General features: G+C 37.2%; 4 protein-coding genes, 1 long non-coding RNA gene and 2 pseudogenes across 7 annotated transcripts in view; 3 read left to right on the top strand and 4 right to left on the bottom strand.

The window, feature by feature from the left end:
- LOC113106364 (integrin alpha-6-like) overlaps positions 1-18,544 on the bottom strand; it is a 24,534-nt gene extending 5,990 nt beyond the window's left edge. For both annotated transcript variants that reach the window (XM_026268222.1, XM_026268232.1), the window contains exons 1-21: positions 18,306-18,544; positions 11,009-11,136; positions 10,841-10,920; positions 9,949-10,210; positions 9,482-9,613; positions 8,569-8,773; positions 8,160-8,353; positions 7,100-7,188; positions 6,885-7,012; positions 6,615-6,704; positions 6,459-6,520; positions 6,163-6,326; positions 5,873-6,019; positions 3,879-3,994; positions 3,488-3,641; positions 3,304-3,387; positions 3,112-3,191; positions 2,926-3,003; positions 2,723-2,825; positions 2,377-2,550; positions 2,176-2,274 (exon numbers count right to left, since the gene is read on the bottom strand). In XM_026268222.1, the coding sequence (XP_026124007.1) occupies positions 2,176-2,274; positions 2,377-2,550; positions 2,723-2,825; positions 2,926-3,003; positions 3,112-3,191; positions 3,304-3,387; positions 3,488-3,641; positions 3,879-3,994; positions 5,873-6,019; positions 6,163-6,326; positions 6,459-6,520; positions 6,615-6,704; positions 6,885-7,012; positions 7,100-7,188; positions 8,160-8,353; positions 8,569-8,773; positions 9,482-9,613; positions 9,949-10,210; positions 10,841-10,920; positions 11,009-11,136; positions 18,306-18,478 (2,742 nt within the window). In that variant the 5' untranslated portion in view covers positions 18,479-18,544. The remainder of the gene's footprint in view (positions 1-2,175; positions 2,275-2,376; positions 2,551-2,722; positions 2,826-2,925; positions 3,004-3,111; positions 3,192-3,303; positions 3,388-3,487; positions 3,642-3,878; positions 3,995-5,872; positions 6,020-6,162; positions 6,327-6,458; positions 6,521-6,614; positions 6,705-6,884; positions 7,013-7,099; positions 7,189-8,159; positions 8,354-8,568; positions 8,774-9,481; positions 9,614-9,948; positions 10,211-10,840; positions 10,921-11,008; positions 11,137-18,305) is intronic.
- Positions 18,545-32,320: 13,776 nt separating this feature from the next.
- On the top strand, positions 32,321-34,092 carry LOC113106330 (homeobox protein Dlx2b-like). The gene is made up of 3 exons (XM_026268151.1): positions 32,321-33,008; positions 33,106-33,290; positions 33,404-34,092. The coding sequence occupies exons 1-3, from the start codon at positions 32,690-32,692 to the stop codon at positions 33,728-33,730; spliced, it is 831 nt and encodes a 276-aa protein (XP_026123936.1). The 5' UTR covers positions 32,321-32,689; the 3' UTR covers positions 33,731-34,092.
- Positions 34,093-37,744: 3,652 nt separating this feature from the next.
- Positions 37,745-38,908, bottom strand: LOC113068592 (uncharacterized). Its single transcript, XR_003279623.1, has 3 exons — positions 38,849-38,908; positions 38,657-38,729; positions 37,745-37,844 (listed from the first exon to the last, which is right to left on the bottom strand). It is a non-coding gene; the product is annotated as an uncharacterized LOC113068592 (long non-coding RNA).
- Positions 38,909-44,943: 6,035 nt separating this feature from the next.
- On the bottom strand, positions 44,944-45,056 carry LOC113110224 (uncharacterized; annotated as a pseudogene).
- An 8,139-nt stretch (positions 45,057-53,195) lies between these two features.
- Positions 53,196-56,840, top strand: LOC113107995 (exosome complex exonuclease RRP44-like; annotated as a pseudogene).
- A 1,126-nt stretch (positions 56,841-57,966) lies between these two features.
- Positions 57,967-63,242, bottom strand: LOC113106324 (protein aurora borealis). Of its 2 annotated transcripts, XM_026268122.1 has the most exons (12): positions 63,192-63,242; positions 62,825-63,000; positions 62,637-62,743; positions 62,473-62,518; positions 62,285-62,366; positions 62,134-62,187; positions 61,988-62,044; positions 60,795-61,024; positions 60,523-60,676; positions 59,698-60,284; positions 58,643-58,783; positions 57,967-58,435 (listed from the first exon to the last, which is right to left on the bottom strand). In XM_026268122.1, exons 2-12 carry the CDS (start codon positions 62,975-62,977, stop codon positions 58,415-58,417), a joined length of 1,632 nt encoding a protein of 543 aa, XP_026123907.1. In that variant the 5' UTR covers positions 62,978-63,000; positions 63,192-63,242; the 3' UTR covers positions 57,967-58,414. The 2 variants fall into 2 exon arrangements, with proteins under 2 accessions (XP_026123907.1, XP_026123896.1); XM_026268111.1 differs by having other exon boundaries at positions 62,825-63,242.
- Positions 63,243-63,381: 139 nt separating this feature from the next.
- Positions 63,382-64,866, top strand: LOC113106325 (mitotic-spindle organizing protein 1-like). The gene is made up of 3 exons (XM_026268139.1): positions 63,382-63,635; positions 63,823-63,968; positions 64,456-64,866. Exons 1-3 carry the CDS (start codon positions 63,584-63,586, stop codon positions 64,483-64,485), a joined length of 228 nt encoding a protein of 75 aa, XP_026123924.1. The 5' UTR covers positions 63,382-63,583; the 3' UTR covers positions 64,486-64,866.
- The last annotated feature ends 7,223 nt before the right edge of the window (positions 64,867-72,089 follow it).

Below are 72,089 nucleotides of genomic sequence, written 5' to 3'. Positions count from 1 at the left end.
TATATGATGAGGGCAACAATGGTGAATGAGCGCTCCGTGGCTCTACAGCGACTTGCGGCCTCTTTCAAAATAAGGGCTTCTCGCCCCCTAAAAAAATGGCAGCAGCATCGTCGGAGCTCGGGGTGCTAAGTATGCGCCCCATCCAATTTTGGCTGAAACCACGTGTTCCACCTCATGTGTGGTGTCACAGAAGCCTGAATATCAAGGTGACTCAGGAATGCATTTGGCCCTGACCCCTTGGAGGAACATGCAATGGATGGAACGGGGTGCCTCGATTGGTATGGTCTGCAGAAGGAAAGCGATCTCCACAGGCGCGTCCAATAAAGGATGGGGCACGCTGTGCGAAGGGAAACCTGCTTTCGGCCGATGGTCGAAAAGAGGAGAGCAGGTTTCACATCAACTGCCTCGACATGATTGCAGTTCAATGAGCCAGCCAAAGCTTCCTGTCAGACCTAAAGAGCCACCATGTGCTGGTTAGATCGACAGCATGACAGTGGTCTCTTCCATAAATCACCAAGGTGGGCTGTCATCGACGTGTCTCTTCAGACTAACGTCAAGACTGCTGGAATGGACCCAGAGCACGGGACTCCCTGAGTGTGTGCTAAACACAATTTCACAGGCTAGAGCTCTGTCTACATGACGCCTCTATGCCTCCAAATGGTCTGTGTTCTCCACATGGTGCTCAGACCATGGCGAAAACCCGACCTCCTGTGATGTATCAGTGATACTGTCATTTTTACATGAGCTCTTGGAGAAGGGATGTTCCCCCCCACGCTCAAGGTCTATGTAGCGACTATAGCGGCATCACATGCCCTTATAGCAGGCCAGTCGGTGGGCAGAAACGACTTAGTCGTCCGGTTTATGAGAGGTGCCAGAAGGCTTCACCCGCCTTTCACTGTCCGTTCATGGGACCTGCCCACGGTACTGAGAGCCCTAAAGAGGGCCCCCTTTGAACCGCTACAGTCAATAGGCCTTAAGGCCCTGTCGCTAAAGACCGCTCTGCTGTTGGCACTAACGTCTGTTAAGCATGTGGGCGATTTGCAAGCACTCACGATAAGCCTTAATTGCCTAGAATTCGGGTAAAAGTCTACATAGAGCATCCTGTGCCGATAAGGCAATCAGAGCAACTCTTCATATGCTTTGGAAACCGCGCCAGAGGTCAAAGCTAAGGCTTTCGAAGTAGATTGTGGACGCAGCCTACTCTTCTTGGGCCTGCATAGCCTAATTGGAGTAAGAGCACATTTGACGAGAGCAGTGTCTTCGTCCTGGGAATGGTCTAGTGGTGTGACTATCGCAGAAATTTGTGCGGCGGCTGGTTGGGACCAGCCGTCCACATTTGCTAGATTTTATAATCTAGACGTCCCGGCACTTCATGCTAGGGTACTTTCTGTGTAAGGGTCACCTTTTTGTTCCTCATTTGCATGCTCTTGGCCATTCTTTGCCCAAGACTCAAACTATGCTCGTATGCACTTGGTCCCTTTGGTACTGAGGTGATATGAACACGGGATGATCAGGCTAGGCCAGACGTAACCTCATTGAGCTTATTCTGCTCCTAGTTGCTATTGTCATATCTTGTAATCACAGATCAAGAATGATTGTGTTGGCCGTCCCCCCTTCTTAGCATGGCGTGATTGAACTAGGTTCCCATAAGTGTCTTCGACGCAGTACGAGTGAAGTATTGAAAGGGAATGTACTAACGTAACCTCGGTTCCCTGAAATACGGGAACAAGTACTGCGTTCCTTGCCATGTTAAAAGGCTGCACGACTAAGTTGTCGCTTCAGTCGAAGTAACCTGAATTACAAAGCGGCCAATAAATAGCCAGATCCCCCGCCCATTATGGCAAGCTTTGCTGCCATAGGATTGTGCAACAACGCTGCCGGGCCATTGGTTTGTTTTAATAACACTGCACAAACCAATGGCAGTGCAGTTTCAATGCGTGATTAAATAAGGCTTCAGTTCAGGACAAAAAAGGAATTTTTGCCATAAGCGTCTTTGACGAAGTACTCGTTCCCGTATTTCAGGGAACCGAGGTTGCGTTAGTTACCGAGTACGTTTTTCCTTTTTAAAATATTTACTCACTGTGTGGTATTTAACGTAGAGTGTTGTTAAAAATTAGACTGTTAGTCTGAATACTTTCTGAATGCACTGTTTGCTTCATGTTTGGGAGACTTTACCAAAACTGAGTATTTCCTCTTGTCGGTAAAAAGAGAGACTGTTCCCACTTTTGCAGGAGTTTCCCCAATTTCACGTTTAGTTCGTGACACCAAATTATCCTAGTTAACCGTAAAACAGAACAAATAATCAATTCATTTCTATATGGATTCAACTTGGAATAATATAATAAAGTTTGACTTAAGTTAAGAAACTAGTGCCACCTTCAAATTGAGTTTGTTGACTTCATCTTGATTGGAGCAAATAAAGCTGCCTAAACCGGTTGAGGTCATCTTCATGAGGTACAGCAGCCACTTGCCTTGAGAGTTATGCTTAGGCCACTGGATACTCATCGAAGGTGTACCGAATGATTTAAGAGGTTTGCCCAAGTTTGTAACCTGTAAGTAAATATATTTAACAGGATCCATCTTTAAAAAAGCTTATAAATATTGTCAGATGTAAGATAGTTAGAATGCAAATAAATAAATATTTGATAAACAAACCAAAGGAAGTATTGCAAATGTAAAATGTATGCATTATTTACAAAATGTTAGGAAATCTAAAAGTCACCCTGAATTCATAGTCAATTGGACTGCCGACATCAGTCGCCAACTTCATTGCGCTCTCTCCTTTAACTTCTCCAGTAAAGTAGACCTGAGATGGCTTAGCAATGCTGTAGATGATACATGATGACAGTGCATGAAGATACAGTATAGGACATTAATATTATCATTATCAGAATATGGGAATGATAGTGCAGTTTGCAAACCCACCCTGAGAGGGAGAGCAGCAGCTGGATCTTAACAATGGCTTTGGCTTTGATTGCTTGTAACTGCATCTGATCACTTGTCCTGCAATTAACAAAAAGAAAAAAGCAAACATGAATTCAGACATGCTTAAAACAAAAGAAAATACTACATTGATCCTGTGGTTTTGGCAAGAGTTATGTTGCTACTCACGTTTTAAGTTTAAGGTCAATTTCAATTTCAGTGGTATCCAAAGAAATTCCACCCGTGCTCAGAATGATGTAAAGGGTTGTCTGAAAAGGTTTTTTTTTTTTTTAACAAGTAAGTCCACACACTTATTATAACACGATAAAATAACAATAACAAAAATACTATTATATTGTCTAATATACTTTAAATATTCACCTTTGCATCTTTTTTGAAAGGATTTCCAAGTTCACAATCGGCTTGTGACCCGTTCTGATTGGCTAGACAGGTGACTGGTTTCTCCTGTAAAGATTTAAGATCAGTTAAAAACAAGTTCTTAATAAAAATATGAAGTATAATAAAAATAACAAACAGTAAATAATCATACGTCAGCTAAACTTACACCAGATTCAGTGCGAACGGCAGAATAAGAGAGGGATTTGGGGAACGAGGAAGTCAGCTGTGCTTCATAAGCATCTTCACCCTTGTTGAGCACCTTGATCTCCAAGACGATGTCCTTCTGATCACTCAGAGACAGGATGGGAACTCCTTTTTCCCTGGAAGAAAAGCAAAACAGAGACTCAAGTGAATTCTTCTTCTTCTTCATGTAACTTTGTTTTACCATTTGCTTTGAAAATAGTGAAAGCTCTTTATTCATTCGCCTGAACATAAATTAAACAAACAATGTCACTTCAAATAAGACATGAGGAAGCAGCTGCATGCTTACTGACATATTAACAACGTGATAATAAAATAAAATGGAAGTCATTGCATTGAAAAAAAAAAAAACTCACTCAGGTAATGGATTAAAGACGTCTCTGTTTGGTTCCCTGGTGTGGAATCTATACTGGAGTTGCAGGTCACTCTGACAGACATTATCCGCACCACATCCTTCCTTGATAAACTGAACCTGAAAACCAGTGTGATTCAGAATAATACTGAACGTGTTTGGTACTGGTTTACTTCAGTTCTTCAAGTATAAAGAGCCTGAGTTAGTTGGATGAAGTTGAGCAGCTTGTTAGTAAACGGTAAAAAAAAAAAAAAAAGTATACATTTACGATTAACAAAAACAAACAGAAAATAGAATGAAAATGTTCAGTATAAATGTGAAAATATATGAACAATTTATATATAATTACTATGATAATATATATATATATATATATATATATATATATATATATATATATATATATATATATATATATATATAACATTCAAAAGTTTGGGGTCAATATGAAGGTTTGGGGTCAAACTGAAGGTTTCAGCATACAGTAAGGTCCACATATATTTGGACACTAGCACAATTTTTGTTATTTTAGCTCTTTACCAAAATATTCAAGTTAGAGTTATATAATGAATATGTGCTTAATGCACACACCCTCTGCTTTAATTTAATGGTATTCACAGGAAAGGAAAAGAGGAAACACACACACACACACACACACACACAGGATTCCATGGAAGACAACAGTGGTGGATGATTGTAGGATCCTATCCATGGTAAAGAAAAGCCCATTTATAAGATCCAGCCAGCTGAAGAACACTCTCCAGGAGGTAGGCATGTCATTGTCCAAATTTACAGTCAAGAGAAGTCTCCACTAGAGCAAATACAGAGGGTTCATCACAAGGTGTGAACCATTGAGAAGCCTCAAGAATAGAAGGGCAGATTACACGTTGCCAAAAACCATATAAAAAAAAGCCAGACCACTTCTGGAAAAACATTATTTGGATAGATGAAACTACAACTAACCTGTACCAGAATCACAGGAAGAAAAAAATGTGAACAAGGCTTGGAACAGCTCATGATCCAAAGAATACAGCTTCATCTGTGAAACATGGTGAAAGGAGTGTGATGGCATATGTGTGCATGGCTTCCAGTGGCACTGGGTGGTTGCTATTTAATGATGATGTGACTGAAGATAGAAGCAGCATATAGGGATACACAGCTTTCCCAGATTGAGCCGAATGCAGAAGTTGTTTGGAGTGTGCTTCACAGTACAGATGGACAAAGTGCAAACTATAAAAGCAGCCCAGGTGCTGAAGACTAAACTCAAGGCAGAAAGACCCACGAACTGAAGACAGCTGCAGTAAAGGCCTGGGAAAGCATAAGAAAAGAGGAAACCCAGTCTTTGGTGATGTCTATGGGTTCCAGACAAAGGATTCTCAACAAAACTTCCAAAATGAATACTTTATTTATAATTATATTCATTTGTCAAATTACATTTGAGTCTCTGAAAATAGGGGACCTCTGTTTAAAAACTGTTGCAATTACTAAACGTTTCACATGATATTTTTGTTCAACCCCTTGATTTAAAGCTTAAAGTCTGCACTTCCATTTCGTCTTAATGGTTTCATTTTATTTGTATTTTTATTCTGATGGCATACAAACCCCCAATTATTAAAATTGTGTCAGTGTCCAAATGTAAGTGCATATAGACCTAATTAAGGCTGATTTTTGGATATTAAAGATTACTTTTGCATTGCAACAAAAACTTTCCTGAAAAATCCTGAAAAAAAGTATGATTATTTCCACAAACATATGAAGCAGCACGACGGTTTTCCACATTGATAACAATAATAATAATCATAAATCTTTCTATTCTAGCACAAAAATATATTTAAAATATATTCACATAGAAATGTGAAGCATGAAATCTTTCATTCAAAAGCATTAAAACCATTAAAGACCCCAAACATTTGAAAGACAGTGTATATTTTATATTATAAATATGATAAATGGTAAATCACTGAAAATGCAAAGATTGTTTTAGAAGATGGTGGTTACCTTGGTAACAGTGGTGGCCTCTTGATTAGAGTCCAGGATGGGAAGCAGTTTCGGGAGAGCATCCTGTCTCTTCCTGTGTGTGGATGAGTTCAGGATCTCCACAGAGACCTCAATCGGGATACCTCTCAGTTTGTCTCTTAGGGGTTCCTTTGTACAAAATAGACTGCATTATTAAAAAAAGATTAACATTATACATTGTTTTCAGTATAATGCCATTCCATAACTAATGTTATGACCACTAGACGGCAGTACTTACTTTTGAGTCCCTCAATTTTAAGTTGTTACTGTACCTGCAGTCTGAGGACTCTGGAAACACAGCTTTCTGTGCCCTGACCCTTGAGCTCTACTTGTCCTGTGCTTTCAAACTCATTTGCTGAGCGCGGGGTGAAGATGACTCTAGAAGGAAGATTAAGTTTTTTCCTTTCAGATTCAACCTTGATAGAGTATTGCAACTCTAAAGAAGAAAAATAAAAGACAAAGCAATTAACAAAATGTTGGCATTTGTTTACAGAGCGAAGATCCTGCATGATAGAGATAAACAATTACTGAGTAGTAATGTAACTGTGAAGGTGAATTAGAAACTTACTCAGAGTAGGATTGTAGGTTTTGGGTTTGACTGAAAATTTGAAGCAGGCTTTCACCTCAAGGCTAGAACACACAATAAAACCTGGCTTTTAGATGGGGGTTACTAGCTATAGGCTAATATGTTAAGGATTGCTTGTTTTGTTTATAGTTTTCTCACCATATATCCTTTCCACAGTTTTTCTGAGTGAGGTCCAGCTCCTTTGGAGTGGTGGTAACAGTCTTTTCAATGCTGATAACTGACCGTGCCCTATAGTGTAATTCATTCATCCAAATCGCTAAATTAATACTAGATTTTGTAGCCATGTTACACCATTTAATATGAAATCAAATTGAGATGAAATCATAAACAACTATATTAACTAACCATATCATTGTTTATAAAGAATCCTTAATAATCATTACAGGTTGTCTATCAATATGATCATACCTGTACACAAACACTGAATCAGAGAGAGATCCGATCGCCAGATCAGGGTAATCATTTCTGTCCAAATCCATGTTCCCAGCAAGAGAGTATCCAAAGAGTTTCACATCGTGATCCTTTCCCCCAAGAACCTGACATTTTTGAATAATTTATTGAAAAGGAATGAATGAATACTGAAGCAAAACCGAAAGAAGAGAAAAGGGAATATATGGCTGAACCTGGGCTTTTTTCAGGCCTTGAGGTGAACCGTTGAAGATATATACATTTCCAGCTCCGTTACTGTCATATGGGGCACCAACTGCAACATCTGAAAATCAGCAGGATTACATTAAGAAAATTCAGTTAGTTGGATGAAGTTGAGCAGCTTGTTAGTAAACGGTAAAAAAACAACTTATACATTTAAGATTAACAAAAACAAACAGAAAATAGAATGAAAATGTTCAGTATAAATGTGAAAATATTTGCCTGATGTGATTAACATGAACAATTTATATATAATTACTATGATTATATTTTTAATTAATATATATAATACATTCAAAAGTTTGGGGTCAATATGATTTTTGAAACAATTTCAGCATACAGTAAGGTCCACATATATTTGGACACTAGCACAATTTTTGTTATTTTAGCTTTTTACCAAAACATATTCAAGTTAGATTTATATAATGCATATTTGCTTAATACACACACCCTCTGTTTAATTTAATGGTATTCACAGGAAAGGAAAAGCGGAAACACACACACACACACAGGATTCCATGGAAGACAACAGTGGTGGATGATTGTAGGATCCTATCCATGGTAAAGAAAAGCCCATTTATAAGAACCAGCCAACTGAAGAACACTCTCCAGGAGGTAGGCATGTCATTGTCCAAATTTACAGTCAAGAGAAGACTTCACTAGAGCAAATACAGAGGGTTCACCACAAGGTGTGAACCATTGAGAAGCCTCAAGAATAGAAGGCCAGATTACACTTTGCCAAAAACCGTATAAAAAAAAGCCAGACCACTTCTGGAAAAACATTCTTTGGATGGATGAAACTACGACCAACCTCTACCAGAATCACAGGAAGAAAAAAGTGTGAACAAGGCTTGGAACAGCTCATGATCCAAAGAATACAGCTTCATCTGTGACAGAAAATGTTACAATGTTTCCTTACTATCTGATGTATATTACGACATGTTTTCTCTTCTATGTGTCTTTCCTTGAACCTGTTGGTTCTGGATGTTTTTCATTAGCTGTATTCATAGAAGAGACTACATAGTAAACACATACCATGATAACCATCCATGTTCACGTCGCCCATGTTTTCCACAGCCAAACCAAACATGGAATAAGCAGCTCCCTCAATTCTCTTAGGGGTGATCTTGTCCCAAGCCCCTTCCTCGTTTAGATAAACATAGATGGCCCCACCGATATCACCGTCCTTAATAAAGTACTGAGGTGCTCCGACTACGATGTCCTGCCACCTGTTTTAAAAATCCATTCAGAATAATTACACAGTGTTGCTAAAACTAAAAAAGCTTTGTTTTTAACTTGAAACAAAGCTGTAAAATAAAATAACATATAGAATAGAATTGAATAAAGCATAACACATTAGAAAACTTAAACTATGGTTTATTTGAAGTTGTCAGATTAACTGTGAACACACAATATAATATAATTCTGTTGTACTGGATCTTACCCATCTCCATTGATGTCAAGCACTGCAAGATCATAGCCAAAGGAAGAGGCAAGCCCGGCACCCTCGAGGATGTACTCGGCTGTCAACATGGATGAGTTCTTCTTTAATAGCACAACTGCTCCGCTGTGATTGGCTCTTGGAGCCCCAGCAACAATAGTCAACTGACCTCTCTTGGTCAGCATTTTTCCAGAGTCCAGAGAGAAACCTGTGACAGAAACAACCAATTAGAAGTGCTGGTAAAGATTTGATTACCAAAAGAATATTGAACTTCTTTTAGTGGTGAAAACCCTAAAACCCATGAACAGGATCAGTGCAAACATGCATGATTCTGACTGACTTGGACACTCGTAGTATGTCATACTGTAGTTTTGCTCAGGCAATGCTGATGTAAACAAGATACCGACACAAAGACAGCTTCAAAACAATAACGTAGCAACAACATTCACATTTGTTCACAAAAAAGGACACAATGTATAGGATGTATAAAGACCAACATGATAACAGGTTGAATGTGAATTAATAATCACGTTGGCGTCCAGGAAATCCCACAAACCTAAATAGCTATTGGACGTCACATCAAAAACGTTCTCCTTGGCCACCTGAAGGGGAGGTGACTGATACACAAACTGATCAGAAAGGCTACTGGGTATCTTGGTCATGAATAGCACACCTACATTTACACAAACTAGATTTGCACCAAAAAAGCACAAACAACCAAACAGACCTAAAAAGGAGTAAAACCCCACAAAGAGTAAGAATGGCAATCTATATCTATGCCTTGCATCCGAACTCTGCTGGAAAAGTTTATGCATCCTAATCAAAGCAGGATTCTTTAGTGAGACCGAGTCACATGATGGACTAAGGAGAGAGTGATCTGGATGATGAATGGAATGTAATGTTATGTTGGACTCACCTAAATAACTGTTAGCAGGGACAGGCACCAAGTCTGGATCAAGTTGGTCCTCGTCCCCAACTTCATATGGGCCGTCATCAAAGATATTCTCTTCCCACAGAGAATGGTTCTTCTGCTCCATCCTCACCACTCCTGACATCCACCCAGTGGAGGAGTGGGTGAACAAGGAAAGGAAAAGGGTGAAGGGTTGAGGATGGAGAAAGTGAATGAGTGAAGCAAATATGTCAGAAAAAAAAAGTTTAAAAAGGGCAGATGCAATGAATGTCATGATGGTGCAAAAATTGAGTGATGTGTGAGATTTATGTGTCTTTGTTTGACAGTGCCCATTGTGATTGTCCTTCTCATAAGCTGGATTTTCATTGAACTTTTAATATTTTCACAAAAATTTGATTAACCATTAAATTTACAACCTACACATCAATACGCACATACATACAAGCACTCTAATTCATCTCGTCCTCCAATACCTTTCCAGTTGTAAGCACCTGGCGCTCCAAACACCAGATAGTGATAGTCCTTTGTGAATGTGGCAGATAGACCCTGCTGGCATGATCCGAAGCGCTCGTGCCCTCTGTTTCTCCCATTACAGAACATCCAGTCTCCTCCATCTTCATCTGCGGCACTATTAATCGTTAGGTCCTCGCTTAGTATGTAACAACGACCTGTCAAGTCACGCACCTCCTGAACTGTGCCCACAAACATGCGGCGCTGGTAGCGATGCGCACAGACCTGAAGAGAGTTCAGTTAAAATTGTCAAATAATTAAATAATAATATTATATAATAAAAAAATAAAAAAACATAATAAATAAATACTTTTTTGCAAGGATATTTCAGCTATACACTACCGTTCAAAAGTAAAGGAGTCTGTAAGAACCTGCTTTTCTTCATCAAAGCAGCATTTATTTGATCAAAAAATACAGTTTAAGTATTGTGAAATGTTATTACAGTCTGAAAAAAAAAAACATTATTCTATTTTAATATACTTTAAAATGTAAGTGTACTAAATATCATTTATTTGAAATTAAAAAGCTTCTATACATTTTGATGAATTGAATCAGTCCTTCCTGGATAAAATGTCATTTTAAAATATCTTACTGACCTCGAAACATTTTTCTCCTTATTTTTATATTTAGATTACTTTGGCTGTCATATTGATTTCACACTGTATATCATAATTCCTAAATCCGCTAAACTCATTTAGATCAAATACTGTAGAATTGTAATATTTTGCATCTGCACCACTTCCCATTTATCGGTTATCGGCCATAACATTAAAATAATTAGTACTGGCCCAAATTCTGATAATGGTGCATTCCTAATATGAGCACACACACACTCTCTCTCTCTCTCACCCTTACCAGTATCTTTCCTCCTGGTCCCTGGCTCTGTACAGTAACTCCCATCCACTGGTTTTGCTTATTTTCAGCTGCCAGGTTTTCTTCATATGCGCAATAAAAATGCATAATTTAACCCATGCAATAACTCATTATAATGTGTCTTACAACTACTTTCATGTGTGAGTTTACCTTCATTGTCAAACATCACTCGTTGACATGACTGACTGGGAGAATTGATGTCACAGTTGTACATGCCTCCTGTAATTTTGGACTTCTGCCCCGGCAATGCTCTAGCCCTTGGGGAACCAACAAGCAACCTGTAAACCAACAAACACAAATTGATTCATGGATCTGCAATATATAGAATTTTATATCACAAATCTGATATGATATTTTACTACTCCTCTTATGCTAACACAGCTCCAAATAGAACAAAAGTGTCTTGTGTAAATAGTCTTTTACATTTTTTTCAGTGAGAGAAATTAATTTTGGGGAAACGTGGTCAGCAATGTGCTCAGAATCGTGGTCATAATAGTCCTAATAAATTGCAGCTCTGTTTAGCACCTTTTGATTATTATCATCTTCAGTAGGATTCTCAGTGGAAACAACGCAGATTCAACAGCCCACACAGAAAATAAGCCATTGTCTGGACACACTTGTGCGCTGTGTTTTAGAGAGTGGGTCTTCTGTACACTCTTTCTATTCTTTCAACTCAATAGAATATCTTTTCTCGTCTGAATAAAATAAATTTAGGCCACAGAAAACCTAGGATATCTACAAACAAAGGGTGTATCTCAGATTTCACTTCATTTCTGTCAGTGAAAGGCTCTTTTCTTTTCATTAGACTGACTGGTTCAGCGATAATGTTCATCCCAACACTTCACAGATTTCAGCTACAAAAGCTCTCTTTGTGGGCATCGACAAAAAGGATCTGACTGAAGCAAAGCCTACATTTCCCACAATACCCTCACCAAAAATGTTGAAAGAATAGTAAGACTATTTGGCAATGTCCTAGAACTCTTACTTTTAGGGGTAAAACAGCTTGTTATGGGACTTAATACTTTTTACTTCATCACTTAAAAGGTGCATATTAGTAGCTTAGTGTACATCAATGAACTTTTTAGGGGGAAATATGGTACAGCGATGTCCCTTAAAGGTATAATGTTTGCAATTTTTTTCTAAGAGTGTAAAAGCCTCTGAAACGTACTTTCGTTCAGTATGTTAGTACTGAAAACCTGGAACATACGATGTCACAGATGATAATGACAAAAATTGGGGTTCCAATTTCAATGTCACTTGGGAAGTGCATTTCGTTTCAAATGTCACATTTTCCAAACAGACAGAGACAGCACTGTTTTTCTGAAAGGGCAACACAAACTCTTCTGGGCTGGGCAAAAATAGCTTGCTTCTCATTTCACTCTCGAGAGCATACAGACTGCTGTATCTGATGAAAACGCTCATGATTACATTAAATCTAATGCAATGTACATGCCAAAATTAAATAAATTACACATTACACATATGAGACACTACAAAGAATATTCCTTAGCCTTTAGCATGATCCATAAAAAAAGAAGAATAGAAAAGAGAGAGCAATATTACTGACCAAAAATTCATAAGAGCATATTAATGCATACAGTCATAGCAACTCTGTCTTACATTTTGCAAACTTGTATCGAATTTTTATGATCTCATTCATCATTATTTACTGAAAGACACACAAATTTTTTTTTATTTTTTTTCATTTTCTCATGATCAGGATGATTTATACTCTGGAGTAGCAATATGTTCTACAATGAATGCAGACTGGCGCCTTCATTCCTATGAAAAGCTTTGTTACTGGACCAGCGTCCTTTATGTTAATTAACCTACATATTTCAGGAAATTGCAATAATCGGGATCACAATCAGCTCCTGAACAACATCATTCCATTCAGACAACCCCGATGATTTTGTGGCTTATGTGATGTGTCTCCATTAATCACTCCCTGGAGGGACGTAACGAATAGCACAACAGAGATACGCCTCACTGAGGTGGTCTTGATAGAGTAACAAGGTCAATATTCCAAGGGAAAAATATGACATTGGAGAGAACATCACACACTCTTATTTCAAACCTTTGGAAACTTTAAAAGAAAAGGGAGCATCCATAGATCAACAGAAGATAGAATGTTAATTAAGAACGTGAGAGGGATTAAGTGATTGAAGGGAAGTAAAGAAAAGAAAAGATAGAGGTGGAGGTGGGGGAGGGAGGAACAGAGAGGACGAGAACTCTATTTAATAAAAGCTTTTTCAGAAAGAGTCATGAGGTAAGTGTCAGAATTGCTATAATTTTGAGCTAACAACTTCTCCTTTGATAACTTTTTCAAGCATGCTACTTCAACCTCGATTTTGTGAAATCCAAAATAGTTGCCACTAGCATCCTCTACATGCTGTCACAATTTACTGTACATGAATGCATGAAGATGAAGGTTCTAAAAGTCTTTAGTTACAACCCACAAGCAATTCAAACACAGGACAGTTTCAGCAAATCACAAACAAGCAATGCACTGACATAACACTGACAAGTCCGGAAAACTAGTACTGAAAACACAGCAACTTAAATAAACGGGCTAACAAGGTGACATAGCTGAACTTGACGGCAACAATTCAGTATGGAGACTAACACAACAGGGAAATGGTGCAAATGCAAATAAAGTCCAAACAGAACTGAAACGGTGACACACACTTCTGTTCTGTTAAACGGAACAACTGGTGTTGCACTTTCTTTATGATAAGATCTGAATTTAGCTGTTATTACCAACAAAGCAATTATGACTGTTGCCGCAGAAACAAATACTGTAGGAAACTAGAATATTAAACAGAACTTCAAAATAATTTCAATTTGTAATTCCAACATGGCGTCCAAATCCGAATATGCTTCCTCGACTCTTAACCCACACTTGTTTACTCACTGGTGTGAATAAAGGCCTGTTTTTATTTGAAAAGCAGTAAATCATGGTCACACTGTACAAGGCCAGAAATGTTATAAACATGCTCTCATAATTTTGCATGGAATGCTAAGCACTGGTGTTTTGAGGAATCTACAGAGGAGGCCATTGCTATGGTGCAAAAGCTGGGTCTGCTGAGGAGGTTTGCCGTGCCATGGTTCACATTACGAACTGACAGCAGCTGAATTACAGCTCCAGATGTGCCTAAGACATTTCAAAGACTCCACGCTTAAAGATACAGACAGCAAACTGATACTACCTGACCTACTGTCCACAACAAAGTTCCTACTGGAGAACAATGCCTTCATGATACCTTACCTAAAGGTCACATTCACAAAAGAGGTGTTGAATAGAACCAATGAGGTTTATTCTTGCACATCAAACAATTACTATATGTTTATTTCCATTTTTATTTTGGACTAACAGTTCAATTTCAAGCTCAGTAAATTCCATCAGTTCCTCAAATGAAGCGATCATGTGCCATAGATTAAACCATTTGAATTCATTTCTTTTGCATTGTCTTCACGAATATTCTGAAGCTTGACATTTTTGGTGGAATGGACTTTCAATGAAGGAACAGAAATCTCTAAAGGTTTCATTAAAAATATCTTTATTTGGGGGTTTGGAAGGGCTTGGAAAGACATGTGTGAGTGAATGATGACTTTTCATGAACGTTAAATTTTTGGGTGAACTATCACTGAAAGGTGGAAACTTTGTGTTTGTAAAATGTGCTATAGAAATAAAGTGGATTGGATTGGAAGGTGATAAACAAAATAATATATCCACATAAAATCAATTGGTGGGTCATTTGTTTATATAATACACCAGCAGGATACAACATTATTTATGTGCCAAAGAACTGTCTGTGTGTGTGCGTGTGTGTTCTTTATAATTATAATTTTATTCGCTTTTTGCCATTATTAAATTTGAGATTTAAGTAATAAGAAATCTGAGGGAGAGAAAGGGACAAGCATTCCCTTGAGGATAGTCCAACAGGCGGCAGAGATTTAAGTTGACAGTGGTGGTAAGACACATTGTATGGTTAAACTTCAGTGGGTTAATAATACATGAGACTGGTCAATGCAATAGAGAGTAACAGAAGAATTGGACCAATACAGGTCTGTTCTTACTGATTTTTTTGCCTACTCCTGCACAGGAAGCTTGGAGAATCACAGGAAGGAAGCAGTAGCCAGTTTCCATGCTGACTGGACTCACTGCACTCTGGGATATGGGCCAAATTGTATATAATATCGAATGTGTTTTCGGTGGATACATTGTTCCACCATATGTTAATTCAAATCATAAAATATGTCAAACAGCAAAGTTCACTGTGAAAGTCAGAAGACTCAGACGCCCCTGCGTCCAGGATGCATTTTACTATTAAATCAGTGAAATGCTGGATACCATTTTGTTTAACTAAATCTTTCAAAATAAAAAGAAAAGAAAGAGCTGCAATGTAAGTATGAAACAACTCCCATTAAAACACTACAAGCCCTGCTTCAGTGGAGTACTGGCAAGTCAAAAGAAATCAATTACTTGTGTCAAGATAATGGCTCAGGTTCAATGAAAGCTTAGATCTGTCAATTACATTCAGCCAAGTTCTGCCTCCTGAGTTAAAGTCTGGCCACACTTGCTGAATAGTGTTTCACGCTATTTTTACAGGTTCTCTGTTACAACATGATCATTTCACGAAGACTCCACAGTACTCTGACAATACCTCCCTAATATGCTGACCACTATTACATGTTAATATTCCACACCTTTGACTGAGACATTAGAAAATAAGACTGCACTGATTAATAATTATGTTTCATTTCAGTAAGAAATATCCCTCTATATAGATATTTGTAATATAGAAAAAAAAGTGCAGCTTCCTTTTGTTCTACCCAAAAATAAAAGCCAGAGCCACGTGAGTTTGAAAAACAGTAAATTGATCAGAAGGATAGAAATTACAAATTTAATTTAGGTTGATCTTTCTCTTCAATATTTATAAAAATCACATAACTTTTTAGATCAATTTTACCTGAAACAACCAGGTAAAGTGAATGAGGTATCCACTAACAAAGTAGCCATTGTCTGATTGTGTCTGTGCCTATGGGACTGTTTGCAAAAATAATCTGTTTTTCAAGTGTTCTGTTATTAGCAGAAGTGTGTATTTTATTAGTGAACACAGACATAGAATAAGAATGGAGTCACTTTGCAGATTTACTGTATGCTCCTGATTTCCAACTTGTGTTTGACTGACACAAGAGAAATGTTAATGTGCAATACAAACACACACACTGCCTACATGACCAAATAGCGGTTCAATCCTGCCAGCATGATAAGCCAAGGAATTCTACATCAATGCTACACTCCCCCCATAACACACACTCTGCCCTGCTTTGGCCTACACCTGTAGGCCATGTGGTACTGACTAGCAGATTTTTTTTCTGTTCCAATACAACCAGCCAGTCTGCCAAGACCATGAGATACACACTGGATATATGAGTCAGAGCACACACACAAAGAGACAGACGCACAGAGAAAGACACACAGACTAAATAAGTGACTTCTACACTGGGTGTGGTTTGAAATATTTGAAATATTTGAAATACATCATAAATCCACAAAAATCAGATGCTGCTATAAAAATTGCACAGTTCAGCTAAGCAAGGTTGCAAAATGTCCGTGAAGTGAGGTTTGCTAATAAGCAACATGAAGTGTTGTTTCTGTGGTAGTCTTCCTTACTCATCAAACTTGGCATTGTGTATTGTTGGCTTTTGTATGATCAACAATAGCATGTGGTGTTCTGCTGCTTTGGAGAAAAGGATGTGCTAAATAACTGCAAATAAATGTAAATCTAATACATCAAAGTAACACACTAAAACTCAGCATCAGTCACTTGCACAGCTGCTAGACTCACTCTCTGCGGGACAAACATGAGGTCAATCCTGGGAGTCTCTCTCCCGTGCTGCCAGGGTTGATGGCAGTAGTGAGGTTCAGGAATGAGTTACAGGCTTCTGCACACATTCTTTCACTAATAGGCTTGAGACTTCCAGTGAGTGTCTGACGCTGCCAAAGCAACATGGGTGTGTTTTTAGTGAACCACAAAACAACACCAAATTGGAATTACTGCGAATTCAATAAAATGTGTTCTAGAAACATTTTCTACATATCTCAAATAACCTTAAGTACTAAGTATCCCACCTACAATCTAATCCTTGCAGTGCTTGAGGTCAAAGAGGTTTAAAATTAAATGAGACCAGACACATCCACACCGAGGAAGGAGAAGGAGACCAGACATCTCTAATGAGCTCCATGAAGCTAAATATGCATGCAGCAGAGCTTATTTCCAAGTAATGTGCACAGTGCTGGGTGGATAAAGTCATGCCCTGGAAATACATAAACCTCGGAGTCACAAAAAAAATAATTCTGACAGAGTCATTATTTACTCTCCCTCATATTGTTCCGAATCCATATTACATAAATTTTTGGATAGCCTACTGTCTTTTCCATGGAATTAACCCTCAAAAGCACAAAAAGTTGACCAAAAGGTGTCATAAAAGTGACTTACTCTTTTGTGCTCTTTTCCATGTGATACTGCTTTGCCAACTCAAATGAATGGCATTATTTGCTAATAATCGTCAACATATAGAAAATCGTGAGAAACAAATGGCTTTGAATCATTCAGACCCTGAATTACAGATTCGTTTAAAACATCCGACTAATGTGAACCCATAGTTCACAAATCCGACATTGCTACTTCTCTCGTGAACGAGTTAGTGGAGGATGTTAGAGTTATCAGCGAATAGTAAATTTCATTTCAGTATTTTGTTTAGGCTACATAATCACTGTCGTACTGCTTGGAATAGCGCGCGAACACGTTATGAAAGGCTGATGCTGCGCGTTTTTTGAAAGTTGCCATCTTCAGTCAACTTTGTAATTGCATGGAGCCATTCTTCGAAACTTCTCGTTTAGTTTCCCGCAGAAGAAAGATATCATATAGATTTAAAAACACATGAGGGTGAGTAAATGATGACAGAGTTTTCATTTTTGGTTGAACTAATTATTTGAAGGTCACATTATCTAATGCACTTGCTTGGAATGTGGTGCAGCGCATGTCTTGAGATTTAACGGTATGGTCTGGTGTGAATTTCCTTTCAGGAAAGCATTAATATGAACATAGGATTTGCATTGGTGTATGCTGCCAAACAAAAATCCAGCTATATACCATTAGATGCATTAGATACACGTGATAGGTAAAAATTGTTAACCTGAATGCACTGTAAGTCGCTTTGGATAAAAGCCTCTGCTAAATGCATAAATTAAATTTAATTTAATTTAGATATATACCATTAGTAGTTTATATTATTATTATTATTATTATTATTATTATTATTATTATTATATATCAAAAACCAAAAAAGTTCTTCGAACTAAGCAGCTACACAGATTCAACCTGCTGCAAATGTAAGCAAGCTACGATACTCCCCGGAGGATGAAACAAATGCTTACATTCTTTTATCAGCTGGTCTGAGTTGTCGGTGCATGGCAAGGGAGAAACCGAACAAGCTGTTGGCATCTCCCGTTTTCCTGATTACATAATCTGTGTCCAAGTTGAAGGCAGAGATCAGCGTCAGTCCCAGCAAACTGAGGAGCGATAAAGTCAGTGTCCTGTAAGATCCCATAGCGATGTTGGGTTGAGCTCGTGCTTTAGAGATGAGACTGCAGCCCGCTTCTGTTGGGATTGTGGATGTTTTTAAGGAAGGAACGTCCCTCCTCCACCCGTCTCCACCCTCGATCGATCGGCCCTGCCTTCATAGCCTACCTGCTAATGCAGCTCCGGGCTTCGAGTCCCATTCATTTCTCTAACGCATAATAATCATACCGGTTCGGTTGTGGATAAATCTGAATTTACAGAATGAGAGTTTTCCACATCAAAACCCAAAGGGGTGAACACACTTTGTAATACATGCCTGTAACTGTTCTTGCTTTTCTGATATCACATTCCTATATTAGCTTATATTTTTTCTCTGATTTACCTGTTTATAAATCTAATAAATAGCTAAATGTATAAATCTACCCTAAAGTGTGCAAGTTAGTGTAAAGTACAAAGACTGCTTTTGGCACATTAATATAAAATTTTCCTTATATTTTAATAAAATAGTTATTAAATTGTAGGTCCTAATTTAACAGCGAAGATAAACATTAATGTTATAAACATTTATTTTTTTGTATGTTTTATTTTCATACTCTTATAATTTAGAGACTTTCTGTGATATCATGTGAACCGTTTAGTTCATTCTAATTTATCCTGTTATACCACTTCCCGTTCTCCCCTAAATCAATACTAAAATTTGCATATTTACATTAGAAGGTTATTGTTGTTAACAGTGAACCACACAAACATTACACCTTTATCGGTAACACTTTAGAGTAATGGTCCATTAGTAATAGGTAGTACTGCATAATAGAGAAGCAAGATTAAGTAAGCATTAAGTAATTGAATTTTTAGGACAAGGGTAGTTCCTTATTACATATTTGATCTTTACTAAAATTAAATACTCGGCTACAGGTTGAAATTGTTAACACTACTCTTACCAAGCCTTATGTTCTCTGTTTATTTCAAACAAAAACATATAATAATAATAAAATTAACACAGACATCATAGCCTCAAATCTCTGGTTTATTAGACCCCCTGTATTTTACATGATTTGGTGCAGGTACTGTCCCAGATCTGTTTTTAATTGGGACAAAGGCATTGTAATTAGCCATAAGACTAAAACTATGAGCTTGTTTAATGCTACCAAAGGGACTGGGTATGTGGGGGTGGGGGAAGTACACAAAAGGAATGAAAGACAACAGTTTAAAACTGTCAAAATTTGAAACAGAGAAAAATAGCTTGTCATCCATTGCCCTGCTAATAGAACATCAGATGCATTTGAACAATTAGGTTGAACTCAGTTAAGGTGAATTGGACAAAAAGAACAAAGTCACATGAACTAAAAATAAAAAACAAATGGCAAGACAGAAAGTTAATCCTATTTGATACATTTTTCATTTATAATAATAACATTATTGGTCTAAAAAAGCACAGCCTGCACAAGTCAGGCCCTTCTGATTATTTTTATAGCCTAGTAAATTACATCTGGGATGGTCACATTAAGGTTGTTTTAGGCGCTATGAAACCGCTTTTCATGTGGGGAATTCACCCAAAAATCAAAATGAACCCCAAATTTATTTCATCATTTTATCCGCTTCAAGTCATTCCAAGCCTGTATGCATTCTTTCTTCTGTGGAACACAAAATATTTTTTTTAATTGTCTTAGTGTCTTCAGCAGAGTCAGTCCAGTGTTGTTTTGGATTACACTGATTTCCATTTCATGGATAAAAACAGTTGAAACATTCTTCAAAATATAAAGTGAGTAAATGATAACAGATATTTCATTTTTGGGTGAACTACACCACTTGAGCAAGGCACTGAACCCGGGCCCCGCAGCATAAATGGCTGCCCACTGCTCCGGGTGTGTGTTCACAGTGTGTGTGTGTGTGTGTTCACTGCTGTGTGTGCACTTTAGATGGGTTAAATGCAGAGTACGAATTCCGAGTATGGGTCACCCATACGTGGCTGTATGTCACTTCACTTTCACTTTTATGCATTAGTTGCTCTACTTTCAACTTAGTAGCTCATAAATCCTGAATCTATACTGGAAGATTCAGTTCAAGGTCAAACAAAGTGAACGGATGAATTATTCACAATACGATCAATAGCGTGAATTTATAAGAGTGAATTTTTCACTTCATGATGACTTAATGATTTCTGACTGCAGTGTTGCCATGCCGGTGATCGTGGCTACCACAGAGAATCTCTAGGGTGAGACATGAAAACAAATGACATGTCTGATTCATTGACCTGGCATAGCCTTACAGCAAAGACCTCTAAAAGACGACACATTTTGTCCTAGCATCTCTCTCTGTTCTTTACCCAGGTGAATGGTGTTCTGATGTCAGAAGTGATGAAATGCAATGCCTGAGGCTGGGATTGTTCAGAAATACTGGACTTTCCTGGATCAAAGTCTGCAATCAGACAAAGTCTTCTCCCAACCCGCCTTTACCTCCATATCTTTCGCCCTTTCTCTTCCCTCCAATCACTTTGCATGCACTCCCTCTCTCTTCCTCCTCCTCTTCTTTTTTTTTCTTTTCTGAGTAACATTGGTGGTCGGTGTTTCCACACAGCAGCAGCAAATAAATCTGTATGGAGAGCAGAATTATCCCAGAGCCGTAAAATCTCAGTCAACTGTCACAGTTCCATTCCGGATGCTTTAAATCATATTAATGTCCCCTCTGTTCTGTACCTTTAGATTTTCTTATTTTCTTGTGTACACTGTTCTGGATTTCTCTGAAGGTTTAACAGATAAATAGACATAGGGCATAATGTAAATCGCATGCAGCTTTGTGAAATTTAACATGATGTTTTTATATTCTAGAACCCATTCCTCATGACCTCTTTTCCCTTTTTTGGGCCTTTCTGGTGTAAACTCCTCTTTTACCTTTAGCAGGTGGGATAATCCATCAGTTTTTATTTGCCCAGGAGGGTAAGAAAACACAGTGTCTGTGTGTGAAAAACAGAAATGAGAGAGGGAAAAAATATAGGTCTATGAACATATACTCTGTGAATTTGCCACATTTTATTGAACAAAACTTAAATATAAACAGCAGAAAAACCCTTTAATCACCAGATAAATCTGCCGTTTTAACACTGTTTTCCGATTTCAAGAATTTGATCATGTTTCAAATCTTTTTCACAAGTCTGCTGTAAACCTGCACACAGACAGACACCAAATTAGTTTGTACACTTTTTATCTATGTGTATTCTTTATTATTACAGACAGACATGACATCATCATGTTTCACTCCACCGTCTTTTCACTGTCTATTCATTCACATGCATTTTGTTCACACTTTCTTTAACTCCCTCCTTTTTCTCAACAAAGGGCTCAACAAGAGACAAATTATCCCTCAAGTAACCTTAATCCCTCAATAAACCCGTCAACCGCTCTCTTACTGCAGTCAGTGCAGTCTTAAAGGGTTAGTTCAGCCAAATAGCAAAATTATGTCATGTTGTTCCAAACCCGTAAGACCTCCATTTATCTTTGGAACACAGTTTAAGATATTTTAGATTTAGTCCGAGAGCTCTCACAGTCTCTCCATTGAAGCTGTGTGTACGGTATACTGTCCATGTCCAGAAAGAGAAGAAAAAACATCATCAAAGTAGTCCATGTGACATCAAAGGGTCAGTTCGAATTTTTTGAAGCATCGAAAATATATTTGGGTCAAAAAATAGCAAAAACTATGACTTTATTCAGCATTGTCTTCTCTTCCGTGTCTGTTGTGAGAGAGAGTTAAAAATAAAAGCAGTTTGTGATATCTGGTTCGTGTAACTGGATCTTTTTGAACCAGTTCACCAAATCGAACTGAATCGTTTTAAATGGTTCGCGTCTCCAATACGCATTAATCCACAAATTACTTAACTTTTTTAATGTGGCTGACACTTCCTCTGAGTTCAAACAAACCAATATCCCAGAGTAATGTACTCAAACAGTACACTGATTGAACTGCTGTGAAGAGAGAACTGAAGATGAACACCGAGCCGAGCCAGATAATGAACAAAAGACTGACTCGTTATATATATATATATATATATATATATATATATATATATATATATATATATATATATAATATATATATACAGTAATGCAGTGACTAATAAATTATGATAAGCTTGTTTAACCTGATGACTGCAAAATTGTGGGACTGACAGATGGATGTGGTTGAGGGAAAGAAAAATTGAAATTAAAAGAAAAACAGTAAATGCTATATTAAGTATTTTGTACTGTACCCCACATATTTGTGGCTTTTTCTGCCTGACCAAACAAAAGCAATCTAAACCCTGCTGGGAGTCATGGCTAAACACACACACAGAGGGAGTGAGGTACAAAACAGATTAATACTATGGCAACAGGAAACAGTACTGTAAGAACTTGTACCCAGAATGCATATTTGGTGTGTGAATGAGATTACTGTGTCTTTTCTTACAGTTACCAAAGACTATAACCGTGTCAAGGGGTTAGTGTGTGAGAATCCCAAGGCTGTAGCATATGTGACTGTGTTGGTGCATATGTATATGTGTGTCTGTTCTTTTCAGATGTCTGACATTCGCATTGCTGTCATCTTCAGTTATTCCCTGTCCTCTTCCCTACACTCAAAAGCCAAGACTTCCTTCCAGTTGTTTTTGTTGAGTCCAACAGCCATTAAGCCATTGTTGTTAAAAATAAAACTTTAGTGGAAAAAGAGAGCAAGGTTGTGAAACATGACTGGTAGTCAGAGCAGAAACAGCCATCTGTGACAAAGGTTTCACACAGAAAAATTTAACTGCAGCTACTGGGTAGGTCTAGATCTGCCTCTGTCATTATATACGCTGCAATTTGTTACTAACACACAGTTGCAAACCTGAATCAAATGTGAGATCTGTTGGTGTTCTGTTAATTGTTTCATACGATCCGCTTCTGTCTGCAAATACTGTACCCTATTCATTTTCTCCATGTCAAATTCACAGTGCATTCGTTGTTCATGTTGATTGTGGAAAAGAGAGGAGAGATAGGGACAGAGGGAGGAAGAGAGCAAAAGGGAAATAAAACAAGAATATGGCTTTACCGGTTTTCCTTTCATTTGTATTGATCTTTTTTAAAACCATGTGTTGTGAACTCTGTCATTCATTCTACCTTCTTTTCTCAGGTGTAAAAAAAATAAAAATAGGCTCCATAGGCATCTGTGTGAAATTGACTGGTTTTCTTTACAGCTGAACAAAACAAAAATACTCTCTCTCTCTCTCTCTCTCTCTCACACACACACACACACACACACACACACACACACAAAGCCACTTCTTTAAATCCACAGAACAGCTAAAAGATCTTAAGCTAAAGAATAACTTAACTGAATAACTGTTAACATAAAAAGTGAGTTTCAAGTGTAATGCGCAAATCAACAGGTTTTGTTTATGTCAAAACTCTGATGACTGAAGCTTTTTCAATTATGCGGTGTAAGTGCCCGAGCCTATGGCAAGAGAAGTCCTCCAAAGCCCACCAATATAGGCCATCTGGCTATATAAGCGAGCATGTCACCATAGGATTCTCAGGTAACCTCGACTGAAGCCAAGACTTAGTCATGCAGCTGCATAGCAAAGATAAGTACGCATACGTCATCATACGTCATGCTCCTGGAACTGCTTCCGTTTTACAACAGTGAGCACAAGCTCGGGTTGGGGGTGCCAAATCATTTTGCTCGCTTTAGAGAGGAGTCTACAAGCAGCTGGGACAACTCTGCAAACCAGTGCTAGTTCCTCAAGAGCAGGTCTACCAACAGTACTCTATGCCCTTGTTCCCTGATTCACCTGATTACCTGCAGAATTAGGGCGATTGAGGGAAAGCGTAAAGGAAAAAGTTGGGCCAGTTGTGGGCCAAAGCGTCCATGTCTTTCGAAAAATTATCTGAGCAGTCAGAGTTGTATTTTGAGGCAAAGAAATCAATATCTGCCTTGCCAATGATATCCCAGATTTTCTGAACCATTTGAAAGTGGAGCATCCTCCGCGACAGCATGTTTGCTCCATGGTTCAACCTGCCCAGCACATGCATCGCTCTATTCTAGGCCATTCTAGGATGCACTTTATTAAAGTAAAGAGGCACCTCGAGGAGGGTTCTCCCCTGGCATTTTATGTAGGACACTACCTTCATGCTGTCTGATTGGACAAGGATGTGGTGTCCCCTTAGGTCTGGCAAGAAGGTGCGGAGGCCTTGATGCCAGGTGTGGGATGGAAATAGTGGTTTCAGACAGTGCTGAAGGAGCCACATATGGAGCAAGCCCAGCTGTAACACTGGAGACCCGGTAATTCAAAATGTGCATTCCCATCTGTCTCAGTAGAGAAAGACCCGCATCCATGCACTTTGTAAATATGCAAGGAGCCAAGGACAATCCGAACTGAAGGATCGGGTATTGATATGCCACTCCATCAAAGGCGAATCTGAAGAGTCATCTGGATGTGAAAATACAGTATGCGTCCTTCGGATCCAGAGAAAAGAACCAACCCCCTGGGCACCCTTGCGAGAGGATCTGTTTCAAAGTATCCTTATCCTTAGTTAAGCACCTTAATGGCCGCTTCATAAGGACGCGGTTCAGGAATCTGAGATTGACGATGGGTCGAAGACTGCCATCCTTTTTGGGGATGAGGAAGTAATGGCTGTAAAAGCCTGACTCACTCTAACCTGTGGGAACCATTTCTGTGGCTCCTTTCACCAGTAAATTCATCACCTTGGAGCACAGAACGTGAGCATCTTTGCTCTGAACCAGGGTGGAACCACGCTCAAAGGTGTGGGCTTTTCAAAGCAAACTGAAGAGTGTAACATTGTTTAATTATCCAAAAAAACAAGTCTGACACTCTAGGGATGGGCTGCTAGGCCTTGGCACATGTGGCAAGGGGTTGGGTTAATTTAGGTGGAGGATTACCTTGTGGGGACCCAACACTCATGGTAAGTGAAAGAGGAAATATGCTCTCATTTTAAAAATGTTTGTGTTTTATTTTTCACGCTATAACAGCGGCTGGTTGTGTGGGCGCTTTTTGAATAGGCCCAGTGTTAACAAACACACTGTCGTCGGCACCCAGGAATGAACTGGGTGCTTGGAGGCACAATAGAGGCTGCTTGGACTTGGCCCCCTCCTTTTCCTTTCCCGCAGATCAGGAGCATGCCTGAGGTGCCGGGTACAGCACTAACTTGTGCTGGGATCCCTGACGCTTCGAAAAGGTCACTGAAGGAGAAGAAATCTGAGAATCCTATGGCAACATGCCCCCTTAAATGGTCAGATATCCCCGCTGATATTGGCAGGTTCTGGGGGGCTTCATTGCCATTGGTTCATTTTGAATTTACTGCACGAACCAATGACCAAGTAGTTACATTATGTTCTTGAAAAAGCTTCAGTCATAGGAGAAAAAGGAGTTTTCCCCAGACGCAGTACAAGTGAGTGTCGATAGGGAATCTTATTTGACATACTTAAATACATTTGGTTATATCTGCAAAATTATTTCGACTTTTTATAGTGTTTGAGTAGACACATTTTCCTTATTTTGGATAAAGGCACATAAAAAAATTATTACATTATTTTTGTAGATTTTTAGATTTATTTTAGATATGTTTGTTTCATCAAAAAAGATTACCATCTATTTTGAGTTATGATCCTTGTTTATGTAGTACAGCATCTCTTTTACTAATGAACATTTGGAGAAATAGTTCAGATACAGGTCAGCATTACTAATAATTTTACCTTAAAAAAAATGACATTAAAGTTGTTATTAATTTATTTAAATTTTTGAGTTACTTTAATTCTTGTTTTGTATCTCTCACAAAAACCTGGTTTTATTTTCATGTTTATTTTCAGCCTATCCTAAATCCAACCACAAAGCTTTGTTGTCGCATTAATATTATTTACAGCACAAAGGGAGACACTTGTTCCAAAGTGACACCTAATAATACCAGAAAGCTCTCATTATTTGGGGTGTAAAGGACATGACCTGGCTTTACAAGGAGACAAACAACCTTTCAGACAGTTTCACATGTGCAACTTTAACACCCTCCTTTTTTCATCTTTCACTTTAGGGTCAGGTGATATGAGTTTACAGTGTCTGTAATGCATTCCTGTGGGTTAACCTAAATTAATGAGCATGTGATACCAACACAGACTGATAAATTGATTTACTGTGAGAATGTAAAGACCTTTACCAAGTTCATGGTCAAAAAGTCATTTTATATATATATATATATATATATATATATATATATATATATATATATATATATATATATATATATATATATATATATATATATATATATATATATATATATATATATATATAAAATGTCTTTTTAAAATAATTGTCTCACACTTACAAATTACAATCTAATTTACAAGCATTTAACAACACATATATAAATATTCTCAGCTGATATCCCTTAAAACTTGGCTTTGTATTTGGATAAAATAACCTTTTAAGAACCTCCTGACAGTAGCCTGTATTGCTAGTATTTAGATGTTTTAGACTAATATAGACTACCCAACTCTTTTTGATGGCTTATTAAAAACCATTATTTGTTAGACATTAGCCTACAGTGACTTTTTTACATTCATCTTTGGGTTATTAAATAAAATAACTGCACAGGACTTTCATTTTTAAGAAATCCCCAAAATGAATATTTGTATTTAATTTACCCTCAGGCCATTCAAGATGTAGATGTCATTCTTTTTTTCAGCAGAACACTAATGAAGATTGTTAGCTGATACCATGTTCTTGCTGATTCAAAATATGCAAGTCAATGGATGTCATCACTTCGAGAGTTAAAACCGCCAGTAGAGGAAACACAAAATGAATACCCACAGTTCCTGATGATATATTGAGGTCTTATGAAGTGAATCACCAAGGACCATTGGTTCAGCTAAAAATCTTCGTTGTACTGAAGAAGGCAAGTCACCTAATGTTTATGAAATTCACTGCATAGTTATTTTCCTGTGTGGATATGTAAATTAACTCTCACCCCAAGCTATCTAATCTTAAACAGATGTACTGACAAAGTTTTACTGTCTTAGCTTAGAATTCCTGAACCACACCCAGAGGGTTCATAAACCACTGGAATAAAGGAATAGAGAGGGAGAGGAGATGAGGAAGAGGACGAGGGAGATGATTAGGGCACACAGAGATTCAAACCCTAGTTGTATAACATGCTTCACAACATGAGTGCTTGACATCAGGCAAGGATGAAGGTGAAAGATGGTATTTTATTTGCAATTAAATTGTTTTGTTTCCATGAAGAATACAACACACCCACAGTTACGGAATACACACGTGCATACACATCCTCACCGACGTCATCATGGGAAAAATGTTTTCGAAACACAACCTTCTGCATGCTGATAGCTTTAGCTTTAAATCATAGCTCACAGAAGAATGAAATGTTTTAAAACTGTAACCTGTTTGAACTAGACCTTTTTATAATATATCACGTCTTATGGAATAATGTGTACTGTACAAATGCAACTCTTTGTACAATAATATCAAATAATTACATATTTTTACATCTCTAAATATACGATGCTATGATTGTTTGTTGTTTCTGATGTTAGTCTTATACAAATAATATGTTGAGATTTACTGAAAAATCACATTTAGAGCTATCCAAAAACCCACATGTTAATAAAACAGCTGCTTTTTATCATCCTCATGTCTCCTTGCATCTTAACAGGACATGAACTCTTGGATTCACTACTTACACCAACACATTACCACGCCCTTTTGTCTTCTTTATTTAAAACACATTTCATTTCTTTTTTTTTTCAATAAATTTGTATAGTTTATAGGAAGAATGTTTTTTTTTCTGTTTTCCACTCCACTCCCTAAAAACATGAAAAAGTGAAACCTGTTTGAGGATGTTATTTTTCTCATGACCACCAACTTTTATCCATGAACAGTCACCAAGGTATGTCATTTAACCTGTAGTGACAAGACTGCAGAAGTTACCTTAAAATATTTTACTGTTGTTGTAATATATTTGATTTATTATCTAAAATGTAAGTAACTGTGTGACGGAATTCTACGTATCTCAAGCACACATGCAGTTTATTATATAGTTATAATTCATATTTCTCATATTTTAACACCTAATTTTGTGGGCTGGAATTTTGTTGGTAAAAAGTTTTGTGGTATATGGTGTTGTACATAATTAAAAGATACATGAGTGCTGTGATTGAATTGTGTGAATGGAATAAAGTGAGATATAAGCTTCTTTCCTACACTTAAATCTTAAAATAAAAAAACAGCCAACTTCATAACCAGCAAGTTCTTGTAGTAAGAATAATGTATGTTGGGGAACCATCAAAACAAAGTGATAACAGATATATGCAGTCTATTAATACTCTAAAGACTGCTAGATGATATGTAGTTGCCAAAGTTACTTAAACAGAATGTCTAAAGGGGACAGTTAAAATAAAGTGTTAAAAATTGGTGTAATAAGTGGAAAAATTGGTGTAATAATTGAATAGGATACCTCATAAAGCATTTTTGCCTGTTGAGTGCAATGTGTACATTGTTCTACAGCAGGGGCAGAGCTTGGTGAGTACAAGTCTGGAAGCTCCAGAAATGATTTCTGCAAAAATGCATTGCCTGAATTGCACATTTCTAAACGAAGTTGATCTAAAAGTATTTTCACCAAAACAGCGTTATAAATTACTCCAAACACTTGTCTGACATTTCATTATAGTTCTACAGTATGTGGCACTACTTCCATAAGAGTATGGTAGATTCATTTGTGTTGCCATGATTCAATTTTTAACATTCATCTTCAAATTTATGTGAGCTTGCAAGTGTAAAGCAAATGTTAGAAGAAAACTTAAAACTTCATAAACTTATTTTCAGAAAAGCAGATCCTGGATTGTGGAGAACTCATAATAATCTGAATCATTCAAAATATGCTGTGATGTTGTGTTTATAAGAAATTCTTTCACTGACCCCCCACATATTTTCTCATTATTCAGCACATTTGCAAAAAAAGGTCAACCAGAGATATTTCCTAAGCAAAGCTGTTAGATGAAATTAGATAAGATTCAAACTGAAAATTTATTTTAAAGAGTGTTAGAATCAGCTTTAAAATGTTAAAATCAACAAGTAGTGTGCCGACGTGACTTGAAAATGTGCACTCATAATGACTGATTCAACAGCATTGATGTGTTTGTGTGTGTCCTGATCAAACACTGACTGAGATTACCCTTAATAACATTCGTATATTAATTCGTAAATATTAATTCGTATATTGAAATTCTATGAGAACATGAGTGAAGCAGATCTATCAACTTCATCTGGAAGTGATATTGACCAAAGCGCAAAACTGACAGGTGTGCAGGTCACATCATGGTAAAAAGGCTGGAGAGGGGAAATGAAGGAATGTTACCCTTAGAGGCAAATCCCACAGACCTTGTTTGTCTGTTTGTTTGTTTGTTTGTTTGTTTGTTTTTGTTCTACCATTATATTATACCCTTTGGCACAGCACATTCTTTTCTTACTTTCTTCAAAGCCATAGGAAAGTGAATGTTTCTCTTGCTGAGGCAAATATCCAGGATCCCCCTCTAGGCACAGCAAGCACCAGAAAAATATAGATTATGAATCTAAACGCACAACAAATTCATGGTGAAGTAGCAATCCATTTAGAGAGTCATTTTGATAGTTGAGAGTTTATCCGTCAGATTCTCATAATATGCAGTATGAAGTATGTAAGGAATTGGATTTAATAGTGTGCATTAACTCTGAATGTAACCTGGAAGTTATGAATCATGAACGGATTTTAAAGAAAATAAAACCAAACAAATGTCAGCAAGATCTGAACAGATGGTTACAGTAACAACAGTTAAACATAAAGAAATAAAACTGTACTATGAAAAGAAGCCTCATTCGGCTAAAAACGTGTACATATTGTCTACTGGTTTGGACTTCTCTAAAGAAACCTGATGTTTATGTTGATGAAAGCTAGGTGTATCTACTATTGGACCAAAGATAGATTTTATGTTTGCTTTTTGTTTTGTCTAGTGACCTCTCTATTGGGTTCTTGCTAACGGATGTTATTGCCAAATGTTTTGCATTTGATACAGCAAAAACAACATGCATTTGGTGTATCAGTCTCTGTGAATACAGCCTTTGTTGTTAATATAATACTACAAAGCTGATATCTGTAGCTATTTTATGTGCTTAACCTAGATCATTACTTTGTATAACTACACTTATGACCTCCTTGCTCTGAGTGTCTTATGCACAGAACATCCGAATACAGTTTGCTGAATTGGTATTTAAGCAAACAGTGCCATCTCGTGTTTACTAATGTAGTTCAACTGTGTAAGAGCAAAAAATCTAAAATGTAACTCATATAATTTTTTAATTCATACTTTCGGTAAATATCATAAAATGTAAAGGATTATAAATTTAGTCTAACTTTAACCCATTTTACACATATTTTATATTAACTACTACTACTATTAAAGATTATAATAATTATTATTATTATCATCATCATCATTACAATCATCAACATCATCATTATTATTGTTTTTATTATTATTATTTTATCCTTTTGCTGATTTTTTTATTATCATTATTATTTTAGTTTATTTATATTAATATATTTATTTTATAATATGTTAATATGATTTAATAAATAAATAATATTTTATACGATTTAATATGAATATTTAATTTAGTATATTTTTTTATAGCCTATGATAAACAAATCTGAATCTGTGTACGCGCGGGTGGGTTGAATTTGGGGTGCATTTGTTGGGGAAGACAACATCTCGAAAAAGGTTGTTTTGTTTTTATGGACGCAGGAGGGCGCCAGGGGTCCCCTCGACGACTCGTCACCTGAACACCTGACCTGAGCAGAAAATAAAAGGGACCAGAGACTGACTTCAACTGCGGAACTCGGTTTTGAATATTGATATGAATGTACAGTAATTTCATGTAGCTGCATATGCTACTATAGTAATGACCCCCTACGTTTTGATCCTATTCTTCATCCTTCTTCATCCAACAAACCCAATCAAACGCCAGCACTAACATTAGACCTATACATTTTATTGGCCGCTTTACATGAGGTAGGCTAGACTCTCATAATATGACTACTTTTCATTTTAATTATTTATTTATTTATAAAATAACAAAATTATATTTTAAATCGCACCACAAGTCACTTAGGGATTATTGCTGGCAGAGTTTAGGCCGCAAAGTTTGTTGAGTTGACACAATACTTAGTAAATTGCCAGTTCTCATGGCTGAGGTAGTTTTCTATGTAGGTCTGTGCACGAGGCGTTTGGCGCGACAGAGCATCATATAGGGCTGGTTCCGCGCTTTATCCCTGCTGTTTACCGGGGAATAATTGCTGTTTTGCGCACCTGTGGGTGTAAGGAGACTGGCGCCGTCTGTGATTAGTCAGAGGAATGCAGACTGCTTCCGTAAAATACACTGACAACATTTCAACGATAGATGGCATTCCAGTTAAACCGTGCTTCTCAACAATAGGGAAATACATTCCTTTAATCAAGACTGTAAGCTTCATTTGATACTTTTAGACTATTAGGCTATAACTGGTTTAAATGTAGGTCATTATCGAGTAATTTACACGCGCACTGCTCCATTTGCAAGGTTAAAGGTTCAGGGTTCATATTAACAAGGTTGCATAGGGTAGCTATATAAACAAGACAATTTAATTCGAATTAAATTAGCTTATATATAATTCAATTAGCTGCACAACAAAATGTTCCTATACTGTAGAAAAAGACAATTCTCCTTTATGCATTTTATTCTACGTTATGGCTAGTTTTCTTCTGAAAAAAGGCCTAGTGTATTTTGCTGTTTTCTGTATCTTCTGCAAGTTTGCTAATGTTTAATTTATTTAGAAGACAAATTGTTATATTTCTTAACTCCTTGCTAATAAAAAAATAAATAAATCCCTTAAGACAAGAGCTGCAAGATATTTAGTTTTTTCAACTTGCCAGAAGTCTTGGGACTGCCTGCTAACCGATTGGTTCTCTTCAGCACATGACGCCCAGTATATGGCCCGCCCGTCAGCATCTCCAGGACAGACACCGCCGCGGAGCTCAAACCCTCTATCAACTATGGGCTGATATGTAACTTAAGTCCAAACCATCTAAGTTGGGTGATTTTTCTATAACCGGTTAATTGTTAGAGGTGCAGATTTTGAATAGCTATTTTAAGTAAATTCAGTTTACTGTTTTTTTTTTCCCCTGCAAAATGACCGCTGTTCTGGATAGCCTTGGCTCGGATATGCATTCAAACCAGATTACCTCGAGCAGCTTCAGTACCGTTCACAAGTCGCAGGATTCCCCAACATTACCGGTGTCGAGTGTGACCGACAGCAGCTTCTACAGTAGTTCACAGACGGGTCACTGCGCGGGGACAGCGTACGCACAACTGGCGTCTTATTCCTATCATCCTGGTACATTGGGTAATGTTCACTACAGCCCAAAGGCTTATGATTTAGGCTATGCTTCTTCTTATGGCGCTTATGGAGCGTATGGACCCAGTTCTTCACCAACACCAACCGAACCAGGTAAGACCCCCTCAGTATTCCCAAACGTCGTTTTCTGTTACCTGTTGTCTTCTTGCCATATTTTACGATGACAACGTTTGTGTTTAACTTTTTATAGAGAAAGAAGAGAGTGAACCGGAGGTGCGCATGGTGAACGGGAAGCCAAAAAAAGTCCGAAAACCGCGAACCATCTACTCCAGTTTTCAGCTGGCGGCTCTCCAGCGCCGATTCCAGAAAACCCAGTACCTCGCGCTCCCGGAACGCGCCGAGCTGGCGGCTTCTTTGGGCCTCACACAGACCCAGGTCAAACGCGGCTCCTTTACTGCATGCTGAGGCTGTATTTCTGTAGTTCTCATTATATTCAGGTGTAGCTGTATTGCATGTTTAACTTGGATGCGCTTTGTTGTGCACCACAGGTGAAGATATGGTTTCAGAACCGACGCTCAAAATTCAAAAAGTTGTGGAAAAACGGCGAGATTCCACCAGACCAGCCGGTCGCCGCCGGTGACTCTCCCTCTAGCAGTCCTCCACCACAAGCAGGATGGGATTTCCCACCGAACCAGACACCGAGCGACGGGGACACAGTTTCAGAGCAGCCCACAGGACCACCAAACACCACCGCCCCATCGTTTTTGACAAACTATTCATGGTACTCCTCCACCAATACGGTCACACATCTACAGCCCAGTACCTTAATACAATCTCATCACAGCTCTGCAATGACTGCTGGGACCATATTCTAACAGAGGACTAAAAATGGCCGAACACACCTGTTGTATGAGGATATAATAATAGACCTATTCTGTCACTGGACTTGTATCTTAGGAAAACATTAACTTTAAAATCTATTCAGGCTGGGTTTGCTAAAGATGTTTGCTGTGGAATTCACTGGCGCCACTAATGCGCTCAAGCAACGCACATTAAATTATTTTTCTATTTATTTATTTGTTTTCGTTATAGTCAAAATGAAAGGGGTAATCAGAGAAGTTTATTTCACATTCCAAGTGCAAACGGGTAGCCTTTTGTTCGTGAGTTGTACAGTAGCCTATATATTTGGTTTAGTGATAAATCTAATAAATGCTTATAACCTGCAGTCATAATTAAATGTGCGTTTTATTAACGCTTGGTTCTTTGATTGTTGTTTCGAGTTGTTTTCTCTGCAACCCAAGGGGTTTGTGGAGATGTGTTTTTCAGGTTTTGCCCTGTTATATATATATATATATATATATATATATTACTCTTCAAAGTGGAAACCAAGCACTTTTGGGGGCTAAAATGCATAAATCGTGTAAATGAAACTGTATAAAATGAAAGAGACCATGTTAATTTTGAACTCTCTAGGTTAATATGCACTAATTTAATATTTATAGAAATTATGGAATTGGCATATATTTGTAAACAACACTACGTCTATGCTGACTTTTTCTGTGCATATCTCCGATTCTTTTGCACAGGTAATGCATGTGATAATACGGTAGAACGAATCTGATCCTATTTAATCCTTTGTAAATGTTGTTGGTGAGGAGGTATCCTGCACCTCAGGGCATGAGGGGGAACGCCTGGCATTCGGACGCGTCTTGGCATGCGCAGAAGGAGATGCGAGGGCGTTCCGCGTGCGGCGAGGGCTCTTCCCACTCCAGACTCTCTGGAGTCAGCTCGCTCCTCTTCCAGACGTTTTATGAACGCCACTCAACCAGAGAAAAAATACATAAAACCGCCTCAAGCAGACCGCCCTGGAAACATTCTCCTCGAGCCCTTGCTTCCAGCTCCAGCACAGCCTTGAGCTATTCTTGTACGGGGACACGCAGTTCTCAGAGCTCGCTTCACTTCTTTACATGGTCAAGTTCAATAGTTTTGGAACTAAAATAGTTACTGGTATAGGTGGGAGACCCGGCTTACTCTAAGAACAAAACACCACTTGCCCAAGTGTACATTATTTTTCAAATGGCTATGAGGCATTGCCCATGTTTGCATATTATACAACATCTAGTTTAGTCAAGCCAAGGTTTATTTGTCATTGTGAATATGGGATTTAAAAATGTTTTACTTAAGGCAAATGCATATTACAAATAGACTGCATATTTTGTAAGGGCCTGCAATCGTGAATATTTTATCTTAACATTTTATTAAGTAGCCTATTATTAATCTCTATAATTAAAAATGTAAAAAATGTTTTACCTAAAAATGTAATTATATATTAAAGGGGAAAAAAATAAAAGAATATATCAGGAAAAAATCAATCAGCTTGGCCGAACAAACAAACAAAGAGCAGAATAAAAAACAGCATCATAACAGTTCATCAGTATTCCCGGGGTTTACCCAAGAGCCTAGCTATTTATAAAGAATAACATTTCATGGGCTGTTGTAGCTAATCGTTTATCTTGTATGATTTGTTTCTTTTGAGGTTCATTTAAACTTCCGCGGTTTTTCTAAATATGGACATGGTGGTTTGGGGTCCTTTGATTGATTGGTTGATTTATTATTATTATTATTTATTTATTTTTTATTTTTTCAAAAAGGCGTCTATTTTTATTCAGATTTTGGGTAGGCTATATCTCATTTTCAAACCCACCAGATCACTAGGACTAATTCAGGTAGCTAAAGCAAAGGCTACAATGATTGTAGCACATTTTACCGTTCTGCTTCACTCCTTATGTCATCCTTCACAGCTGGCAGTAATTGAAATGCCTGGGCTGATTTGCAACCACACCACTTTGAGTCCAAATGACTGCTTCCGTTTGGATTCAAAGCTACATCTGCATTAAGCAGGGTCTGTGCATTACTAGAAAATAAAAAAGAAGGGAAACATTATGCGGTTTTTGTCTGTAACTATATTTTGACCTTATTATTAATAACCACTTTCTGGATACTGCAGAAAAAATGCGCTGAGGTGGGCTGTCAGTAACACTAAAGTTGATTTGCATATGATACATTATGCAGGATTTCATGGATAGTTTTTTATTTTTTTTATTTTTATTTTTTTCTTTGCTATTATAAAAAGGCATTGTACGATTAAGGATAAAAGCAAATAAGCATTCACTTAGCCTAACCATACCCAAATGAAACGAACAAAATACATATTAAAAACACTGAGCTTTAAGATCAGATAGGAATAGATCGTGGAACGTCGTAAATAAAACAGAAATATTGAAAGATAAACGCTGAAACGAAAAGAGAGCGAAGTTTAACGTCAACATGACGATCTGGAACATCCTTCAGGACACAATACAGCACCTGCGGGCGGATCTACATAAGAAAAACGCTTATTGATTCCCTGCCTATTCCCTTTTCTTTTGTCCGAGTGAAAAGATTCCCTCCGCGCCAGAAATTGCTCGTAATTGGGACAGACAGAGGAAAATGCGTGAGGATGCACAAAACCCAAATGGCTGCAATTATGATTCGATTTAATGAGCACATAGAAAGCAGGCACCGTGCGGTCAGAAAGTGCGATCAAATCACATCAACTACAAATAAACAGATTATTATGATTAATATTAGAAACTTTTACGTGGTCTTACGAAAAATAACCATGGTTGTATTATTATGGTTTTTTGGCGTGTTGACTTGTTTAACCACAGATTTAGCTACTACAAATACCATGGTTAAACTATATGGTTAATATAGAAAAACCATGGTTAATTTGTGGTTATCATGGCTTAACTATAGTAACCATTGTTTTTTTTTGGTTTTATGATAATTTTCGTAAGGGTTTATATAACCTAGTGCATCGTCTCTAGTTTTTTTAGATGTAATTTAAAAGAACACAGCCTATACTTTTATAATATCGATTCGTAGTTAAACAAACTACCTGATCATACAAACGAACTTATCTTTTATCGGTGATAAGTGCAGTGACAAAGTGCGCGTTTCTTTAACTAGAGCTTATGGGGACTGTTTCATCCAAAAAGCAGAAGGAAACTCCCCAGATGTCACTCACAGCCGACTTAGGGTCACAATGTAATTAACTTTAATTGTACACATCATAAAGGCACAGCGATTAAACAGATGCAGAATGGAAGGCTCCTGGCGAGGGTTCGTGCATGTAAGCGCACCTTCTGATTAGTCAGTTGACTTCTTTCATTTGTGTTTTTTTTTTTTTTTTTTTTTTTTTTTTGCTATTTCATATTTGTGGAATTCGATTTAGGCTATTTATTTATGTTTTACAATCCACACACTTCAAAACTTGCAAGACTGGAAGCTTTGAAGACTGCTATTCTCAATGCGCATTTTAGACAGCAGATTTCCAACTTGAATTCAAATGTCAGCAAGCATAAGCCAAAAAGTTTTTCAATGTTGTCGTGAAGCAGATGTGATTATAGGGAATTCTTGATACGCTACACATGGCTCATACGAAAACCCTTGGCCCATAAATATGATCACCTCTCGAGAGATGCACAGAGCTAACTACATTACTGCGGAGTCATATTATGATGCACGGAGAAACCCCGCCACAATAATAAGACGTAATAAGATTTCATTCCCTGAGCTTTCAGTGAGTTTAGTCAGAGATGACATCAGAAACAAAGAGTTTGGAATAGTGAAGAGATTTTAAAACTCATTACACAATAACCTACATGCATTAAACAATTAACCCTATCAATTCTTAACGTAGAAACGCAGCGCTGGAGCTGCACAGATGTTCCATGAAGCCGTTTGGTCAGGCTAACAAAATAAGATAAAACACTGGATAAATGTCAAGAAACATTTATTTAAAGAACAGATTCTATTACTCTTAAAACCCATATCCATCTCACAAGCCACACTTCAAGATGATCCATATTCTTGTCCGGTCAATCTTCATCTGAGTTTGGTCAGAATCTCCACCCCATCACTGGTGAGGACAACCGTGTGTTCAAACTGGGCCGATCGGAGTATTATCACACAAGAAAACAAACACACAGGGAAATATGTTGAGATTCAGTTGTTCATCTACGATCACTGGTCCTCAACCAGGTCCAGGGCTCACCAAGGGCCTCGGCAAACTTCTAAGAGTGCTGCAAGATGACTTAAAATGTTTCGATATCATAAAGAAAATATTATGAAGTGTGATTTCCAGACCTAGAAAAGTGCTATAAAATAATAATAATGCAAAAAAACTAAACAAAAATAATAATAATAATAATAATAATACAATCATATAACACCATTAGAACTTTTATACATTTTTATGAATAATGTCTAGTTCTGCCAAACTCAAAAATATTTTGGAAGGAAGAAATTGTGAGTCCTTATTCAGTAAATCACTATGGGGCCTCAGAGTCTAATGTAGCCATTTTCTTATATTGCATATTACCCCACTTAACCTTAAAAATCAGTGCTCTAATCAACCACTGACCAAGTAACACTCTGCTCTCACCTGCCAACAGGGCAATCAGCTCATTTGCAATTAACACTGAAGGGCTCTCCAGTGAAATATATCCAGTTAAAGGAAAGTTTATCCCAGAGCACTTAACTCTCTATACGTGCTTCAAATTCTGAGGGTACTTGGTCATTCCAAGCTAAATGTCAACAGCCATAAAGTTCTTAAATATTCTCAATTGAAATTGGCCACTTATTCTTGTATGAAGTAAAAATGATTAATATAGGCTACATTTAAATGGCTGCATTTGGGCTCTCATTAGAAAGGTGGTGAGCGAAGTGTGGGAGAGGAAACTGGACACAACATGCACCTTTTGTCATCCACAGATGTCCACTTGTTCCTCAGGATCTTGAATTCGGAGGATCCTTCCATAAGAATGGGTTCTGGAAAAATGGATGAATGGTTTAACTTCCTGAAATGTACAAATTCATGCTTCCGTTGATGTTCTTAATAACATTCAATCTGTCTGTCATCTAAAACAGTGATGGGTACCCACACAGACCTGTGGTGAAGGACATGCACTCTTCCATCTGTAGATCAATATCACTGGCTGTAAAAGAGAAAAGAAGCATTAACCACCAAAAGACAACTGTCTACTGTATATAAACAGAGCAACTGAAAGGGTCCTTGCACCAGTACTCGAATTAATGCTAAAGCATCTTAGCTGATCACATTAATCAGCTGTATTAATAGGGCTGCAATAGAGTTTAACAAATGAATTAGCTTTAGAAGTAAAGCTCATAGATAAATCAGAGGGTTAGTTCACCCAAAACTGCAAATTGTCATAATTTACTAACAGTCATTAATCTAAACCGGCACTAAAGAAGATATTAGCATCCAAACTGTAGAATATCTTTGACTTTCATTATAAGGACAAGGAAATTAGATGACTGGCTTTCATTTTAAGCACAAACAACAACAAAACACCCCGTGACATTCCGAATATCTTGCGTTCCACTGAAGAAATTCAGTCATACAGGTTTGGACATGACATTTTCAGTAAAGTCAATCATAGATAATTTGAGAAATCATTTCTAAATATTTGAAGTAAAATAAATTAATAATACATAAAATAATTGTAACTCTCACTGTGATGCCATGTCTCATGGATAACCAAGGAAATATGTGCCGATCCCATGGCCGATACAATATGGATTGGAAATACTCGATTTATGTTTAGCCAGGTTTATCTTGGTTGATGTGTGATTGCATGTATATTTTACATGTCTGATTAATGATTAAGTGTAAAATAAAAATTTCTCATTGGGTAAAAAAAAGTCTGGTTTACCCATGAGCCTGCACCCAGTAAGAGGGCGCTGCCTTTGAAATGGCCAATTTAACATGGAAATAACATTACAGACAGCATTTGACTGTCGAAAAGGCATGGTTGAAATGTTCTGGTTTAGTTGTTTTTTTTATATTCTGGGAGGTGGGGTGGGGTGGGGTTAGAGGACAAAGGTGTGTAACAGACGAAAAGCATAAGTCGAAAAAGAAAGAAAAAAAGACAGAGACAAAGAATTGCAAAGAAAGAGCTGGAGAGAGGATGCTAGGGTGCCAGCATGATAAAAAATAATAAAAGAAGAGATGGAGAGAAGGAGTGAAAGAGAGGTCTAAGTGCTTTTTCCTGAGGAGAAGTAATTGTTCCCTCTGTGTGTATATAATAACAGTGTATGTCTCTGCAGAAGCTCAGGATCCTACGCAGAGAGAGAGAGAGAGAGAGACAAAAGCATCGCTTCCTCAGAAATATCTATTGCTACACTGCACAAATACACTCACTTAAAAGTATTATTTTAAAGATATAAGTAAAATAAACATTTATATATATACTTATTTTCAAGATATAAGTAAAATAAACATTTATATATATATATATATATATATATATATATATATATATATATATATATATATATATATATATATATATATATATATATATATATATATATATATATATATATATATATATATGTCATTAAAATAATAATAAAATATTCACTCTTTTTTTTTTAGCTAAATGTTTTGACCTTGAAACCATTTCGGCATCTTCACTTTTGATATTGTGCACATTTAGGTCTTTGTAGTAGACGTGGAAATGCAATAAGATATTGTTAAAGATGTTTTTGTACTGTATGTGAGTGACTGACTATGTCCTCTCTCTGTGAAAAGGCTCCTGTGGATCTTTTCGTGTCTCTGCGGGGAGCTGAATCCATCCTGGCAGAGTCTACGATTCTCAAAGACAGCAGGAGCAAGCCTGTAATTTACATCGCTCGCTCTCTCTCTCTCTCTCTCTCTCACACACACACACACACACACGGACACTTGCACACATGAACACATCCAACAAGACAAACTAACCTGTAATTTACACCCCATTGCAGGAAAAAACCCATTGCACTCTGGGTAATTGCCTGCTCAGAGCTCACTGAGAAAAACATTAACTCTGTGCAGCCCTTCTTCAGACACTACACTATCAAATAAAGACTGACGAGGCAAGATTGCAGACTTTTTTTCTTCTTTTGCGCACAAGAGGGATTGCAGAGAGGTTTAGGGGTTAGATGAGCTATTTTTAACAGGAGCAAGTTGAAAGATGCAATGAATAAAAGAACATTTCCCACAGACATCACTCTTGAAGATGCGGGATGCTGTTAGGAATTCAGTCTCTAATGCAATCTGGGATGAGTGTGGGAATGAACACACACCTCATCGTGTTGTCAGTGACACACAGAGGTTGACCTGGTCCACAGGTGGTGATGGCCTGATCTCTGCACTGACGAGTCACATCCACTGACTTTCACTAACGTTCACTTACTGAGCCAATCAGAAAGGTTTCTGAGGTGTCACTGTAGTAACCTTCTAGATAAACCTATATATATAGCATCCACTATTTACAGATACTGAGGTGTAAACAATAACTTCATTGTTTTGGAATCTAACAGCAATTAACTAACTTAGAATTTAAACAAAGGACTCACTGTGACATCTATATCAATGATATCTCCTTCCTGCAATGACCGACTAGTAAGTTGTTAAAAAATACATAAAAAATGCAATTCATACATACTTTTAATTTCTGAACTACAGTCCATTTCAATATATTTTTGAGGGGTATAAAGTACAAAACAAATCAGGGGTGATATGATTGTTCTGGCATCATAAGAAAAAAACATATTTAAATAACTTTTAATAAATTCAGTTTAAGTTATGTGGTGCAACCATCAAAATCAAGGGGCGAAACTAACATGCAGGCTTAAAAAAAAAACATTGCGTCAAAGCAACTGAACAACATTCATCAGTAAAACAGTGTGTCAATAATGCAAAATGACAGTTAAAGCCAGTTCATCACTGAATTCAGTGATGTCATCTCAGTTTAAATAGTATCTGTGCAATCATTTTCAATCAAGTCAACGATATCGCTGTAGATGAAGTGACCCGAACTAAGTAAGCCAGAGGCTAAACACACCTATACGAAGTAATCAAGGTCTTTAAGAGTGCTAGAAACCGTTAATTTGGAGTGAACAATATTTGGAGAAAGCGCAGCAAAAATAGTTTTACAAGAGCAGTCACCAACAATTTTGAAACGTGTTCCGTTCACTCTCTTTCATTTCTATGGAATCTGCAAACAGCATCTGTCTGCCACACAACTCTAACAGAAATTCAATGATGTCAAAACTACAACGTGGATATCAAGACATGTGTGAAACAAGCTGCCCGATACATGGTAGAACCACAGAGGTTGGTATCTACCAGTAATAACCATCTCTGCTAGAAACGTCTAGACAGGTGTTTCGGAGCAGGTTGCAGCCAAAGTCCTTTAAAAGTCATGTCACTCGGCGGCCATCTTTGAAACACCTCTCGGGCATGCAAGTGCAGCTCCTATCACTTTCTATGGGGAAACATCAAATTCTCCAAAACTGTTCACTAAGCTTAAGATTAAATTTCATATTTGAAATCACCAAAGAAATCTGACAACAAAGGTGTCATAAATGTTGTTACTTTTACCCAAATAGCGTTATTAAAAGCTTGTTTTATCAGGCTAGATCAGCCAGTGCGAATTCACAGTCCTAAAAGCACGTCTCAGAACGCTGACTGTTTTTATAGCAACTGGGAATCTGCAGTGATGCGCCGACTTTACCGATTAGCGATTGGCTCTTTCATTCAGGAGGCGGGGCTTCCTGTGATTGAGCAGCAATATTTAGCGTTGCATTTTCCCCCATTCAAAACTATACGAGTGACATGTCTTTCGTATTCTATAGTCTTTATTGTAGCCATGCCATTGACAATTATACTAACAAACAAAAGTATAGACATGCAGTCACAACAAATGTCTTACATTTTGGACACAGTGACAGTTAAAAGGTAAAGTTTAAAGCATTTTAAACCAGCTTAACTCACCTCAGGTTTTATTTTGATGAGGAGTATAAAGTACAAAAGACGCGACTCTTTCAATGCCATTAAGTTAGGAAAAGAAGGCTATTGAAATCAGATCACCTATGCAAGTTTATATTAGACAGCTCAAAAGTAATTTCCACTATATTATTTAGTATGACCAATTAAATTAATTTCACTTCATTTCCCCACATCCTTTTGCTAGTGTGATAGTATATTGGTGAGTTCAAGTCATGTCAGAAAGATCTTATTTACATATTGAACACAAATGAGGGGCACCACAAAGTCATAATTATAAGTAGGAAACTCAAAAATTTTTGGTCCCAGGTTTCCGAATTGGAGGTGTTTCAGTGAGAAAATATGGCTGACACAAAAGAGGCAGCATCCATGTTGATGGTAAATTTGTTTAAATTAATTAAATTCTTATTGTAAATGGAAAAAAAAAATAAGTCGCATGAACAAAATAAAATATTTTTGTACAATTACGATAGAATATGATTAATTTTACAGCACCATAAACTGATAAAAAAAAAAAAAAAAAAAAAACATAAAAATTCAGCACACATTTAATGAGCATACTTTAAAGAATCATGCTGTAGAAGTGGAGGCAAAAAATCTTGCGCAACCTTTCCCCAACCAAAATGACATCATCTGCATTTGACATCAAAATTGCATCTTCCTAACTTGTGAATATAAGTGCATTTAAAATTCTCCTGGGAGGTTTGTGTTTATGAGTTGGGATGTCATAATTACGATGTCAAGCATGTTTAAGTAATTTAATCGGAGAAAAGAACTATTAATTAGTTATTAAAATAACAGTTAATTAGTTAACTTTTTAATTGATTATTGTATAGCACTAATTTAAATATATAAAATCCATATTGATGAATTGCATTATATATAAACATATATATAGGAACATAATAATACTTATATTTAAATAATTTATTCTTAAATATTGTATATAATCATAATATTCTAAACTACACTTGCATGACACAAGTGTCTGTATTTGATGATGTTGCATACATTTCAATCAAATGTATTCTATTGTCAAGTCAACGTCTATTCTCAAACCCTGTGAATCATGTGCCAAACCCATTCCCTTTCTCACAAGAATAACACAGCTGCACTGTAAACAAACAGTCCATACAATTACACAATGAAGTGATGTTCACATAATGTGTTTAATTTTGAATCTGAACCACAAATGAAAATAATCTGAGATCCACCACCTCAAATCAACAACCATGTTGTGACTCACGCCAACAAGGACTGCAGAGTTTTGCCTTCAGACTATTAATAATAATAATTAAAAAACAAAAAATAAATATGTATGTTTGTGTGTGTGTGTGTGTGTGTATATATATACCAATATATATATATAATGATTTAAAAGAACTGTCACAAAAAAAACCACAGTGGTCAAAATCCCAAGATAAGTGCAGGTATACACAGGAAAGATGAAAATACCAGGGATGAAGGGAGTAGTTCAGAACCAGCGGAGTGGCAGCTGGGGTTTAGAATACAGGCAGTAGTGGGTTAACCCAGGGTGGGGTAGTGGCTGTGTGTAGTGACAACAATTTGGGTGGTAGACAGCAAAGGATGTGGCCTAAAGGATGTGGACCGAACTGAATTCCCTTTGTGTGTATGTGTGTGGTCGACTTTAGACTTAGACTTGTGCTTTAGCTGGTTTGTATAATCCTTACTTCAGGACTTGCAGTGCATCAGTGTCATGTGTCAACTTTAATGTCAATGTATTACTATTAATTGCTCTGTAAGCCTAAAGACAATTAAGACGCTTCATACATTATCTTTCCTAAACAGTGTGCGAGACTGGAATTTGTGCATCATTATTTATAGAAAGTGAAAGTGACGTGACATTCAGCCAAGTATGATGACCCATACTCAGAATTCGTGCTCTGCATTTAACCCATCCAAAGTGCACACACACACAGAGCAGTGAACACACACACACACACTGTGAACACACACCCAGAGCAGTGGGAAGCCATTTATACTGCGGCGCCCGGGGAGCAGTTGGGGGTTCGATGCCTTGCTCAAGGGCATCTAATTCGTGGTATTGATGGTGGAGAAAGCACTGTACATGCACTTCCCCCATCCAAAATTCCTGCTTGCCAGAGACTCGAACTCACAACCCTTTGATTGCGAGTCCGACTCTCTAACCATTAGACCACGACTTCCCTCAAAAAGTTTCACGGATAGCGATTCACGGATTTGAATGTCATCCTTTCGCAGGGGCCATGCTAATCTTCTCTGTATCAATTCAATTTTAGTATATGTGCCGCCGTGGCGAGCACAAACATGTAAAAGCGTCAATGGATTGCGTTTATATAGCGCTTTCAACAGACCACATGGCCATACAAAGCACTTTACAAGTTGCCTCACATTCACCCATTCACTCACTCATTCATACATCAACTGCGGTGTCAGCCATTTGAGGCGCCATCCAGCTCGTCGGGAGCAGCTGGGGTTAGTTGTCTTGCTCAAGGACACCTCGACACTTGGTCATGTGGAGCCGGGGATTGAACCACCAACCTTCCAGTTTGTGGACAACCTACACGAACCAATGAGCCACTGCCGCCCACAACAAAAATGCTGAAGAGAGTTCTATGGAATGAAGTTCTATTAATTTGTATATTATTATTATTATGTAGAAAATCAATAGCTGCATTAGTTCTTAAACAACATAAATGTCATCAAAGTTTAATGAATATTGCAGTTCCTTTGTGTTTACCTAATTAGTTTATTAAGTGGTAAACCAGCTAAACCATTTTCTGCTTGTTAATAACCGTTGTCAACGGAGTAATTATTCTTGCTGCATAAAGAAGATCTGTAAAGTTGCAAAGACTAATGTCTCAAATCCAAAGAGATAGGGCTGCAACGATTATGACAAAAATCATAATGGTGATTACTCCCTTGAAATTGTAATTGCGGTTATTAATTACGGTTATCACAATTTACATTGAATGATGTTTATATCATTGTAATAGTATGCCTCAAATGTCAAATATATATTGGACTGTTTATTTATTCTTTAAATTATGAAAAAAGTACAAATATTCATGGTATTATAATGTTATACATTTACATTTAATCATTTAGCAGACGCTTTTATCCAAAGCGACTTACAAATGAGAACAACAGAAGCAATCAGGTCAACAAGAGAACAACAACAGTATACAAGTGCCATGTCAAGTCTCAGTTAGTCTAGTAAAGTAAAGAACGCATAGTCAGGTTGTTTTTTTTACATGAAAGACAAGAAAAGGAAAAGTGCTAGTATTAGTCCTGGCGAAAAAGACTTGAAAATGAGTAAAGACTCTACGAATTGTGATTGGGATTCATTCCACCAGCTTGGCACAATCCAGGAAAAGCTCTGTGAGAGTGATTTTTAATTTCTTTGGGATGGCACCACAAGGCGTCGTTCACTTGCAGAGCACAAACTTCTGGAAGGCACATAAGATTGAACTAGTTTAGGTTTAGGTATGTTGGTGCCATGCCAGTGGTCGTCTTGTAGGCAAGCATCAGTACCTTGAATTTGATGCAAACAGCTACTGGTAGCCAGTGTAACCTGATGAGGAGAGGAGTAACGTGAGCTTTTTTTGGTTCATTGAAGACAACCCTCGCTGCTGCATTCTGGATCAATTGCAGAGGCTTGATAATACTGGAACATGCAGGAAGGCCCACCAGGAGAGCATTACAATATTCCAGTCTGGAGAGAACAAGAGGTCGGACAAGAAGTTGGGTGGATTGCTCTGACAGGAAGGGTCTAATCTTCCTAATTTTGTATAAGGCAAATCTGCAGCACCGGGTCATTGTAGCAACATGGTCTATGAAGCTTAACTGATGATCCATCACAACTCCTAGGTTTCTGGCTGTCCTGGAAGGAGCTATGGTTGACGAGCCCAGCTGTATAGAGAAGTTGAGATGAAACAATGGGTTAGCTGGAATCACCAGGAGTTCTGTCTTATTAAGGTTGAGCTGAAGGTGATGGTCTTTCATCCAGCTAGACATGTCACACAGAAAGGCTGAAATGCAAGCTGCTATCATCGGGTCATCTGGAATAAGAAGTAGAGTTGGGTGTCATCAGTGTAGCAGTGATAAGAAAAGCCATGCTTCTGAATGACAGATCCTAATGACGTCATGTAGATGGACAAGAGAAGTGGTCCAAGTACTGAGCCTTGAGGAACCCCAGTAGCAAGTTGTTGTGATTTAGAAACATCACCCCTCCAAGACACGCTGAAGGATCTATCAGAGATAGTTTATACGTAAACTAAAAAAAAAAAAAAAAAAAAAAACAATGGAAAAACCCTTAAAACCCTGTTAAGATAACATGTAGAAAGAAAAAAAATATCTCAATCACACACAATAACAAGTGGATTTGATTAATTGCCCTTTGAACAATTACCTAATTGTGGCATCCATAATTGTAATCAAGATTAGAAATTTGATTAATTGTGCAGCCCTACAAAGAGATATTCTTTATAAAAGTTAAGATTTGTCCAACGCCCTGCTAAATCTGCTTTTTTTAAACACAGATTTGCATAACACGGGCCAAATGTTCACACAAAGAAAGAAGGCAAAACTTTTGAAAAGCGAAAGACAAAAGTGAAAGTCATGACATTTGCCAAGTATGGTAATCCATTCTCGGAATTTGTGTTCTGCATTTAACTCATCCAAGTGCACAAACACAGCAGTGAGAAGTGAACACACACCATAAACACACACCCAGAGCAGTGGACAGCCATTTTGCTCCAGCACCCGTGGTGTGCCTTGCTCAAGAGCCCCTGGGCCATGGGTATTGAGGGTGGAAGAGAGCACTGTTCATTCTGTTCTCGCTGTATTGTTGTTGCCACCATGTTGTGGAAACGCTGTGTTTCTTTGTGAAAGCAAAACTACTTTGTTTGGCCTTCCAAAAGAGCAAAATATCTGCTTCATTATGCCTAGAGCCGATCAGTGCTGGTTGCTGAGGAAATACATTAACTTCCCTGGATTGGCTTTCATCGTGGACAAAACTGGGTCCAATCCGGGGACATCACGTGTCCTTCGTCGAATCCCACTGGATGCAACAAATGCCTCATTTGTAATGGGTTTTATTGGTTAGTCTCGTTGTGCCAGGAGACGGCATCGCATTATGTTAAGGGGTGTAACATTTCCGTCACAGGCTTGATGTATTCAGCCAATCACAATACACTGGATAGCTGGCCAATCAGAGCACACATTGCTTTTAGACCGATGAGCCTTGTAAAAAACTATGCATTTCAGAAAGGCGGGCATAGAGGAGAAACAATAATGTACATTACATGGAAAATAACGTGTTGCATTAAAATGAATACACAACATAATTTTCGTTTTTAGCAAGGTCAAATAACTCCTTCAAATAACAAACTGAAATAATAAATACATATATTTCCCTGTTCTTGTTTGGGCAAATCTTACTGAAATAGGAAAGCTTCTTTGTCAGGAAACCCAACAATTCACTTTGGGTTATAATTAATTTAAATATAAAAGAAAAAGGGAGAAAAAATGGCTGAGCAGACGGGAGGGTTGTATGCTTTTTCTCTATTTACTTCTATTGGACCCACAGAGACCCTGCCAAACCAGCAAACAATAAAGAGCTCCAAGACAGTGCCATGAGTCCAGGCTTCCTGCAGTCTTGTATAAAACTCCCAAATGTAATGCATAAAAAATTGACAAATTGGGACACAGCGCAAATGATTAAAATTGTAGAGACTAAATATAAAACTTCAATCATCTGAATAGCCCGTTATGTATGACGCAACATACACTACCGGTTTGAAATTGGAATTAGATTAACCAATGCAGTTTTCTTTTTTTCTTCTTTTTTTACATATTTCATGTGTCATAAGTCTCGTCTCGAGAGTTTAGCTCTGCGAGCCTATGTCATAAAAATATAATAATGTTTTTTGTTCGAGAGCTTTTATAAAAATCATTCTTTCTAAATGTGATGTAGGTTATTGCGACTTTAAATAAACAGAAACAGACTCGACTGAATAGGCAGGCTATGTTCATAATGCTTTATTTATGTGACTAATTTTCAATCCTGATAAATTTATTCATTATGATCAGTGTATCACTTATTATAATAAAACATCGATGCTATTGGATTTAAATATTTAGCAAAGCATGCAAACAAACTTTTAACAACACTTTTATCATGTTCGTTCTGCGATTGCGCTAGTTCCAATGGCTTATTTCTTATTATTGCTGATAACTTCTCTTTGTTGGAGAAATGATGGGGTTGCATGACGTTGTTCTTGAGAGGCGTGTGAGGGGCAGGTTTTAGTGAATTTTGGCCTCGGTGCTGCATATGGATCCAACATTTCTGACTCTCGTCGTAACAATATATGGCAATACTCTTGGCAATATGTCATATATTAGCCTATATTTCAATATAGGATTGGATGCTAAAAGTCTATCTTGATTTCCTATTCCTGTAAAATTATTTTCAAAATCACTGAAAAGTAAGTGCTGGCATATTTTCTAGTGGTGTATGGTTGCACAGTGAAAAGTATAATAATACTTCTTCTTCTCATAGCATGTGGTTCACTGTAAAGCACTCTTCATATTTTCAAAATAAGGCTTTTGTGTGAGTCATGAAGAAAGGCAGCAGTGCAGTTGTTTGCTCTGCTGAGAGTTAGAGGAAAACAGTTTTGGTACCCGCTAGGTAAGACTGTACGTGCAAGACTGTAATTTCTGAGCTATCTGTCTGGGATCTGAGGAAACACAGCGACACATTTTCTCTCAGCCTGCAGACTGCAAAATTAGTATTGAAACATGACATTACATCTGAGCTTCGGTCAAGTTACAGTCATACAAATGTGTATTTATGTTTATTTGATTCTTTTGTTTTTGTGTGTTTGAGTCTTTTGGTTGATCATTCAGAAATGATTCTGCCCTCTAGTGATCTAGGGCTGTGACTCATATGTATATCAGAATATAATTATATGAATGCTGATGATGTGAACTCCTCACAACCTTACAACTAAGCCCTTTAAACTTTCAACATCCACGTTCAAGATGCACTGCTCTGAAAACAAATATCTAAATCTAAGGACAGCAATGCACTAAAAAGCTTTTATATGTGGAAAATATAAAATCCAATATTGTATTAGCATGCATTATTTATATGAAAATAATCATATCTAAAAAAAAAAAAAAAACAAGGTATCAAATTGTTCATGAAAAAATTTGAATTTGAATGAACACATGGGTGTTGTTCGAACTAATTATGATCTTGAATCATCATAGAAGTATGGGATAGTGTGGCATAAACCATGTTGGATATAATTAATAGAGCGTGCATATGTCTTTATAGTCAAATTAGTTACACTTCTGATAAGAGCTGGTTTTGCATTTCTGAATTCTAGCTGAACCATGCAGGTCATTTATTTTATGGTCAAGGTAAAGGCCTGTGTGTATGAGCAGGGGTTTTAAGCAGGTGCCAGGGAAAACTTGGAATGATTGTGATTTTGCCCTTTTTTTGCATCTATAAAAAGGAAATTGTGATTATGAAATAAAACATCTTAGGGTTTTAAAGCATTGAAACGGTAATAAACTAAACAAAAACGAAAGTGTACATACAATTTTAAAATACATTAGATATTTTTTTTCAAATTGTTCACATTTAGGAGGCAACACAAAAAGCTTTAAGAAGCGCTTCACTGCAAAATTAGGCCTGCTATGAACTAAATTATAAATAAATTGTCAGTTGAACCTGAGAGAAACAAATCACTGTGTGAACATATGTATAAACACACACACACACACACACACACACACTGTGACAATGGTGTTAAAATGACATTAGCTTTGCAGCACTTTCACACACATTGACGTGCCACATCTTGGATATTAAGGCTCTACTGCCATCTAGCGGTGTATCACGGTAAACCGACTCCGCTCTAGCGCCACCCCATTAAAACCATCAAAATGGCAAGTTAATAGCTTTCAAAGTATTTAGGACGATAAGGGACCAGCTAGTTTATTTATACAAAACAATCTCTGGCTACTTGGAGCCTCCAGATAGTGTGTAGTTATAAAAAATACACTGTGACTGTCATTTTATAAGTGCATTTTAACTGCTTGCTGTTGAATATACAGTACGATACAGAACCTTTCAGTCTCTGATTTACTCCGGGATAATAATTAGTTGGCGCGCCGTACACACGTGGGTTAACTACGTGTTGTGTTTTGGTGGAACTCTTCCTCAAAACCACTAACAATACGGTTATCTGAACCGTGCTGAAATTCAAAACATTTGTGCTTTGCTCTGGAGGAGTGCTGAAGATGTACCTGAGAGATGACATCTGGTGCGGAAGTGAAGTTTGTAAGGAGTGTAAAGATGAAGCGCCGGTGCTGCACGGCGGTAGAGTTAGTTTGACGTTTGACATTCATTGGACGTTTTTTTTTTTTTTTTGGCCAATTAAACTCACTGAGCCCAAACTAACTCAGATAGTCATAAATATATGCCCTTTACATTGCACAACGCTTAATTTCTAGGGACAAAAAAATTACCTTTTAAATTAATTAAACAATTTAACTACGTGTCATTATAATGTAAAACCAACAATAAAATGTTCAGAAAAACATCCATGTTATTGCACAAAACTCCACTTTTGGAATTACCATTTATGTGTTTTATAATAATTTTACAACTTTTAATGTATGCAATACTATAAATCCATTACACGACAACACCATTTGATCTAAAGGTATCAAACTAACTGTAAAATATTCAGAATATTATTCCCTATAATGCACATGGTTTTTTTATTTTATTATTATGTCTTAATTGTTTTTATATACAGTACTGAATCGATGTGTTTCATGTTTTATATACTGTATCCACTTAAATTAAACTCTGACACTATTTGAGATAAAGGAATCAAACCAACTGTAAAATATTCAGAATATTATTCCCTATGATGCACAATACTTATTTTTTCGAATTATGTACTGAATTCTTATTTTTCATATGTTTAATATTCTGTACCCACTTGAATTAAACTCTGACATCCTAATAAATAATAATAATAATAATAATTAAACTCTAAAATCCTGTGTCCTCATTGGCTGCCTACCTGCATGATCACTCTTGAGAACACTTGTCTTGCACCTGATTCTGGGTCCCGATTGGATGTTTGTTTGCATGATCAGCACATGCACATGTAAAAAGTTCTAAAAAACACAATTAAAAAGATGTGTATGGGTTCTGATGAAAAAAACACACACAAAATAATAAAATAAAAACAGGCTTTGTGCATTATTTTTCCCTTTATTCACTACCATTCAAAACTTTTGGGACAGTACTTTATTTTATTTTTTTTGCATCACAGGAATAAAGGACATTTTATAATATATTCACATAGAAAATAGTTATTTAAAAATTTAATAATATTTCACACTATAACAAATATAAAATCTTACCACCCCAAAATATTTGAATGGTACTGTCACATTTTCACATGTAATAACTTTATAATTAGCCATTTTTAATTGACAGCATTCATATAAGGATATCAGAATAATTGTGAAATGTTATCATGTTCAAAAATGAATTCAGGTTTTGTTTGCATGTTGTTTTCTTATGTAGGTGAAGAGGATATCAGGAGCTTGATTGGCAACCCTAAACCCATGGACAGACTTCATTATAGCATGAAATCAGTGGCAGTAAGTTACTGTTTCCAGAGCATCTGCCCTTATCCAGGATTCAGAGTGGCATTAAGAGCAGACTGTTCCTTCAGGACACGTTCCTTGCCAACAGAGACAACTATCTGGAGGGAAAGGTGTTCATAAATAGAGAGGGAGAGGAGATCAATGAGGTAAGCAGGCTAGCATTTAAAAAAGAACAGTAATTGATCATTTTTTACCCAAAGATGCAAATGTGCTCACTCTCAGGCCATCCAAAATATAGATGAGTTTGTTTCTTCACTTGGAGAAATTTAGCGTTACATTACTCACTTGCTCACCAGTGGATCTTCTGCAGTGAATGGGTGCCGTCAGAATGAGCATTCAAACAGCTGATAAAAAAACACCTCACCATAATCTATGACTTTAGTAATCAATGAATGTTTTGTGAAATGAAAAGCAGTGTAAGTTCTTAACTTAACCATTGTTTCTGCTGAAAATCCATAATAATTCTTCCTTCATTGGAGAAAGCAAAATTTTGGATAGAGGACTCATATTGAAAGTGAAGTGACATTCAGGCAAGTATGGTGACCCAGACTCAGAATTTGTGCTCTGCATTTAACCCATCTAAAGTGCACACACACACACACACACACCACAACCCTAGGGTTAGGAGTCAAACTCTCTAACGACTAGGCCACGACTTCCCCGTATTGTAACCGGAAGTAATTAAAACATCTTAATGATGGATTTGTTATTTACAAACACGCAGCTTTTCAATTCCGCAGATGTTAATTGATGCTGACGAAAATGAGACTGAAAATAAGGTAAGATAAATCCCATAAGATCATTTGATTGTTCATATAATTATTCAAATGTTTCCAAAGTCAGCATGGAGTTGAATCCGAAAGGTTCTGTTATGGCTGCTGTGTGCATTCTGGCAAAGTATATTGTGTGTATTATTTCTGACCTGTATGATGATTTCTTGCTGTTGTGTTGTAGCTGAAGAGTGTTCCATCAGACTCTAGTGTGCTCAAGCCCACTGGACGAGTGGTGGGCGTTATTAAGAGGAACTGGAGGCCTTTCTGTGCGATGCTCTCACAGTCAATGATCAAAGAGGTAACAGTGCTTCACCACTAGCTCGGTTTCAGACACTGAGCTCTGTTGATTTTGCTTGCCCTTACTGGTGCCGTTGCTGGCAGTCTTGACAGTGACTTTGTCCTGCTTGGAACTGATTTAACCTTTTTTCCTTGGAAAATGCATTTTTTTTAAATGAATGCTGTTCATTTGAACTTCATCAAATGATCCTGGAAAAAAAAAATTGATTTCCACAAAAATATGAAGCTGCGGAATGGATGAAAGATCTTGATTTGAGATCTTATATTGACAACGGGAGAGTTGAACTACTCTGCAAAGTCGACTCCATCCAAAGGATTTCAATAGAGTTAAGTTCAGGACTCTGTGGTGGCCAGTTCATACAAGAAAATGATACATCAAGCTCACTAAACCACTATGTCAAAAATTAATCTTAGAATAGTTGTCCAAGAATATGTACATGTGTGTGCAACAAAATTTGGTTCTTTTAAAGGGGATAATTATCTTCTATACCCTCTCTATAACATGCCAGAAACATGTTAATCACTACAATAATGATCCAATTGTTTTTTTTTGTTTTTTTTTCAAAGAGAAACAAAGCTGAGATGTTCTCTGTGAGAAGATCTCCCGGATGCGAGGTGGCATCTCATTATATACCCTATACAGGGCGTTTCCAAATAGTCAAACTTTGCTTTATGGTTACAATTTTAATAATTTTTATTATTATTATTTTATTATTTTACTACTTTTAAAAGGGCCCCTCCTTTGGTACAGACAAAGGCCCTGTCTGTATGTTTGACCACATGTTTCTCATCTGGTCTGTACAGTTTGGCCACGTACGCATATTTCTTTGTATACTTAACCTATAGGATTATAATGGAATAATAACTAGCAACAAAAATGGCTAGATTCACATTGATTATACTTGATTGATTAAAATCTTTTTAATAAAAATCTTCCACAAAGCTCTCTATGAAGATAGTCCTGAGGCGATAAATACACAGTATAAGAATTTTTTTTTTTTAATATAATCAATGTATTTTGCTCTCTGTATCCATTCCTGCTAAGTCATTTTAAGAATCTTTCTTGAACAAATATGATCTGTCTGATTTATTGTATTAATGAACTGTTTTGAATTTCGACCCCAGGCAACAAGGCACCTCTGGTTGGCCTAAATGCCCAAATACCCAAATGTAAGTGTCAATGATGTACAGTCTCAATTTTTTAGAAATGACAAGTTTTAAGCAACAGAGGTTTGCAGAGATGTTTTTTTTTTTTTTTTTTTTTTTTTTGTAGACTTGAGTTTAATATTTTAAATCATGCTCAATGTGTATTAATAGCAACCTTTTCTGTATTTTTATTAAGAAGTTTTAAACATGAGTCCTTGTTTGTCCTTTTCTGGATGTCTCTCAGGGTCACTTTGTGAAAAACCTTAGCTCTGCTGGAGATAAAGAGACTGAAACAGAGGTGCTACATGATGTTCCTCACCAGCCCTTCTGGTCTTAGCTTCCTACCCAAGATGCCCTGGAGCATTACTGAGGAGCTGTAGTAGTCATGCATTTTGAAAGACTTTGTAGTGCGGGAATGTTTCACGATAACTGTTGAAATGCTCAAGGCTTGAAATTTATCAGAATTTTAAGATCAGAGCAGATCTTAGACCCCTCTGCGTATGTAGTGTGGATCCTACTGGCTGTACGGATATTGATGATCCTCTTCACTGTCGGGAACTGGAGAATGGAAACCTGGAGGTATAGCAGCTTGCATAATCATCACAATGTACAGAGAATGTACTAGTGCTGTTGTGTTGGTGTTCACATTGCAGATGTCAGCCATTTTATTCGGCCAGGAAATGCTTTCGATCAAGAGGCAGCAAGCAGAGGCACCACAGTCTGCCTTTGTAGAAAGGTACTTATTTGTGGAAATGTAATTCATGGAATGATAATGATCAAAGAAACACAGCTTTGTTTTAACTTCATTCAAAAACATTACAAAATCTTACCAACCCCAAACTTGTGAAAGCTAGTGTAGGCTTAAACAATAATAATAAAAAAAAATTATTAGAGTTGTTAATAGTCCGTTTTTTTGGGCCTATTTCTCCTTTCAGCTGAAAACTTACAAGTACATGTATGGCTTTTTCAGCAGAAACGTTTTTTTGATGGCTGAAATGATGATCTATCCACAGTAATTGTAGTTCCTCATTAGGAATATAACCTCTAATCGTCTCGTGTTTTTCTATGTATACCTTTCTTTTAATTTTCATGGTAAATTTTGTCATTTCATTTCACGGAGAATTGACATGGTTCCTGAACGTCTGAGTTCCAACTTGTGTTCTCTGCGGTCCAATGTCGAGAGGTGTGCTTCCTAGCATAACTATTATCCCTCAGTTGGTTACCCTTTGTGTACACGTTTTATTATATATTTACATAGTAACTATCATTTTAAACCTTCACTGTCTAATGAGCACTTCCACCCTTAGGTTAGCATACTCTTGTATTTTGGAGAAGAACCACAATGCTGAAATCATCAGAGCTCACTTCAAGAGCATCATTAACTCCAAGGTTTGCTACATTGAAATTTCAAAAATGATATTTAAAGTGATGGTTTATGATGGAATGTGCACTGTAAGGAATTGTTATTTTATCACGTAAGGCCTCCCTTACATACGCCGAAGCTCAGATGAGGATTGATGACACCACTATGAATGATGACATCACAAAAAACCTTACGGGGAATTAACAGGCTGGCCAAGATCATAAAGAGCTGGAGGATTGCAAAAGGGTATTTCCATTTAAATAGAATAAATTCAATAATTTTGAAATGCAGTTTTATCATGAAACAGTCTTTAACCTTTTACGTTGACCCAGTTTGAAAGAGTTGCTTATTATACTAATTTTTCAGGGCGCTGTTTCCATATCGACAGCGAGCCTATAGATCTGCAGTTTAAATAACTGATTGTGAAATATAATCCCTTCTTTTTCCCCAAACTGCCTTTGTCTGGATTCTGGAAGTTAAAAACTTTTAACATTTTTTCTCCAGGGAGACTAATTCTATCGTGGAGGAGTTCATGTTGTTGGCGAATATCTCTGATCCTGAAGACACTAATTAGCATGCGAATGTGTGTTTGATCAGGGTTGGAGCTAAACTCTGCAGCGCATTGGCCCTCCAGGAAAAAAATTGAATAACCCTGCTGTACATTATTAATTCTCCTATACGCCCCGCTTTTCTGAAATGCAGAGGTGTGCTCTGATTGGCCAGTTATCCAGTGCGTTGTGATTGGCTGAATGTCTCATTTCTTCTTACAGTAAGTATTTGAACTAGTTTATATGATTGTTTAATAAGCACCTCATTATCGCTAAATAAACCTCTTTATGTCGATCAAGACTCTGACATGAAGTGAAGGTATTTAATATCATCCTGACCATTATTAAGGATAATTAAGGGATTTATTACACAACAATTTGGCAAATTTGTATTAATAAAGTATTTTTTTAAATCAGTGTACAGTACTGTTTTTGCTTTTATCTAGATATGAACTTGCTAATGCAGTATTTTTTTTTTTGTCTAAGACAAACTGTGGAATTATTATATTGTATTTGAGCTATAATATTCTTTCACCCTACAAATCTGAGATTTATTGAAAAGAGAATGTTTTAAAAAGGATTTTTAAGGACTAAAAAAAAAAAAAAAAAAATTCTATTTTTCAGTTAAATTTTTTTTGTCCAGTGAATACAATCATTTAAAATGGGAGATAAGTGTTATATTTAAGCAAACTAACTTCTGTTGTATTCAGGGTTGCCACACTTTCTGATCAATGAATTTCTGCGACTTAAAACCAAAATGCCAAACCCCAAAATTTAACTCTGAAGTTGAAACTTATGTGATTATGTGATGTGATGTGAAATTTGTCTGAAAACTACTTCTAATACAATCCACGTGAACACATTATGGAGTTCAATGGATTATCACAAGCTTTTAAGAGAATCAAAGCCACTGGCAATTTGTGTAGAATCAGATTTGATTGTATAGAATTACTTGATACAGCCAATAATATATATTGCATGCATAGATAAATAACCTGAGCATTTGCATATAGCACAGAATAAGTAAAATACATGATTTTTTTTTTTTATTAAATTCGAACCTTTTTAGGCCTAGAAATCATTAAATTCTCAGATTTTCCATCACAACGGAACCATAAATATTGTGGCATGAATAGCATTCCAAAAAAATTAAATAACTTTTATGCAAACCTGTGCTAAATCCATTTTGCTCCCTTTAAGAACTGTGAAGCACATAAGCTGTGAGTACATTAAATGGATTGGACTAGTTTAGATCAGCTGTGTACAGAAACAATGGTATATTCCACTGTGATGCCTTTGGCTTAGAGATTGATATTAGATAACAACAAAAATGAAGTCTGATGTCATTGTAAGAAGAAATTCCAAGCAGATAAAAGGACACCACTTTAATCCAGACGTTTTATTACAATTCAGATAAACATTGCCATAATATGTCTGCATTGTGGTATCCTCATAGGTTTGTTAGTGATTAATTAATTCATAAATTTTAAGTCTTAAAAAAAAGGCCTTATAAAAACAGCTAGAGGAAATGGTTACGTACCTGCCACCCTCTTAAGTAATTGGAAAGCAACATTTCACAATCAGTAAAACCTATACATAATCTTCAATCTAATTCAAGTTTCTCAGTCCCAAAGTTATTTCATTTTTGGAGCAAGAATAAATAATACTGTAGATTAATCAGTACAAAAACTTTTTCACGAGGCTCAGACAGTAAAACCACAGTATTCAGCATTCATATGAGCACCATCCAGCTTGATGTGTCAATGTGCCCTGCGTCTCCTCCACATCTTTGGGGGTAAGAGTGTTTAAAGTGCCTGTTCTGTCCTTTGTTCTCAGTGCGGTAAGATGAGCAACTACAGGACAAAACATTTGTTAGTGTGGTTAAGCACAGTGCATACTATCATCAAGTACAAACTATAATGAAGTGAATATTTTGAGTGTGCAAAACTAAAAAACTAATGCCACAATACAGCTGAATGAGGTATTAAAATGTGAGTTGGTTACAGAGTGACTGATGGGGTTTTTTTCTCGTCGCTGTGTGTGAGTGAGAGAGACTATACCTTTGGTTTAGTGTATCTAGTGAAAGGTACACCCTCTTCAGCAGTGTGTGTGTCCAGCAAGTCTTTACTCTGGCTGTCTGAACTGAGGGTGTCCATTAGGCTGGTGGTGCACACCGAGTGAGTGTTATAACCGCTATCCACCTGCAGAGGACACGAGGGACAGATTAAACCTAAAGATCAGCTCAAATCCATAATTCACAATTCCAACATAAAAGCTTGCAAAATGTATAAAGCATAAACCTAAAGTTACAGTAACAATGTAATAATTACATTTTACTCAATAAATAGTGCTACTTAAAAAAAATAAAAAATTACGCATGTAAATAAAAGGTTTTGAAATGTATACTTTATCTACAGCAAACTTTAAACACATTTTAAGTATGTCCTTTAGAAATAAACAAATAATTGTAATATATTAAATACATTTAATATTAATGATAATACATTTTATACAGAAAGAGAGATCAATCTTAAAGTTAGTGCTTTAGAAATAAGCATACATTTTTAGAATTATATAATATTAAATATTAATATTTTAAAAGGATGATAATAATAATAATAATAATGAATAGATACAGCATATATATTCTTATTGCTAAAGAGATTCAGTAAACCAGCAGCTGCCAACAGCAAGTTTCGCAGTGGTTTTATGTCAGCTACACCTGCTGGACTACTGCTGGAAAGACTCTTCATCTAGTTGTGTAATGTTTAGACTTTAGAGGCTACTTATAGCGCTTTTCCATTGCGCAAAAAACGTTTTTATTCCACGTCGCCCCATCAAGCTCTCGCTGGATTACAAAAGGAACGTCTGTGCTTCCTCAACAAACAACGAAACAGCCATTTTTGGGTTGTTAAAAAAGGTGCGTGCAATCCTTCGCTGGCTGTGCAGATTTAAATCTAGCGGTTCTGTTGTGTTGGTGTTGCAAATTTAGTGACTCATTTAGTGAAGATTCTCTCTGGCCACGTCACATTTTGGTACGGTACGTTTACGGTTCACTTGGAACCTGAACTGAGGTGGTACTACAAAAAATTTGGACTCATACTAGAATACTAACCTGCATGCTAATGTCGTAGGGTGTAATGCTTCCTTCCGCTAGCAGGGATACAAACATGTGTGTACTCTCAGCGTCAGGCACACTGCCTGTTCGAGAGCTGGACAGTCTCACTGGTGACGACGCAGTATCCTCTTCAGGAACCCAAACACAGGACTCTTCTCTGCTCCTGCTGATGACCTCATCCTCATTTTCCCTTATGTCAGTCTCATCATTTCCTCCAGCGTCCTTCATGAACTGCTCGTCTTGATCCATCTCCTCAGAGACAGCCACGGAGGCCTCAGACTCACTTCCCCCAGATTGGTGTCCTTCTCTCGGAGTATGAGGTCCTGTTGAGTTAGCGTCCAGGTCCATGGTAGGTAAAGGTTCATTGGGATGGAAGTTCTCCTTGTCCTGGAGGATAGGGGACAGGTGAGTAGGAGAGGCCCACATGCAGGCTCTGTCTCTAGGTCGGGACTGAAAGGGGGAGCAGCTTCGAATAGGGGAACAACCCTCCACCAATGGGCTCTCTCCACATTGGTTCAGGTCCATGTCTGAGCTGCCCATGGGATTGCCGTCGGGGGACAGAAACGACAGCCTTTTCCTCTCACCTATAAAGACAAAGTTGTATAGCACTTCACATATACTTATCCAAGGTTTCCCCAAGCGGGGTCTATGAGTTGGTGAAAAGCTAATTATTAATTATTGCTAATAATTAATACAGAAATGACAAGTGCCACTTCAAGTAAAAATGTTATGTCTAAGGGATTCAGCTGACAAAAAAAGGTTTGGGAACCTCTGTATTTGCATATATACTCATACATACAACAATAAATAAAATACAAATACCTGATCCAGGCGTCACAGAATGTTGAAGTCTGATGGGTGACAGAATAGGAGACTTGAAAGCAGGTGATGATCTCTCTGAAAACATGGGACTTGCGACACTGCCCAGACTGTGTGCTCGACACTGGCCTTGGATGGGACTGGATGAAAACTGGCCCTGAGGATTATGGATAAAACAGTGTTAAATTTAAAAGATCTCAGATATCAAGTACCCTCGATCCATAGGTTATTGGTCCACCAGAGTGTGGTTTCATCATCTATGATCTGGTACGTACAGACAAGGGCGTCCCAGTTGGAATGCCACACTGAAGTGGAGAGACGATAACAGAAGACATCATCTCTCGACTGCTGGGAGGGACGCTGTGGGTATATCTGTCTGGGCTGGAAGGGGTAGAGGACTCCGAGCCACTATCATGGCCATCGAGAAACAGCTTCCGGCGCAATGAAGAGGAGCTGAGGCTCTCCTGCACCTGCTCGGTTAACTCTTCTGTCCTGTAGTAATCACCTGGTACAACAGAAAGGAAATTCTCAAGTTAATCTGAATATGTACCCTAGCAAAGAAAAGCATGCTAATATCTGCCACGTTTAAATCATCAATAGACGAGATCTGACCCTCTAAAATTTAAGAAGATGATTCCATTTATTTGAATTCTGAACCTTTCTGTATTTGACCTAATATTGTACTCCGTCAAACTCACTCTCAGGATTTTGTGGAGGGCATCTAGATATGGATTTCAGTAGTCATTGAATAAAAAAAAGCTTGTAGACATGTTTTAATATGAATTAAACCATGTGAGATTTTCACTATTTACTTATAATTTATATTATTGTCATTACGAATTTCCCTGATATGAGTTCTCAAAAGGACTCATATTTAATCTCAGGTCATATAAACTATGCATACACAGTATTAAAAAAAAAAAAAAAAAAAAAAAAAAAAATGGTGATTAAAATAGTTTTGGTAGAGATATAGAATGTCACACTATGGAAGTGTTTTTTAAAAGGCTTTTCTGCTCATCAAGGCTGCATTTTACAGTAAAAACATTAATACTACGAAACATTATTACAATTTAACTTCTCTTTCTATGCAAAAAATATTTTAAAATGTAATTGATTCCTCTGATGCAAAGCTGAATTTTATGCAGTCATTATTCCAGTCTTCAATGTCACATGATCCTACAGAAATCATTCTTGCAGCTTGTTTAAAACAGTTGTGTTGCTTTAAATTTGTTGTTTTTGTTAATATTAAAATGGTCAAAAGAACACCATTTATTTAAAATAGAAGTCTTTTGTAACATTAAAAATGTCTTTACCGTTTGATCAACTTAATGCAACAGTGCAAAATGTATAAAATCAATTTCCCAAAAAAATTAAAATCTTACTGAAACCATACTTTTGAATGGTAGTGTATTCTAAATAATGTTTTCCTTCATTTTGAAATGAAGTAATAATTCATAAAAAAGGTTACCCAGAACTTTTTCAAGATTGAAGTCCACAGGTAGAGAGAGGACCGTCTGACAGATAGCTAAAACACAAACAAGCAAAGGCCAGTTATTTTAAATAATTTACAGTGGTGATCATTTATGAGTTTTGTCTCAGAGCTGCAGAACAAACCATTTATTTTCTTTGAAGACTGAAGCTCCTCTGTGACCAGTGGGGACAAAGGACCTAAAATGAGACAGTTTAACTTAATATCTAAGAACTACTTTGGATGTAATCAAGTGGCATGAAAACATCTCTCTCTCTCTCTTGTGTCATGACTTACTTTTCTGATGTGGCATTTTTACAGATTGTTTCGCTGCCGGTGGCCCCCATGGAGACGGAACAATTGCACCTTTAGTGAAAAACTGTAAAAACGAAAATAGCTGAATGACGCATCTTTCTCTTAAGTAAAAATAAAACGCTTTCATGGAGAGTCACTGTTTCGTGAATGGGGATGTAAAGCAGTTTTACCTGTTCAATTGCGTGCTGCCGTTTTTCCTCAATCTCAGCATCTGCCCTTGATGTGTTAAAACACAGCCGAGTAAATATCATGAGAATATGAACAGATATTTCATACCGACACCGTTGTAAAGCACTAACTTACATATAAACATCCTAACAGCAATAACAGTTACCTGGCTTGGCTCAGAAACACAGCCTGGCGGTGAATGTCCTCTGCGTCTATTTCCACAGGAAGTAAATTTGCCATTTCATCAATGGACCATTTGAACTTGGCTGGTGTCTACAACAAACAGTACAAGAAGAAATTAGTTTTCCTCTCGGTTTTTATGATTCCCCCTCGTACGCAGAGTCACTCACTCACCGCGGAGGAGCTCGAGGAGCTCGTGAACACGGACGGGCTGGGCACCAGGGGCTCGTGCAGACGGTGGTAGTCGTTTGGGCTCTCAAACGGGTTCAGGATAGCGGGTCTTCCGGGAGTCGCGGGTGTTATGTGAATCTCTGCTATGTCTCCCATCTTAAAACCGGCGTCCAGTAGAGCTTTCGTAAGAATGGAGATGAGTGAAAGACTGGAGATCCTTCAGAGCATCAACAAACTAGAGCGGTAAGCTTTCTGTTTGGTTATATATCACTGCATCTCATTAGCATTGATCAAACGATTCCTGTCTTTACAGGTGTTTAAAAAGACAAAAACGGGTGATAAATGTTCTTAATCAATAACGTTAACTTACAACGCAACGAAACTCAAACCAGCACAACAGTGATCTCTGTATGGCTCTAACGTCTGGTTTAATTTTCGCTCAAGAGGTGCTAGCCAATCACAGTTCAGCAGAACTCGCGAAACAACCAATCAGTGGACGAGAACGAGCGACCTGCCGTCTAGACGTAACTTCCTTTCACACGCCCAAAACAAAACTTTATTGATAGGATTACCGCAACAGAAAGCGCGAGGTGTGAACAAAACTCATTTTTTATTATATTATACTGTTTAATGCAGAATTTGTGACTTCGCCCGGTTTTTAATTCGCAAATAGTTGAAAGACACCAGGGACTATCAGAAACTGTCAGGATTGTGTGAGTCAATCATTAAATTAATAACTAATAGCTTTAGCACGATAGCATCATGGCCAGTCCCGCGAGCGCAAACATGAACGCTGTCCGGGAGACTATGGATGGTAAGAGTTAAATATTTAGAACAAAGAAATACTCTTTAAAATGTTGTTTCCAAACATATCGGTTCGTTAGTGAACGAATCCTTGACGATTTGGAAGTAACGTAACTTAAAATGAATGTGATTTCAGTCGGTATCTTTAACGGTTCTGGTTTACACAACACAATCATTCTCATAAATCACATTTCCAGTTCTCCTGGAGATGTCAAGGCTGTTGAACACGGGATTGGACATGGAGTCTCTGTCGATATGTGTCCGTCTCTGTGAGCAGGGGATCAACCCCGAAGCCCTGTCATCAGTCATCAAAGAGCTCAGAAGAGCCTCGGACTCATTCAAGGTCAGTGACACAGTCGTGTTTCAGTCTCTCTCCGCTCACTGGTTTTATCCACTCTCCCTGATATTAGATTGATACCAAATCACGAATAGCCTGTTAATTATCTTGTCAGTGACCTGAGAAATTAGGTTATGTCTGACTAGTCAGCATTTTAAAGTGCGAATTTCTGAAATGTTTCACTCCTGATGAGCATCTGGGAGTTTTGGTAAAAATGCTCTCTATAGAAGCAAGGTATGTTTTTGCTTGATAAGGAAAAAAAAAACACTATTCAATTTCTGCCAGTGGAATAATTTTAACCAACTACTCTATTTTTATGTAAGCCGGTAATATTAGGCTAGATGGGCATATTTCCACTTTTCAACGTTTGTTTGTCACTACTGAACTCTTTAAAAGAAAGTGTTCCATTTAAAGGCCTTAAAATATACAATTTACCACTTTTTAATCTTTTTTTCCCCATTTCATTAACTTCCATCTTTGTTTGTTCTTTTAGGCTTCTGAAAACAGCACTAGTCAAGGATGAGCAGTCTAAATTTCATCTATGACCGAGTCGACCCTGTTTGAGAAGAAAAAACTGCACAATGCATTGTATATAAACTTGTACATATGATTAATGTGTTAGTTTGATTTGCCTTGTTTGACCTACTTTCATGTGCCTCAGTCTGTACAGTACGACTGTTGTGTGTGCTCTTTTAATATTTTTTTTTTTTAATTTTGTATATACTAAAAATTATTATTCATTACATGCTAAAAGCAAAAATATGTCCTCAAAATAGATATTACCGTGTGGACCATTTTTTGCCTCCGATTAAGTCAGTAAAATATATTTTCTTTATACTAACTGTGCTCTTTTTATCTATGTGTCTGTGTCTAATCACTAAAAAGCATTTGATCTGGTCCTCCATGTGCGTTTATATTTTTTAACCACGTGATGGCGACAGCAGTGCATTTATAGCTAGTTCACCAATTGCTTCTGCTTTGTATTCTGTCATAGCGTTGTAATTTCAGTATTTTAGGATTAATCTATTTCTTTTAAACATTTATGATAAAGGTCATGGACTCTTCTCAACAGCTCATCCTTATTTTTATTTATTTTTTCAGAGCAACAAGTTAATTCAAATAGAAGTTCAGTTAGACATCAGGCCTGTTCTTCAACTCGTAGGTGCTTTTTTTGAACCTCAAACATCAGTCCTTGGAAATGTGGTAAACAAAAAAAACAAAAAAAAAAAAACACTGTGTATCTTAAATCAGCCTGAAAGGCAGTATCCCTATTGTAAGCTTCATTAACACCCATCCGTGCTGAGAGGAAGAGGTGGCTGTGTCCTTGGATCCAGCAGACGGAGGCATAATGTTTCACTCCTGGAGCGAGAACTCATTTCTGTGTCTACTCTTATTGCTAAATATTAACCCTGAGTCCAGTAGTTTCTCAAGGAGAGGTTTTAAGCAGAATGTGCTCTAGTTTAAAGAAATAGTTAACCCAAAAATAAAAATGCACATTGACAGTGAATGGGTGCCATCAGAATGAGCATCCAAACAGCTGAAAAAGAATCCCAGTAATCATCACGAATATTCCATCAATTAACGTCTTGTGAAAGTGAAAAGCTGTGGATTTGAAGAAACAAATCCACCATTAAGACTTTTTACCACTTTGTCACTTCTAACCTAAAATGTGAGTCCTCTATCCATAATATTGCTTTCTCCCATGAAAAAAAGAGAGAAATAAAAGCTAAATTTCTCAAAATCCATTTCCAAACTCGTCTTGGATGGCCTGGTGGTGTGTACATTTGCAGCAGGTTTTCATTTTTAGGTAACCTGTTCCCTTACTGTATATCCTTTGATTAATTTGCATCCATGCACTTGAATGAGAAAAGTTAAGGATAGCCTTAATCAGTGAATTCAAAACATTACGGTTCTATTTTATTTGATTTTGTGGAAGAAACACCATCTGTTTCGAGTATGGGTCAAGGGTGCACCATCTTCAGGTCTCCACTGACTCACCTTTAACAAAGACAAACACCAGCACCATCAGTGTGGAGAATGATTGCGACCGCTTGTTGGAGTGACAGGAGTTATCAACTAAAGCGGACCAGACGTGTCTCTCCATGAGTTCGGCTAATGATGCGCAAAGATGGGGTAGTTTAGTCCTCACTGTGAATCAGTATCAGAAAGGTTGCCACAGTGACAGTGACATCACTCATCAGCACCAGCGAATCTTTTCTGTTAGCTATCTGAGTGACCATCAGTCTCCTAGCAATGTGAATCTGACTCCAGCAATTTATTAGTGAGTTTGTTCATGGCCAATGTTTTATAATCCAATTTGTTTTGAAGACAAAAACCATCAAGAGTTTGCAAAGTGAGCCTACGCTGACTTAGGTTAATTGAACTTCTAAGAAAGATTAAACTAAACAACACAATTAAGTATTCTGAGGTTGATGTGTAATTATCATATCTCCATCCTCTAATTCATGCATTAATTGCTTTAATTAGCAAAGCAATTAAAAAAACAATGCTTAGCTCTGTAATGGCATCCACCTTCAGTAACTGTTTATGTAAATTCCCTTGTGTTTGGTGTAGGTTAATGAAATGTTTGTTATTAAATGGGAAATCTGTGTGTTCAAGTATGTAATTATCAATAGTTTAGCTGTAAATTTAATAATTGTGTTTTAACCTTCTAAGTGATGCATGCAATGCAACAGGGTTCTTTGTTCAGGTATGTGATAAACAACTGGTTTTAATCCAAGGCTGATGGAAGTGACAACACCCTTGTGCAAGGTTAATTGAAAGTTTAAAAAGTATAATTGTAGGTTAGAATCCTTTTTTTTAATCCTTTTTCCTTAAAAAGAATGGGGGCTGATGACCTTTTTTAGTCATTACACTGGGCAATGAATTGTTTTTGTTGTTTTTTCATGGCTCTTGGACCCTGCAACTCTTAAATTTGATGTCCACCATACATTATTTAAAGAATCTTGTTTTTAAAACAAGTGAGTGTCTGCTACAGCAGCTCATACATACAATCATGGCTAAAAGTTTTGGCAGTGACAGAAGTTGTGTTTTGCGGTTTCAGTATTTGTAGATTATTTTTCTAGAAATGTTTCGGTTTGTATGATATACTGAAAAACAAGGATATGCATGTAATAAGTTAAATAAGGCTTTTATTGGCAAAGATCAATATATAACGAGTCAGTATTTACAGTGTTGACCCTTGTTCTTCATAGCCTCTGCATTTCGCTCTGGCATGCTGGACATTAGGTACTGGCCCAAATCCTGACTGATGGCGATCCATTCTTGCCTTGTTAGTTCTCAGAGTTGATTACAATTTGTGGACTTCTGCTTGTCCACTCGCCTTTCGAGGACTGATCACAAGTTCTTGATTGAGATCCGGGGAGTTGTCTGGCCTGATGTTCCAGCCACTTCTTCATCACTCTTGCTTTGTGACATGGTGTTCCATCATGCACAGATAATCACCAAACTGCTCATGGATCATTGGAAGAAGTCGCTCTTGCAGGACGTTTTAATTCCATTCTTTATTCATGGCAGAATTATGAGAGAGCCCTCTCCCTTGGATGAAAAGCAACCCCACACATGGATGGTCTCAGGATGCTTCATTGTTGGCTCAACACAGGACTCATGGTAGCATTCACCTATTCTTCTCCAAACAATGAATTTTCCAGATGTCCCAAACAGTTGGAAGGAAGCTTCCAGAGAAAACAACTTTGCACCAGTCTTCTGCTGTCCAATCCTTTTACTTCCTTCTGAATTTCAGTTTGTCCTTGACATTTTTCTTAGAAAGAAGTGGCTTCTTTGATGCTCTTCTTGACACCAGGCTATTGTCCAAAAGTCTTGTCCTCTCTGTGCATGCAGACGTCTCACACCAACCTGCTGCCATTCCTGAGCAAGCTCTGCACTGCTGGAGACATGATTCTGTAGCGGACTTCTCAGGAGGAGATGGTCCTGACGCTTGCTGGACACTCTGGGACGTCCTGAAGACTTCTTCTCTGCAGTCGAACCACTCTCCTTGAAGTTATTGATGATCCGGTAAATGGTTCTTTCAGGTGCAATATTCTTTGTAGCAATTTCCTTACACGTGAGGCCATTTTGATGCAAAGTGATGATGGCTGCACGTGTTTCTTTGGAGGCAACCATTGCTAACAAGAAGAACACAATGATTGGAAGAGCTTCTTCCCTCCTTTTATAACAATCAGTCTGCTCTTACAATCTAATTAGTATGATAGAGATTTTACCTGACTAGTACTAAAACACTTTCACACGTGCTGCTGATATAATTAGTCAGTTAATGTTAGCTGGTCATTTCGTGTCAGGACCAAAAAACAGTGGAATGTTTTTTTTTTTTTTTTTTTTTTGCTTTTTTTTTTTTTTTTGGCCAACAAAGCTTTTAGCAATTATTTAAAATGCATCTGATCATGCTACACAATAAACTAGAAACAATGTGAATGAACACTACAACAGCTTAAGCAGCAAACTTTGGCCATAACTGTATGCCATTTCAAAGGTTTGGGGTCAGACTTATACTCGTCAAGGCTGCATTTATGATGAAAGCTAAAGTAAACATTATATTACTGTGAAATATTATAACAATTTTAAATAAATGTTTAATATGTAAATAGACAGTCTATCATTAATTTGATTTATGAAGATCATATTCTGGAAAACGACTCCACGTGATTAGTCCCAAGTTCACACATCACAAACCACATTACAAAGTCTCAATTGGCGTTGATTAATCTTTGCACAGCTGCCACACCTGTCAAAAGACCACTAAGAGAAAAGTAGGCTACTTTTCTTTCACGCTTAATAATATCCTTTACCCTCTCATGTGGAATATCAGGAAAGCTCCACGTCCGACAGACTTGAACTCTTCCGGGTGTCAAGCCTGTTACTAACTTCATCAGAAGTGCATCAATTCACATTAGCTGCAAATGAACGTCACCCGTTCCATCAGCGGCGCCGTTTAAATGCCACTTCGACTCTCATTAACCTCAGCACCGGACATTTACCGAGCGTCCGAACCGAGCATACAAACAAAAGAGGTGGATAATACTAATGCTTGTGTTGTGACAGCGCTATTTATAGTGATTAATGATCCCGTGTTTTAGTTGATTACACTACCGCGGAGTCTCCATACTTGTTTCAATTAGTGTTGTGAAGGTCGCTAAATAATCCCTCACCCCTGTATGCATAATCTTTTTCCATTAATAATCATACAGTGATTTCTGCCCTCGTGCTCATTTGAGTCACAGGTTCTGCTAAAGGAAAAGACATCTTCAAGTACTACTGCTTTAGACAGGAAATATGATGATGATGTTTGGTGCTCTTCCCAGTGCTGTGACTCATTGACCTGTTCCCTCAAGGGATTTCTCAATTGGGCTTTAGCATTTAATTCATTGTTATTCGTCTAATTAGAGTGGATGGAATGATATTCAGGGCTTATGAATTTGATCTGCTACCGAACTCTTTCTTTGCAGGCTTGAGTGGGTCATATATTATTGTTGACAGGACCAGAAGCAACCTGTCATTTTCTATCAGGCCCAGTTCGTTGAACTCCATATAGAGTTTTTAGATGTATAACGCATGACTATATTTAAATAATTATTATGTGACAAGATCTTTGTGGCCTGGAAAATGCAGCAAACTATAGTACGTTGCCTTATAGGGCATATTAGGCTATTGTAGTTGAAAAGATGTGGTGCTTCTCAGTTTTTCTCATCTTTGGCCCACAAAATATGATGGAAAGCCTACGTGCCACTTATATTGAGGGAGTTTCAGATGTACAAATGTCCCTAAATATACACATTTCCATAGGAGTTACTATTGTATATTCTATTCTATTCTATTCTATTCTATTCTATTCTATTCTATTCTATTATATATAACTATTTTCTCTAAAGTTTGAGCTTTCAGATTATAGGCACTTCATAAAAAGAGTGCTGCAGGAATGAGTCCTAAAACTTCGAAAGTGCATTTTTGCACTTCCTGAAGTCTTTTTATTATTATTATTATTACATTTTTTGGTTAAATGCCTGAAATAAAGTCTGAAATTAACACAAGCTCAGATGTTTATTCTACACCAGCAATACCCCCCAGTATTGTAAGCTTTTACGTGTTTTGATAATGGTGGTTGCTATATGGTTTAAGTCTCTTAATTGGTTGCTTGGTGTACGAAATCATCACACTGAACAGGTAAACTCATCTACTCACTAGTCCACTTTTATAGCCTCGTTGCAAACCATTATAAGTAACTCAAACTTTCTTGGTAACTAAACCAAGAATTGGTAACTCAGTGGTGATGATGTTGTCAATTATGCATTATTATGAATTTATGCAATCATGGTGTGGTCATAAGGTAGAGCACGACCAATATGTTTTATTATTTTTATTATTTTTTTTTTTTTAGGGCTGATACCGATATTAGGGAAAAAAGACAGCTATCGATATATTGGCCAATATTATAGGATAACAGTACACACTTCCTATTCGTGCATCCAAATTTTTAACTGGTTTTGTATATAGAATACAGTATATAAACCGAATATATATACATAAACATATTTTAACTTGAATTTAGGAAATAAACAAAGTAGGACAAGCAAGCTATGCCAAACCAACAGGGCGGGGTTTATGCAGGAAGCACAGCTTTTACAAATGTAAACATCTAAAATGAACAAATAATAATAATGATATATATATAATGAATAATATATATATATATATATATATATATATATATATATATATATATATATATATAGATTTTTTTTTTTTTTTTTTTCTCACAAATTCTGTGTTGTGTTTCTGGTAGTCAAATGAACATGCAGATCATGAATATTCTAGTAGTCTATATTGCGATTTGATTTAAGTGTACAGACCTGTTTTTTATTTAATCATCAAAAAGACATTGCATGAAATTCTGCGTTATACAGTAAATTCTGTTTTTATGAATGGATCCCGTGCTTCCTTCTGCATTTGCCACATCGCAACCACAAGGCCCTACTAATTTAGCAAACGAGTATGATAAGCTCATTGTGAGAGTAAAAGATGGGGAGATTGTTTATTTACTTTATAGCATTGAGTCTCACATAAGTGACAACGTAGCGTTAAATCACCATTCAACAGACTCAAGCCATCACCGCACTGCCATCTTTTGGACTGCAGAAACATACTTTTCATTATGCTATGTTACTGACTGTACTGACAAACTATGCTGACAACGTGTCTGGGCCACACATTTGAACTTTGTGTCAGTTCATCATAAATAGAACGAGGCATAACTTTACTGTTGGGATTTGTCGTGTTGCGTCGTGCCGCATCCAGTGTAGACAGCATCACTGATTATAATGGGTTCCATTGTATTTGGTCGAGCCGCACCACGGTGTAGACTCCCAATTAGAAAACATGATGTGACGATGTGATAAGCAGTTCTGGACAACAGCGTGACCGATATAAACACAAGCATTGACTGAGTGGACGTGATCAGCTCCGGTGGCTGTAAAGCAGTGTGCATTGATGCACAGTTCAGCTCTAAAGTCACTGAATCAGCCATTAATAATGAAATTCATCATCATCCATTCATCATTTAATCATGCAAAACTAAGAATTAGAATCATCACTTAAATTAAAAAAAATGGAGCCTGTCCTCCAACAAAAAACGACCATATAGGTCGTTTGTGCAAGCATTTATTACGACATATATTTACGTTTTAAAATTTAGCGCCCTCTAGCGGGCATAAAAATAATGACAGTATCGCATTGCGTCTGTCGTCATGAATTGACGTATAACGTCATTACCAATCAAAACGCACATTTATTTAAATTCAATGTGTGGGCGTTTTACACCGATCTCACAGTATTTCCTACATATTTTACTACTGTAGGTTGCTTATTCGTTCGAATGACCACACCTAACCCCACCCCTAAACCTAACCCCTCACAGAAATCATGCTAAATTATGATTTATTGAGCATATACATTTTCGTGCACGTCCGATCCCTGGGATCGAACCCATGATAGCATGATTACAAATCAAGGTATAACGCAATAATCTACTAACTGAGCTACACGAAACGCAAACCAGAGGGCAAATAAAAGAAAACAAAAAGAATAAAGAATAAA

Source organism: Carassius auratus, chromosome 1, assembly GCF_003368295.1.
Source record: "Carassius auratus strain Wakin chromosome 1, ASM336829v1, whole genome shotgun sequence".
In the NCBI taxonomy this organism is placed as follows: Eukaryota; Metazoa; Chordata; class Actinopteri; order Cypriniformes; family Cyprinidae; genus Carassius; species Carassius auratus.
Note: the sequence above shows the minus strand (reverse complement) of the source record. Positions and strands in the feature narration are given on the sequence as shown.

Coding starts and splice junctions, on each gene's coding strand:
- LOC113106330 (XM_026268151.1), top strand. CDS start 32,690: ATGACCGCTGTTCTGGATAGCCTTGGCTCGGATATGCATTCAAACCAG. Junction 33,009..33,105: donor ACCAACACCAACCGAACCAG/GTAAGACCCCCT, acceptor AACTTTTTATAG/AGAAAGAAGAGAGTGAACCG. Junction 33,291..33,403: donor TGGGCCTCACACAGACCCAG/GTCAAACGCGGC, acceptor TGTGCACCACAG/GTGAAGATATGGTTTCAGAA.
- LOC113106324 (XM_026268111.1), bottom strand. CDS start 62,977: ATGGGAGACATAGCAGAGATTCACATAACACCCGCGACTCCCGGAAGA. Junction 62,519..62,636: donor GTGTTTCTGAGCCAAGCCAG/GTAACTGTTATT, acceptor TAACACATCAAG/GGCAGATGCTGAGATTGAGG. Junction 61,025..61,987: donor CAATCTTGAAAAAGTTCTGG/GTAACCTTTTTT, acceptor CTGTTGTACCAG/GTGATTACTACAGGACAGAA.
- LOC113106325 (XM_026268139.1), top strand. CDS start 63,584: ATGGCCAGTCCCGCGAGCGCAAACATGAACGCTGTCCGGGAGACTATG. Junction 63,636..63,822: donor TGTCCGGGAGACTATGGATG/GTAAGAGTTAAA, acceptor TCACATTTCCAG/TTCTCCTGGAGATGTCAAGG. Junction 63,969..64,455: donor GAGCCTCGGACTCATTCAAG/GTCAGTGACACA, acceptor TTGTTCTTTTAG/GCTTCTGAAAACAGCACTAG.